Source organism: Bos javanicus, chromosome 3 (assembly GCF_032452875.1).
Source record: "Bos javanicus breed banteng chromosome 3, ARS-OSU_banteng_1.0, whole genome shotgun sequence".
Classification (NCBI taxonomy): domain Eukaryota; kingdom Metazoa; phylum Chordata; class Mammalia; order Artiodactyla; family Bovidae; genus Bos; species Bos javanicus.
Window position 1 is genome coordinate 21,329,715 of NC_083870.1, and position 60,948 is coordinate 21,390,662.

Below are 60,948 nucleotides of genomic sequence, written 5' to 3' on the forward strand. Positions count from 1 at the left end.
TTTTCCCTTATAGGGTATTACAAAATATTGAGAATAGTTCCCCTATGCTATACTGTAGGTCCTTATTTGTTTCCATATATGTTAATCCCAACCTCCTATTTATCCTGCCCCCACACTTTTCAGCTTTGGTAAGCATAAGTTTGTTTTCTATGTCTGTGAGTCTATTTCTGTTTTGTAAATAAGCTTATTTGGATCTTTTCTTATAGACTCCATGTATAAGTGATATCCTATAACATTTGTCGTTCTCTTTCTGGCTTACTTCATTTAGCATGATAATCTCTAGGTCCATCCATGTTGTGGCCAGTAGCATTATTCCATTTTTATATGCCTAATATTACATTGTATGTGTACACCACATCTTCTTTATCCATTGATCTGTTTATGGACATTTAGGCTGCTTCCATGTCTTGGCAATTATAAACAGTGTTGCAATGAACATTGGGGTGCATATATATTCTTTTAATTATAGTGTTCTCTGGATATAAGTCCAGGAGTGGGATTGCAGGATCATATGGTAACTCTATTTTTAGTTTTTTAAGGAATCCCCATACTGTTCCCCATATTGATTATACCAATTTACATTCCCACCATAAGTGGAGGAGGATTCCATTATTCCTCAGCCTCTCCAACATTTATTATTTGTAGATTTTTTATGATGGCAATTCAGACCAGCCTGAAGTAATAGCTCATTGTAGTTTTAATTTTCATTACTCTAATAATTAGTGATGTCGAGTATTTTTTCATGTGCCTGTTGTCCATCTGTGTTTCTTATTTGGAGAAATGTCTGTTTAGATTTTCTGACCATTTCTTGATTGGGTTGTCTGGTTTTGTTTTTATTGAGTTCTATGGGCTGTTTGTGTATTTTAGAAATTAATCCCTTGGTTGTATCATTTGCAAATATTTTTTCCCATTCTGCAGGTTCCCATTCTTTTTGCTTTGTTTACGTTTTACTTTGGAAACTTAGGAGGTAAAAGACCTGTACTCCCAAAACTGTAAGACACTGATGAAAGAAACTGAAGATGATACAAAGAGATGGAAAGATATATTGTGTTACAGTGACTGTATGACCCAGGGCAATGTATAGATTCAATGTAACTCCTAGCAAATTATCAATGGCATTTCCCACAGAACTAGAAAAAAAAGTTTTTAATTGTACGGAAACACAAAAGACCCAGAATAGCCAAAGCAACCTTGACAAAGACAAACAAGCTGGAGGAATCAGCTTCCCTGACTTCAGAACATGCTTCAAAGAAACAGCAAACAAAACAAAAGCAGTATAGTAGTAGCACAAAACAGAATAGAGATCAATGGAGCAGAAGAGGAAGCCCAGAAATAAACGCATACATCTATAGTCAATTCATCATGACAAAGAAGGCAAGAATGCGCAATGGAGAAAAGACAGTCTCTTCAGTAAGTGGTGCTGGGGAAATGACCAGCTATATGTAAAAGAATGAAATTAGATGGACTTCCCAGGTGGTCCAATGTTAAGAGGTGGTCCAGTGGTTAAGAATCCACCTGCCAATGCAGGATACACGGCATTTCTGGTCCAGGAAGATCCCACATGTCATGGAGCAACTAAGCCAGCATTCTGCAACTACTGACACCTGTACACCTAGAGCCTGTTTTCCACAAGAGAAGCCCGCGATGAGAGGCCCGCACGGTGCAACCAAGAGCAACCTCTGCTCGCTGCAACTACAGAAAGCCCACACCTAGCAATAAAGACCCAGTGGAGTCTAAAAAAAAAAAAAAATGAAATTAAAGCTTTCTCTTAACACCATAAACAAAAAGAGACACAAAATGGATTAAAGACCTAAATGTAAGGCTAAATACTATAAAATTCCTAGGGGAAATCATAGGCAGAACACTCTTTGACATAAATCTCAGTAATAGCGTTTTGGATCGGTCTCATAGAGTACTGGAAATGGAAACAAAAATAAACAAATGGGACCTAATTAAACTTATAAATTTTGCACAGCACAAGAAAACATAAACAAAACTCAGTTTCAAAAAGTTTAAAGCCACTTGGCTATTGCCAGAGTAATGCTGATTCTTATGCTTTCGCCTAGGCGAGGAGACAAAGTCAATTCAAAATACTGTGATAATTTGGCTACTGTCAGATTTACGCCTCTCCTTCACTATCAGATATCTGATTACTTATGTGCTCACAACCATTATCTTATGCTGACGTCCAACTGTTAGTACTGTGTCAAAGAGAAAGCAAAGCGTTCATGATCAAATCTGCTCTTTTAGGAACAATTACGAGCCAAGGAAGGAGGGGTTAAACTGAGAAATCCTGATGTGGAAGGTAGTTAAATTAGGCTTAACTAACTTGGACTGAAAGGAGATCAAACCAGTCAATCAGTTAAAGGAAATCAACCCTGAATATTCAAAAGGACTGATGCTGAAGCTGAAGCTCCAGTACTTAGGCCACCTGATGCAAAGAGCTGACTCATTGGAAAGACTCTGATGGTGGGAAAGATTGAAGACAGGAGGAGAAGGGGACAACAGAGGATAAGATGGTTGGATGGCATCACTGACTCAATGGACATGAGTTTGAGTAAGTTCCCAGAGATGGTGAAGGACAGGGAAGACTGGTGTGCTGCAATCTATGGGGTCACAGAGTCAGACACGACTGAGCAACTGAACAACAACTCAGAGATGCCAAAGAGAGGATACTGGCAGCTATTACACCTAGAAAAGCTGCCATATTCATTTCACAATTAAACTTTCAAGAATTGATAGAATGGGACTTCCCCAGCAGTCCAGTGGCCAAGACTCTGAGCTCCCAATGCAAAGGACCTGGGGTTCGATTCCTGGTCAGGGAACTAGATCCCACATGCCACAACTAAGACCCAGTTCAGTCAAATAAATAAATAAGAAATAAATAAAATATTTTTTAAAAAAGAATTGATGGAGTGTCCACATATTGCCAACCCTATTTACTGGATTAGCTGTTCAGCTTTGCCAGATCAACCCATCCAGACTAGCTGTTTGGTGACTTCCAGCTCAACTATTCCAAAGAAAAGAAAAACCAGAACTCCCCATTTCCAAACATTTTGTGTGTGTGTTTTTTTTCTTTCTTTTCTCTTTTCTGGCTCTTTTATAAATCCTGTTTTTGGCTCTGCTTAATGACAATATTCTAATAACTCTAATTTTTCTGAATAAATATGTGAGATAACTCATTCAAAATCTCTTTACTACTAATATAAAAGTATAATTTTTATATTAATGTCTATACACACTACATAGGTATCTTTGACATTTGTCCTAGAGTGGAAATTTTCCTTTCATGGAAAACTTAGCCTTTGAACTGTTGGAACACTAGTACCTCTTAGTCTTTAAATAAAGCCAGTTTCTGGTTAGTGTGTGGGTAACAAGTACATCATAATTCTCTCTGTGTCTATATCACTTTGCTTTTCCAATGTGCTCCTCATGTCTCAGCCTCTGTTCCTAGTAGATCTGGGAGGCCTGTTGTGCTTTTACTTTGCTCCATAATGCTCTATGCTCTCAGGAGGGACTTGTGGAATGATGAAGTAAAGGTCTCCAGAGTGGAAGTCCCTTGGGTGCTGAGCTTCCCTGGGCTTGGTTGTTTGGCTCCCATTGAAGGTCAAGACCTTTTCAGGACCACTCAAGCCCTACTGCAAACCTTTTTTTGTATTGTCCTCTAAGGAAGTTGTTTCTCTGATTCTGCAGCCTTTTCGATTTTGCAGTCTTGTCTGCGTAATAAAGAAATAGCTTTGAAAAATTCAGTAAATCCCAGTTCTTGGCAATCGAAAGCACTGTCCAGGGGATGGGACAAAGTTCTACCACTGTCCAGCTATTGCTGACATGACTGCCTTACCCTTGTTCCAGGTGCCTTCCAGAACAAGGAAACCCCTGCAGTATACAGCACTGGGCCTACACAGTGCTGCAGCAACATTAGTCAAAGGTGGGAGGAAAGGAGGGAAGCAGTACCACAGAGGCAGGGCTTCTTACCATCAAGGCAGCTCAGACCCCATCTGTGAGACAGCAAGACAGGTGAGGCTCTTGGTCCCTTGGTGAAGGTGTGGGGATCTATGAGGAAGCAAAGGCTGCTGCAGAGCTGCCCCTAGAGATGCTGGGGATGAACTGACATCTGGCTGTATCTAACCAGATGGAGAAAGGCATTGAAAATTGTTGGTAGACGTGAGATCTTACGAAAACCCATTTATTGCTACAGGGAAATACAGCAGATGGCTTTACAGCACACTGGTTATTCTCTACCCTGTGCTGTCCTACAGTGTAGCCACCAGCCATATATAGGTATTTAAATATAAATTAACTATGTAATATGAAGTAAAAAAAGAACTATTCAACTATGCAACATCTCCACAGTCATCGTGTTTTAAGCACTCAACTATCACATCTGTCCAGCAGCCACTGTATTAGAAAATGCAGATGTAGGCCATTCATCTAGTGAATTGGTACAAGTAAGATTTTTAATTCCAAGGTTCTGTCTTCTTACTCAACATTATTGACATTTTATTCCATTTCCTTCATCTGTAGTACCAGTAGTTTGTGAGTCTGTACTGATCCGTGTGCCGTCCCTGAGCTTCAGTTGCAAGGACGAATTTAGCGTGTCGCTTGGCTGCTATGAAGAGCCTTCGGTGCTCTAGAGGGCTACTACAGGGCAGTGGTAAACCAGGCACAACCAGGGTTTTCTCACAGTGATCACTCCAGCCCCACTGCTGCTCTAGGTTCCTCTAAAGGCTGCCCTTGCCCAGGCCTCCTGGGAATGTTTGTGCAAACTCATGAGCTCCACTTATTAACTCTGTTATTAACCATAGTAACACCTGCTTTCTTTTTATTTAATTTTATAATTACATCCTGCTTGTGGCAATTGATAGTAGCAGTTCAGTTGTGGTTGTGGTTATTCAGTCGCTCAGTGGTGTCTGACTCTGAGACCCCCATGGACTTCAGTATGCCAGGCTTCCTTTCAGTTAAGATAATGAGATATAATCAGTTTTCAAAACAAAATTTCTAAATGAAAAATGTGAATCCAAGTATGGGAAATGTCAGGTAAAGATACATGAATGTGGCTAAATATTAAAGTGATGTCTTCATTAATGAACTGTAAAAACATGCTTTTGTCTGATTTTTGTTGGATGTCCTCCTACTTCTTTTCCCTTTGGGAGCACTCCCTCTCCCTGAAGTCAAGATAGGCAGGAATGCTTAGCTGTCCCCTCCACCCTTTGAACACAGAAGGCACTGCTACCTCTTTTTCCTATGAGCTCCTTTGGGAATGCCCTTGTTTCAGACCAGGAGATTCAAGGCCCATAAACACTTCTGGTTGGGAGGTGTGATTGAATCATCTCCAGAGTCAGGGAATCTGTTTCTGGGGAAAGATTTTGTTTTACTAGAGGTTTTGTTTTAGAGGTTTTAGAGGTTTTGTTTACTCTCTCTCTCCTTTTCTTCTTCTTTTCAGTAATTGGTTGTGAGTAATCATAGGCCTTCCTTTCAATATTCTTCTTCTCTTTGAAACCTTGAGGTTGATCATAAAGGAGGAAATGCAAACCTTAGTGAAGTCTTCTCAGTGACCACTGAGCATGAAGGCCAAGGGGAAGGGCTCTGGAGGCAAACTACCTAGGTCTGAGTGCTGGCTCTCTCCATCACTGAGGTGCACGCTAGTTGCTTAAGTCCTGTCCAGCTCTTTGTGACCCTATGGACTGTAGCCCACCAGGCTCCTCTGTCCATGGGAATTCTCCAGGCAAGAATACTGGAGTGGGGTTTTCATGCCCTCCTCCAGGGGATCTTCCTGACCCAGGAATCCAACCCATGTTTCTTACATCTCCTGCATTGGTGGGACCCTTAAAATTAGCTTAGCTTGACCTTAAAATTAGCTCAGCCTTTCTGGGCCTCTGCATTTTCATCTGCAGCAAGGGAGTGGTAATAGTCTACATTATCTTTTAGGTTTGTTATGTGAACTTAATAAGTAACTACACAGTAAAGCTCCAAGAAAGCTGGTATTGTTTCCACTTATTTTTTTTTTTTTTAATATTTATTTATTTGGCTATGCTGACTCTTAGTTGTGGCATGCACATTTTTAGTTGCAGCATGTGGGATCTAGTTCCCTGACCAGGGATTGAACCTGGGTCCCCTGCATTGGGAGCACAGAGTCTTAGCCACTGGGCCAGCAGGGAAGTCCCTTATTTCTACTGCTAACTGTATGTACCACTGCTGACTTTCTACATTCCCCAGAGTAAATTAGGAGTGTTTAATGGTTTGGCTAACCTCCTCTCCCCCATATTAGTGACCACCATCCAGAAACTGGTTGGGTTTGCTGGTGATATAGCTGCAGCTGCAGACTGGATCCAGCTTCACCATATTCTTGGGCCTTGGACAGGCCTGATAATTATTTAGCTCATGAGACAATATTTTGCACATGCTTCTAGAAAGAACTTTTAGTAACAGTCAGAGTGATCTCACATTTTGAGAAACATTCAAGTATGTACACATGACCCATGGGTTTGTCTGTTTGTTTGTAAGAAATCAAAGGAGGGAAATATGATTTATCTGGAAGTTGTAGATGATTTCCTCTTTCAGTTATAATGGAGTATTTGTAGCAAAGTAGCTTTCACCCTGAAGGCAACCAAATAAATTCTGGTTTAAAGAAATTCTGTTTGAGGTCTTTGAAGAAATACAGTGCAGCTAGGACCCACAGGATCAGCACCAGTGAGAGAGGGAGGCTCATTGGAATGAAACTGGTTCTCTACTTTTTCCTCTCAGGGCATTTGCCAGTTTTCGACAAGGCACAAGCCACCCAGAAGCTGGGGAGAGGGCAACTGCTGAAGGTCAGGGAAAACAGTAACACTTTAAGTAATCTAACAAATCTGGAGAGAACAAATGAGGAGGATGGGAAGGAGGTGGGAGAAAGAAGGAATGGGGAAGGAGGAGAAGAAGGAAGATGAGATGAGCAGGAGGAAGAGAAGGGAGATGAGAAGGAGAGAAGGGGGGAAAAAAGGAGAAAAAGAGCCATGAACTATCCAAGTATTCAGACTTGAGGAGCCAAGATCCTGGAGTGCGGTGATGAGTGAGCTGGATGCTTGCTTCCAAGCATTTCCTTTCAAGACATCTGCAGATTAAGCCATGTTCATGTAAGAGGTTATGAAGTTGGACAGTGCGGCTGAAAGAGAGTGGAATTTTCAGCAGCAGCATGGTACTTAGGACATAAAAACTGAAGTTCAGAATTCACCCAGAGTCAGGGCCCAGGAAAACCCTCAAAATCTAAGGGACCCTAGCCATCTATAGCATGGCAGTGTGAGCAAACTAGTTATGGACTGAGTCTTCCCTTGAATGCAAGCAAGCTGCAGATCAGCTCAAAGACTTAATTGAGGGGATGGGTCTTCTGCTGCCTGCTGGGGCAAAAGGGTTAACGATATTCAGGGAAAGATAACATCATGAAATTATGCATCATTTTTCACACAACAGGTTCATCATTCACTCACAATATTCTAGGACTGAAAAAGAATAGAATGTGTCACGTCTTACTTCTAAAGATGACTCCTTGTATGCATGACATCAGTTTAAGAGCTTCTATCTAAACACTACTTTATATTGTCTTCCAGATTTTCTAATGATGTGGAAAATATTGGTAGCACAGTATTCTAGTGTGCACACATGTTGGATTTAATCAAAATTGTCATGGCACTGAACTGCCTAAATTTCCTTTTTTGATTTTACTGATCCAGTTAGCAAATTTTCAGTTCAGTTCAGTCTCTCAGTGAGTCAGTTCCTAGATAGATTGATAAGAAGTCTAGGCGTCCCCATGGAGAGAGGGGTCTGGAATTCTCAAGGGGGAAGAAAGGAAAAACTTTTTTTTCCTGTACATTCTTGAGGATTATGTATCCTGTCTGAGGACAGTCTCTGGATTAAACCTTCTGGCTAATCCTGTTATCTTAAAATGTAAATTTTGGGAGTAGGTCTGGTCTTTACAAGGATTATATAACAATAATGTATCCTGCCTGCAGGCAGTCTATGGACTAAACCTTCTAGCTAATCCTGTTATCTTAAAATGTAAATTATGGGACTAGGTATGGTGAGATCTTTATAACCTCCAGACATTCTTTGGATTCACTAGAGAGTATATAATTCCATTGCTAACACTAGCAAGCGGGTACTCTTTCTACCCCCTTCTGATGTCTATGTCAGAAGCTTTCTCTATCTCCTTTATACTTTAATAAAACTTTATTACACAAAAGCTCTGAGTGATCAAGCCTCGTCTCTGGCCCTGGATTGAATTCTTCTCCTCCAGAGACCAAGAATCCCGGCGTCTTTGCCTGATTCAGCAACAACCTTTCATCTGTCATGTCCGACTCTGTGACCCTATGGACTACAGCATGCCAGGCCTCCCTGTCAATCACCAACTCCCAGAGCTTGAAGCAAATTTTAGTTCCAATAAATATTTAAGCTCATAAAATCTAAAATTGTGTGTTCCAATAAAATAAAGGCTCCATATAGTATCTTTTAAATAAAGAGGTCTCATAATTCTGTAAAATCATAGGGACCTAATTATGTCAGTTATAGTTGGAGGGTAAACAGTTTTAGGTATCACCCAACATGTGATTCTAACATGCATTTCTCTGTTATGATTCAGTTTTAGTTGCAATTCTAAGATCTATTGTTCTCTTTAAGTTCTTTGGCTGATATTAAATTGAGTTCATTAACATATAATCTTTGCCCAGAGAATATCTACTTAAGACAGGAAAAGCCAACACTGTGTTACTATAGTGCTGAGGCATGTTTTCATAGACTGCTGAGTGGTCAAAGTTGCACGGGTTGAGAGCAGGTGTGGGTACATGTAGGGGATGTGGTGAACACGGCCAATATGTCATTTGAAGGCAGGTAGAACACATGGTATATCTGCTCCAGGAAGTAAGGAGATCTGCTGTGTTTCTCAGGTCTTGGATTTTTAAAAAATCCTAGTTCTTGCTTACCTTCCATAGAAATGAAGTCATATCCATTTTCCCATTCTTTGCTATCCCTCCCTTGTTTCTCTCACAGCACCTGTCATTAGGCTCTGGCAGGTGGTTGAGACTGATTGTGCTTCCACAGGGCTGCCCCTTTATCATGCCTCGATATGGGCACAGTGGGAGCAGGGCCATTGGGTTTGTTTACAATTCTGCTGGGCCCCAGTAACTGTTACTCAAACCTGTGGGGGTTCTTCTGTCCTTACTCTTCTCTGTGCCAAGAATCAGGCCAATGAGAACTATGAGCACGGGTCAGATATTTAGCAGATTTTCCAGCAGGCTGTGAAGGGGATTCCTTGGCACATTTTTCCCACTGCTTTTTCCTCCTGTCCTTCAGCCCTCTCCCGGGACTTGAGCCCGACCAAAACCCAGGATGCCCGACTTCAGCACCTAATGTAGTTCAGGCTCTGATGTCTCATTGCAAAAATTCAGCGAGAGACAAAGCAATAAGAGTTGGACTTGTTAAGATGCAAAAGTAGGAAGTCAAGAAACACCTGGAGTAACAGGCAAATTTGGCCTTGGAATATGGAATGAAGCAGGGCAAAGGCTAACAGAGTTTTGCCAAGAAAATGCACTGGTCATAGCAAACACCCTCTTCCAACAACACAAGAGAAGACTCTACACATGGACATCACCAGATGGTTAACACTGAAATCAGATTGATTACATTCTTTGCAGCCAAAGATGGAGAAGCTCTATACAGTCAGCAAAAACAAGACCAGGAGCTGACTGTGGCTCAGATCATGAACTCCTTATTGCCAAATTCAGACTCAAATTGAAGAAAGTAGGGAAAACCACTAGACCATTCAAGTATGACCTAAATCAAATCCCTTATGATTATACAGTGGAAGTGAGAAATAGATTTAAGGGCCTAGATCTGATAGATAGAGTGCCTGATGAACTATGGAATGAGGTTCATGACATTGTACCGGAGACAGAGATCAAGACCATCCCCATGGAAAAGAAATGCAAAAAAGCAAAATGGCTGTCTGAGGAGGCCTTACAAATAGCTGTGAAAAGAAGAGAAGCCAAAAGCAAAGGAGAAAAGGAAAGATATAAGCATCTGAATGAAGAGTTCCAAAGAATAGTAAGAAGAGGTAAGAAAGCCTTCCTCAGTGACCAGTGCAAAGAAATAGAGGAAAACAACAGAACGGGAAAGACTAGAGATCTCTTCAAGAAAATGAGAGATACAAAGGGAACATTTCATGCAAAGATGGGCTGGATAAAGGACAGAAATGGTATGGACCTAACAGAAGCAGTAGATATTAAGAAGAGGTGGCAGGAATACACAGAAGAACTGTACAAAAAAGATCTTCATGACCCAGATAATCACAATGGTGTGATCACTCACCTAGAGCCAGACATCCTGGAATGTGAAGTCAAGTGGGCCTTAGAAAGCATCACTACGAACAAAGCTAGTGGAGGTGATGGAATTCCAGTGGAGCTATTTCTAATCCTGAAAGATGATGCTGTGAAAGTGCTGCACTCAATATGCCAGCAAATTTGGAAAACTCAGCAGTGGCCACAGGACTGGAAAAGATCAGTTTTCATTCCAATCCCAAAGAAAGGCAATGCCAAAGAATGCTCAAACTACCGCACAATTGCACTCATCTCACATGCTAGTAAAGTAATGCTCAAAGTTCTCCAAGCCAGGCTTCAGCAATACGTAAACCGTGAACTTCCAGATGTTCAAGCTGGTTTTAGAAAAGGCAGAGGAACCAGAGACCAAATTGCCAACCTCCACTGGATTATCGAAAAAGCAAGAGAGTTCCAGAAAAATATCTATTTCTGCTTTATTGACTATGCCAAAGCCTTTGACTGTGTGGGTCACAATAAACTGTGGAAAATTCTGAAAGAGATGGGAATACCAGACCACCTCACCTGCCTCTTGAGTAACAGTTAAAACTGGACATGGAAGAACAGACTGGTTCCAAATAGGAAAAGGAGTTTGTCAAGGCTGTATATTGTCACCCTGCTTATTTAACTTATATGCAGAGTACATCATGAGAAATGCTGGACTGGAAGAAACACAAGCTGGAATCAAGATTGCCGGGAGAAATATCAATAACCTCAGATATGCAGATGACACCACCCTTATGGCAGAAAGTGAAGAGGAACTAAAAAGCCTCTTGATGAAAGTGGAGAGTGAAAAAGTTGGCTTAAAGCTCCACGTTCAGAAAACGAAGATCATGGCATCAGGTCCCACCACTTCATGGGAAATAGATGGGGAAACAGTGGAAACAGTGTCAGACTTTATTTTTCTGGGCTCCAAAATCACTACAGATGGTGACTGCAGCCATGAAATTAAAAGACGCTTACTCCTTGGAAGGAAAGTTATGACCAACCTAGATAGCATATTCAAAAGCGGAGACATTCCTTTGCCAACAAAGGTCCGTCTAGTCAAGGCTATGGTTTTTCCAGTGATCATGTATGGATGTGAGAGTTGGACTGTGAAGAAAGCTGAGCACTGAAGAATTGATGCTTTTGAACTGTGGTGTTGGAGAAGACTCTTGAGAGTCCCTTGGACTGCAAGGAGACCCAACCAGTCCATTCTGAAGGAGATCAGCCCTGGGATTTCTTTGGAAGGAATGATGCTAAAGCTGAAACTCCAGTACTTTGGCCACCTCATGAGAAGAGTTGACTCATTGGAAAAGACTCTGATGCTGGGAGGGATTGGGGGCAGGAGGAGAAGGGTAAGACAGAGGATGAGATGGCTGGATGGCATCACTGACTCGATGGGCGTGAGTCTGAGTGAACTCCGGGAGTTGGTGATGGACAGGGAGGCCTGGCGTGACACAGTTCATGGGGTTGCAAAGAGTCAGACAGGACTAAGTGACTGAACTGAACTGAACTGGACTTGTTAAGATTCAGAGAGAAGCGCCACACTCTACAGGGTACAGGCCAAGGAATGTGGCCTGGCTAGATTTTGCGAGAGGGGTGAATTCATATGCTAATGAGTGAGAGGATCATCCCAGTCTTTGGGGAACCACCCATTCCTCCATCTTTTGACAATGCCTTGGAGCTGTCCTGCCACCTCTGGCTGTGTCTGCTGGTTTATAGACTGGGGATTAAGGTTTAAGTTATGCCCTTGTGCTGTGTCATTCTTTCAAAGGTTGTGCTCTGCCTCCTCCCCTCCTGTTTCATGCTCCTTTCCTCAGCCCCATTCGGGCCCACAATGTTGCCTCTACAATCTTCTGGAGGGACAATCAGAAAATAGCTGGCTTTGGGAGGGAAATACTGTATAATATCCAACCCCTTAATCCTACCCAGTACTGGTCACATTGGAGATCTTGGGGACGCCCAACTCCAGTCTGGGGGTCCCAGAAGGTCATCACGCCTTGACCTGCCTAGGGATCTGGTCCTTGAAAGGTTGTCATGCCTCAACCTGCTTGGGGATTTGATCTCTAGGAGGCTGTCACACCTCAGCCTGCCTGAAGATCTGCACCCTGACCCAGGGACCAATCTGCACCCTGACCCGGGGACCACTGGCTCTCAGGTTTCAACAGTACTGGGTAGAATAAGCTTCAGAAAGACTCAACCCTAAGGAAGTCCACCCATGGAAACAGAAGGAAGCCTATTACTTGTGGGACTGTGCCCAGTCTCAGCAATAACTCAGGAGCCCAACAAGAACCCCATTGCCTTTCTGGAAAGGCTAAAAGAGGCCCTCCAAAAGTTTACCAATCTGGACTTAGGCTCTTACAAGGGACAGGTGATCTTAAAGGACAAATTCTTGTCCCAATGTGCATCAGATATCAGAATTAAGTTACAACAGCTATAGCAGCAGGACCCTGCTGCCTCTTTAGATGAGATGGTCCAGACAGCCACCAATACCTTTTATAACAGAGAACAGGAAAAGGAGGCCAAGGCCCAGGAGAGGGAGAGAAGGAAAGAGACAAGGCATGCCCAGATGCTGGCCACCCTCCAGAGAAGCTCTATGGCAAACCCCGAGTCCTTGAAGGACAAGGCAGAGGCAAATGCCTAATCTATAGACAGGAGGGACATTGGGCCAAAGAGTGTCCAAACCATGACAAGTCTCCTAGAATGGCTTGCCACAAATGCCATCTGGGACATTGGGCGGCACTCTGCCCTCGGGACCCAAGAGCCTCAAGGTCAAGTGCCAAGCCTTCCCTCACAATGGTTCAAGAGGACTGAAGCGGCCCACTCCAGCCAGCCCGCCTGTCACAGATAACCATCACGGGGCTGGAGCCAAGGGTGCAACTGGATGTGGCAGGCAGGTCCAAGAATTTCTTGGTTGACACAGGGGCTATCTACACAAGGGGCTGTCTTGATCTCCTACTCCGAAGCCTTCTCCTCCCAAACCTGTACCATTTTGGGTGCTACAGGGAAAACAACTACTAAAAGATTCACCCGAGCACTTCTTTGTTGCTGGGATGGACAAATATTTTCCCACCAGTTTCTGGTGGTCCCTGAGTGTCCTAGTCCCTTAACGGGAAGAGACATACTCACTAAACTGGGGACCACCCTTGTGATGGGAAGCTTTTCAGCCCCTAGAGACCTGCAGCTCCTGGTTACTACTGAAGAACCCATTACACCTTCTCGAATAGAGAGGGACCAAAAATTATGGGAAGACAAAATTAGCCCCCAGGTGTGGGACCAGGGGATTCCTGGACGAGCCCACCAAGCTGAACCAGTCATCATTGTTCTCCGAGATCCCACTTGGTTTCCTAACCAGAAACAATGTCCCCTCAGAAGAGAGGCTCAGGAGAGACTACAGCCTTTAATAAATAAATTCCTTGCTTGTGGGCTATTGGTCCCCACCAGTTCACCAGTTCACCCCACCCAATCCTCTCAGTAAAGAAAAAAGACAGAAGCTGGAAAATGGTTCAAGATTTCCGGATCATAAATGAAGCTGTAGTCCCCCTCCATCCCACACTACCCAATCCCTATGTAATCTTAGGAGAAATCCCACCCAGGGCCAAGTGGTTTACAGTCTTGGATTGCAAAGATGCATTTTTTTGCATCACTTCAGTTCATTTCAGTTGCTCAGTTGTGTCCGACTCTTTGCGACCCCATGAATCGCAGCATGCCAGGCCTCCCTATCCATCACCAACACCCGGAGTTCACTCAGACTCACATCCATCGAGTCAGTGATGCCATCCAGCCATCTCATCCTCTGTCGTTCCCTTCTCCTCCTGCCCTCAATCCCTCCCAGCATCAGCATCTTTTCCAATGAGTCAACTCTTCGCATGACATGGCCAAAGTACTGGAGTTTCAGCTTCAGCATCATTCCCTCCAAAGAATGGACTGGTTGGATCTCCTTGCAGTCCAAGGGACTCTCAAGAGTCTTCTCCAACACCACAGTTCAAAAGCATCAATTCTTCAGTGCTCAGCCTTCTTCACAGTCCAACTCTCACATCCATACATGATCACTGGAAAAACCATAGCCTTGACTAGACAGACCTTTGTTGGCAAAGGAATGTCTCCGCTTTTGAATATGCTATCTAGGTTGGTCATAACTTTCCTTCCAAGGAGTAAGCGTCTTTTAATTTCATGGCTGCAGTCACCATCTGTAGTGATTTTGGAGCCCAGAAAAATAAAGTCTGACATTGTTTCCACTGTTTCCCCATCTATTTCCCATGAAGTGATGGGACCTGATGCCATGATCTTCATTTTCTGAACGTGGAGCTTTAAGCCAACTTTTTCACTCTCCACTTTCATCAAGAGGCTTTTTAGTTCCTCTTCACTTTCTGCCATAAGGGTGGTGTCATCTGCATATCTGAGGTTATTGATATTTCTCCCGGCAATCTTGATTCCAGCTTGCGTTTCTTCCAGTCCAGCATTTCTCATGATGTACTCTGCATATAAGTTAAATAAGCAGGGTGACAATATACAGCCTTGACAAACTCCTTTTCCTATTTGGAACCAGTCTGTTCTTCCATGTCCAGTTCTAACTGTTGCTTCCTGACCTGCATACAAATTTCTCAAGAGGCAGATCAGGTGGTCTGGTATTACCATCTCTTTCAGAATTTTCCACAGTTTATTGTGATGCACACAGTCAAAGGCTTTGGCATAGTCAATAAAGCAGAAATAGATGTTTTTCTGGAACTCTCTTGCTTTTTCCATGATCCAGCGGATGTTGGCAATTTGATCTCTGGTTCCTCTGCCTTTTCTAAAACCAGCTTTGTTCATAGTGATGCTTCCTAAGGTCCACTTGACTTCGCATTCCAAGATGTCTGGCTGTAGGTGAGTGATCACACCATCGTGATTATCTGGGTCATGAAGACCTTTTTTGTACAGTTCTTTTGTGTATTCTTGCCACCTCTTCTTAATATCTTCTGCTTCTGTTAGGTCCATACCATTTTTCTCCTTTATTGTGCGCATCTTTGCATGAAATATTCCCTTGGTATCTCTAATTTTCTTGAAGAGATCTCTGGTCTTTCCCATTCTATTGTTTACCTCTATTTCTTGGCATTGATCACACTACGCAGTGTAAACACCATGTGATAGAGCAATTGCCTTTCCAGGACTTGTCGCTACAGAAGACCTTGTACAAGGGGCCAACGAGGTATGTACAAGGATGATGTACATACATTGTACAACGATGTATGTACAATAATGTACAGCATTATTTGTAACCATGAAAGCAGATGGAAAGTGTTAAATAAATAGTATTAGCAGTACGCGCAAAAAAAAAAAAAAAAAAAAGACAGTAGTAACTCCCTCGTTAAAAGCAATTCAGAAAGGGACTATGACATCTCAGGAATTTCCAGGGGACCTATTTTCCAGATGAGTTCTTCTATCCAGCTCAGTGATGGCCTTCTGATCCCGCCTTATGTCCCTGTGAGGTGGACAGGAAAGAGGAGCCAAGAGGGTAGGAGTGAAGGGGCCCTTTCCCGCCTTCACAGTAGAGGATGGGTAGAAAAGAAAGAAGCGAAAAGTGTGTAAGCGGAAGGCGTCCCTGGGTGGGCTCGAACCACCAACCTTTCGGTTAACAGCCGAACGCGCTAACCGATTGCGCCACAGAGACTAACGAACGACCTACGCCTCTCAATGCCATAGAGAAGAAACGTAGCCGTTCCACGCCAGGCAGAGTCACACGCCTTTTCGTGGACAACGACACCGGCTCAAACCCTCGGACAGCCGGAGAACTGACTTCGACGCAGCGCGCTGATGCTCGTGGGGAAGCCGGGAGTCGGGCGATTCCGAAGCCAGAAGGGCAGCGGTTCATCCCCGCGGCGCCTGGTTCCACACCCGCCGCAGATGCAGCGCCCCCGAGACGCCTCGGGCCTGAGCCGAAGGAAGCTGAACCCCCGGTGGGCCCTGTGACGGCTCTCCGATTGCTTCGCTGGCGCCGCCCTCCCTCCTCTGGTCCGCGGTCGGTGGGGCGGGAGCGGGAACCAGGGGGTGCGGAGGTCGGTCCTAAGGGACAAACGCGACGTGCCGGGAAAGAAGCCGGCGAGGTGGGGATCAGGATAAAGAGACTTCCCAGGAGGTCTGTGCAGAGGCACGGGCCCGTTTGCGGGAGGCAAGATTTGGTTTCTGTTTTGATTTAGTCACCATGTATCAAAATTGAGAGGAAGGGACTGGATAAGAGAGCAGAGACGAAAGAAAGTCTATGCATACCTGTTGTCGTCCAGCAACAGCGCAGTGACGGGAAGGAATTTACGTCCGCCTTGTAAGAGCAAGGGCTGCGACGGCGGCAGGAGCCGTGGCGCGCCGTGATCGTATAGTGGTTAGTACTCTGCGTTGTGGCCGCAGCAACCTCGGTTCGAATCCGAGTCACGGCACTCTCATCCGTCACTCCTGACGGCTGCTTCCCTTTTACTTCGGCTGGAAACTTGCACAATTGTAATCCCATAGAGTACTCGTCTCAACGTTCTCATCCCTGGTCTGAGCAGAAGGAAACTGAAGGCGGTGGTTTCTCCTTTTCTGCTGCTGTGACATAGGGAAGCCCAGCAAGGAGCCTCCTGTGCTGTAATCGGTGGAACGCATCGTTTCTTTGTTACTCAAGACGGGCAGGATAAAGACCCGATAAAACTTGTAGCAGATAGGCGACTCCTCCTCCCTAGACTTGTTTTGCCGGGTTCTTCTGGGCTCCTGGGAATCTCTGCTCCGAGGACTTTTTCAGTCCTTGGCCATTGTTCCCTTCCTAGTCCTCGTACTAACCTCTCTAGTGCCCTTCGTTTTACGCTCTCAAGGATCTTAAATGCCTGTGGGCCGCCACTCAACTAGACAAACGGTATCCATCAGGCCGGGACTACTGGGGGAACTTAACAATCACCGCTTATAAGTGATGAAGAACGGTGACTACAGCACCCTCTGCTCTGACAACCAACTAGTGGAAACAGCGAACATGTGATTCTTCCGCCTGACCACAGCTTTGCTGGCGACAGACAGGAACCTTATACTGAGAGCAGGAACCTTATACTGAGAGCAGGACCCAAAGCGGGGGGTTTCGGTCAATCACAAATGGAGATCAGACTTGAAGATTCCCCTAGTAAAGGAAACTGTTAGTTGTGCATGCAAAAGCTACCTTAACTTATTTTGCAAAATGAGTGAAACTTACCTTGGGCCATTCTTGTTTATGCCTCTGTAAACCATAAACAAAACAAAACTGTTCACAAAAAATGATAGGAGGTAACCACTTTTCACCATATCCCCATCACAAGGAAAACTCTGATATAACCAATCACAGTGAAGAATAAACAGTCATTGCCTCCTCACTGCATAAGCTGCTTTTAACAGTACACCTCTGAGCCTCCTTCCATAATTTGTTGGAACATTCCCTTTTTCTGAACCATCTTTTCGGGCACCGTCAACCTTTACTAATTGTTGTTTCGGTGACCCCGTGTTTTTACTTCTGCTGTATTTGGACTTTGACAGTGCCTCAACATTTTCATCTCTCAGACTGGGCCAACAAGGTAACTCCTCATCATACTATCATTGTCCCCTTTGCCTGAATTTAGTGACAATTCAATCAGCAATGAGGAATCATTAAAATCATTGTCATCGGCCTCTGTTTTGTTTGTTGATCATCACTATCCAGACTCCTTTCATTTGTACGTTTGCCTCTTCTAAAATGTCATGGAAACGCAACCATAGTGGAAATACGCTTTTCTACACCTCTTTATCTGTATAATATCTCTGACTTTATCCATTGTTGTGTAAAGCAGATGTCATTTCTCTTTCATTGTTAAGATGTATGCCATGGCAGTAACACAGCACAGTCTGTTTACCATTCACTCTACAGAGAGCATTTGAGCTGTTTCCAGTATTGACTATTGTGAATGAAGCTGCTTTGAGCATTCTCTCCACAAGAGATGTTGTGGACATAGGTTCTCATTTCCCTTAGGGAAAAAACAAACAAACAAACAAACTAGGCGAAGAATTGATGGTACCAAAGAGTATCCTTATGAAAATTTTAGCCATGCTACTAAGATTAGTGGTATCTCAGTGTGGTTTTAATATCCATTTCTCTAACAGCTAAAAGCGCTGACCGCTCCTTGTATGCTTTGTTGGTCATGTGCACATCATCTTTTCTGATGTACCTGTTCATATCTTTCATCCATCTGAAAAAAGTTGGTTGTATGTTACTTAAAAATAGGACTGCACATCATCTTTTCTGATGTACCTGTTCATTATCTTTCACCCATCTGGAAAAAGTTGGTTGTATGTTCCTCGAAGATAGGGCTTTCCTGATACTAAGAATCTGCCTGTGATGTAGGAGACCCTGGTTGGATTCCTAGATCTGGAAGATCCCCTGGGAAGGGATAGTATCCAGTCCAGTATTCTTGGGCTTCCCTTGTGGCTCAGCTGGTAAAGAATATTACTGGATGGGAGGAGGTCATTATATATTATAATCACGGGGAGGCAGGATTGTAAGCTATCTTTTGTGAATATTTTCTTCCTCTTTGTAGCTTGCTTTTCCACTTTAGTAGCATCTTTGACCGACAAGATATGGTTAACATTGTTGAAGTCTAATGTATCATTTGTCTTGGTTTTATTTTAATACATTATTTGTGTCCTGCTTAGTAAATCTTCGCCTACGACCAAATCACAAAGTATCCTCAAAATGCCTTCTACCATTGACTTTTATGTCTTGGTTTACAATGTAACTCAGACTGATTCTTGTCTGTGAGGTAGAAATAAAGCTGCCTCACCCCCAATATCGAACCTATTTCCTCTCCCTATTGAACTGCTATTCCTGAAAACCCATTCACATATTGAGCTATGGGTTTCAAATCTCTCAAATCAGTCGGTTTTCTATTTGTGTACCCTGATACCACTTGCACATCGCTGATCTACAGGAGGTCACAGTAACTCTTATAGTCAGGCAGAGCAAGTCTTCCCGTTCTGTTCATTCCCACACCGTATGATACATTTTGCACCTGTAATGATTCATGCAACCGTCACCCAGGCATTGCTTCCGCCTCTCCTTTTGCTGTGGGACACCAGCCCTTCCTCACAGGTACGGGCTGCCCCTTTGTGGCAAATCTCCTCTACTGTGGCCTCTGGGGAGACAAATGCCCAGATGCCCGCAGGGCTGGAGAACTTGCAAGAAAGATGTGCAAGTGCCAAAGCAGTTTGCATTTCCAGATGCAAGTTGAGGGGGCAAGTTGAGGGGTGCTGGTGGTGAAGGAGGGGTGAGGGGGCAGCAGGAAGTTAACTCACTTTTCAGACCTTTGATCAAGAGAAAGTTTTCTTCAGTAATTTCTAACTGTGGAAAGTACAAAACTTTGTGCTATTTAACATTTCCTCTTCTTTCTAGGGAAAGAGACTCCAATGGAGGGTACCTAATTTGCAAAGTTGATCATTGGGTGTGATGTTGAAAACGGAAAGCTAGGGGAGAGCTCTTGTTTTGTTTTGTGCACATAAAAGAAGATGAGGGAGAACAGGAGATAGAGAGAAGGGATAATAGGCTGGAGCCTGGAAACTGATCTTAGGGTCTGGCCCTGGATGTCAGATTTGGGGGAAAGAGAAGCCACTGTTGATCATATCCAGGGAAGAAGGACTTTAGTGGAAATAGAGATGCTTAAGGCCATCTTATGACATTTTACATTTATATGTAATTCTTCTTTCCCTTTTATTTCTATAGATAAGGCTCCGGTGAGATTGATTCGTTCACTTCTTTTTGGAATGCACGTTTCAATAAAAATGAGTACCATACTTCAAATAGTCATCCATGAACCTCATAGACTCTTCTTAGATTCTACCAGCTGTGCATTAAAAGTAAAATGGGCCCAACTCGGGGACCCTACTTGGGAAAGTGCAATGAATTTTAAAGAGGTGGGTGGGAGAGAAATGAGACACTCTCAATAACACTTGCTTTCCTTGTTGTAGTGGTTTTCATATATGCTCCACACCTGCTCAATCCTTTCAGTCAAATAAGAGCAGTTGGGAAAATAAAAAGAATTCAGTTAACTGCATCCTGGAAATGTATGGAAATCATGCCTAGGGCAGCTCGAGTACTAGCAGATGGGAAGATCGGGGATTCCCTACTCACTGGTAGCCAGGCCATCCTTGTCTGCTTTGCCTATTTTGGGTAGACTGGACAAGGGGACTCCATTCCCCTTCACCAGCCAGGGGGATAATCCACCTTCATTGGTAACTCTAGATGCTGAAACTTCACAAGATTTTCTTCATTTTCTCTTTGATCTCTTTTCCGCCTACCTAATAAGAGAGGATTCACTCACTGCCTTGTTTCTCAGTCAGGACCCTTTTGGGGTTCCTTGGGGACAGGACTGAAGTGGACATCTGGTTTCCCCTAGGTGTCCCTCCTGGCTTGGGTGTTTCAGGAGCTCAGGCTGACCCAGTATGGAACTCCCAGTGGGTGGGCCACCTGGGAGAGGAGAAGGCTGTTTGCCAGTGTGGCTGGAGGTGTGGCCTCATGTATTGGACACCCCACTCAAACCCTCTTCTTCACATGCATTTCCTCCTCAGGGAAGTTCAAATAATGTAGCCTGTCAAGTTTCTCTACAGGCTGTACTCAAAGAGAGGTGAAACTCTGTAAGGGATGAGAGGAGCCTCACTGAGAAGACCCAGACTTATTCCTGGCAGCCCCTAAAGGGCAGGCTCAGAAGAGCTTGATTTCAAGGATGGAGACAAAGAAAAGGCTTCATGGCCGGAAACCACGCGATCTTGAGAAGAAAATCTTCAATCCTAATGTCTAGATGAGCAGGGGGCCGAGTTGAAACCACCGCTGCACCCTGATCAGGAGAGTCATCTGCACAAATTCAGAGGCCAGGAACAGGAGAGACTGGGCACATCACTAAAGTTCTCTATCATGAGCGATTGGGCTCCCACCCTCACTCCCTGCCCGCTCTGTGACACTAGGCCCTGTGTGGAAACATCTTTTACTTTTTAAGACTGGGGGAAGGGGGATGGAGAGTTTCTCCCCGGCATCTAGTTGGAGGAAGGGTGGGGAGGTCACTAAACACGCTTCGGTCCTCAGGCAGAGTCCCATCCCGTGAAGAAGGATCCCGTCCAAAATATCAGCACTGGAGAAGTCGAGAAACCCTGGTGTAGATCAATATCCATACACCTGAGAGTCGAGAAACCACCAATTCCTGAGTAACTGGATGTGAGATCTGAGGAAAACTGTGGCGGCAGAGAGAACTCCAAGATTTTTGACCTGTGTGTAGAGAAGGATGGAGTTGGCATGGACTAAGGTGGGAAAACTGTAGGTGCAGCAGGTTGTAGGGGGAACTCATCCTCTGGGATTTTTCCCAGCAAGAACACTGGAGTGGGTTGCCACCTCTTTCTCCAGGCAGACTCCCTGACCCAGGAACCAAAGCCATGGCTCCCGTGTCTTCTACATCGCAGGCAAATTCTTTACCCACTGAGCCATCGGGGAGCCCTATAGCCGGGAAGATCTGTTTTCAAATGGCACTCGGGTCCTCCAGCCCATTGCACGGAAGAGCCAAGCAACTAACACCACGTGGTGGCAAAGGAAAGTACCCCTTTTACTGCAGGAGAACTGGCAGCTGATGCTCAAAAGACCCCCAATCATAGGATGGCTTTCAGGCAAGTGTAAATAAAGACAGCGTGGAGGAGAGGGTCCCAGGGTGTGTCTGATCAGCTCCCTACAGTCTTCTGACTGGTTGATGGTGAGGTAACAAGGTGAAATTTCTAGAATCAATATCATCTTCTGACCCTCTAAGGGCTAACGGGTCCACGTGCTTGTGGTCAGCAGCTTCCATCTGGGTTCTGTGAAAACAACCTCGGAATACGCGTCAAACATTGTTATCCATCGATGTCCTAAAGGGAGAAACTACAGGTCCTGTGATGCTGCTATGTGACTCATTCATCCTGAAAATTGGTAGCAGGCCTCCTACCCGACTGCTGCTCTTTGTCTCTGCATGTTCTCATGCCTCATTCATCCTTGAGCCAGACTTTTGGCAACTCAAGGATGGCTCAGGAGACAGAAGTTTTTCTCCACGCCGAACTGGGGAACACTGAGGTGTGGGTTAACCGAGAAAGCCCATTCGGGGATTGCTCGACTTTGGATCCAGAATCCAGTTCGCAGTCTTGGAGCCAGACTCCCGAGAACTTTCCATTCAAGCCCTCTTGGTTGCTGCATCCGCCCGAGTCCTTCTGGACGGTAGAGATGCGGGGTGTCCGTGAGCGGTCCCTTCTCACTCCGGGCACAACGCGTCCCGCCTCCTCCGGGCCCCTGGCCTCCGCTCCAGCTCCCCGGTCCCCAGCGACCTTCTGTTCTATTCACTCCCGGGCACCTCGCTAAGGCGGGTCACCAGTCCAAGTTCTGAGGTGCGGCCGGAATGAGGCAACTTGCTCCTGACTTGGGGACCAGGCGGGACTCGGGGGTGCTGGGTGCCTCACCTGCAGGTGCCTTTTCTGGGGGAAGAAGGCAAGGGATGGCCTTAGGAGAGGATTTCTGGCAGTGACGGCGAAGGCTCAAGACTTTAGAGAAGGCGCGAGACCTCCCCGGGGGAGAAAGGGAAACGGTGATTCTCGTCAGAGGCAAGAAGACGAGTACCCGGACTGCAAATCCCTGGTGGTCTAGTGGCTAGGATTCGGCGCTTTCACCGCCGCGGCCCGGGTTCGATTCCCGGTCAGGGAAACCTTTTGTGCAGCGTTTCATCCCCTGATCACCGTGTCGAGGAAGACTACAGTCGCCGATTCTCTGACCAGTGTAGTAGGTAGATGAGACGCTGCCGGGTCGGGGGGTCTGGCGGAGTGGGCAGTCGGCGCGGTTCCTGGAACAGCTTTGCGGAGCGCGGTCTGGAAGGACAGCGAGGGCCGCGGGGAGGGCAGGGTGTTGACCGTGAGTGTCGGTGGAGGGATGGGAGGCTGCACTGTGCCCGCCGGCTGCGGGCTCACACTTAACCGGGCACCGGAGAGACTGTGGTTACGAAGGTAGTTTTTCCCAGGATGAGGCTCGTCTACTGCGCTCGGGACCTGCAGATGCCGGGTTCTCCGCTACTGCGAACCGCGTTCGTGCTCTCCGCCGGTATCCCGTGGTTCATGACAGGCGACATCTCTTCCGTGGTGCCTCGCTGTGCTCCGCTCCCCAGATCCAGAGCGGGAGGTGCACCCCCAGCCAGCGCGCCACTGCTTGGAAGTAGGGTCTGCATCCCCATCTGCCGGCTTTCCTATTTCGTGACCAAAGCGTCTGGATGTGTCCTGCGTCTTGAGGCACGCCTCCTGTCTGTCCACAAGTGCCAGACGTGCCTTCTCCTGCAGCCTGCAGCCGGCCACGCGCGTGTGGGTGCGCGCGCCCGGCCCCCACCTGCCGGGCTCCGCACTGGTCCGGGCGGTCCCTGCAGGCTGGCCCGGCGGGCATCTGCCAGGGGAAGGCCGCGCGGCCCGGGTGCCGGGAAAGAGTGAGAGGCTCGCTCGGAAGCCTCGCGCTCCACAGTCCCTTTGGAGCCAGGTCAGACGGAGGCACCCCTTCCAGGAATGCGGAGGTCCGAGGCCTGCCTCCGCCAGGAGGCTCCCGGGGCCGGCGCGCCGTATCCCTGGCCCGGCCTAGGCAACTTCCCACCCGGCTAGTCCGTCCCCCTTCTCCTCTTCCACCCCAGCCGTGTTCCTGCGGAGAGTCAGCGCTCCCTCCACGCGCCCCTTGCCCGTCGGCCGCCCACCCCCCAGATATCACCTAGCCGCCTCTCCGGTGCCTGCGGAGGGAGTTGGATCTCTCTTTTCCTGCAACGGGAGGAGAGAGAACGTGCGGACCCAGGTGGCAACCCGTTCCCTTGCCGGTTCTCTGGACTCTGCCCATCGAGGGGCCTAGCTCAGGACCCTGGGTCTCCCGCGGCCCAGGGAGCCGGCCAAGCTGGGGCCTCTCCCACTGCTCCTCAAGAAAGAGCAGGAATGTCCTCCGGGATCCAGAAGAGGCACCCGGGAAAGCATCCTGCACAAGCCGGGACACTGCGCAATGGACCCCTTCGGAGCAACGCTTCCGTCGGCGCGTCCTTCCCTCCGAGGGCTTCGGGCAGACAAGAAATCATCTAGGACGATGAGCTCTCCACTGGCTTGACTGAGACCAGAGAGAGGAAAGGAGGGTATCTTCCAGGAGAGCAGCAGCACTGAAGCCTGTGGTCGCAGAGAGGCTTCTGGAGCCAGAGCGCCCTCTCTTCACCAGGGCTATCCAGGGGCTGTAGAAACCTCACCCGGCTGAGTCCGCCTCCTCCCCTGCTCCCTCTTCCTACACGTTCCCCCGTCTCCTACTCGCTCCTCCCGTCTTCGTTTTCTATTCTTGGTGGTCTTCGAGTGCCTCGGGACCTCTCACCTCCGCCACAGATTGCTTTTTTCCGGTAGTTCTGAGCTTCAAATAAGGAAACGTATGCAAGAGTGCAACGAATGCTCAACAGTGGTGACCCCCCCCCCTTTTTTTTGAATCAGTAACATTATCTGAATTATCAGGATTGTCTCGTTCGTAACAATTGCATTTTCATTGTCGGAATATACTGATGTACATTTAAACCTTACATGTTGAGTAATGAATGGGTTCTGCTATTTCCTTATGAATAATGATGTGCAGAAGAATATTCTTACACATACATCCTTGGCAATTCTGTAGGATAGAGACTGTTCTTTTATTTATCAGAGGACACTTGCAGGTAGAAAGGTAGAAACTGGCCAGCGAGGTGGTGACTGGGAGGCACGCCAAATGCTGCTCCGTCACAGCCCTGGGGCTCCGTACAGTCCCAGTTCCCACGACTCCTTAAATTATCTTCTGCTCAGGGCTGCCTTCGGATTATAGTCCCTTTTCTTACTCCTTGTGGGTAGAACCACGACATAACTGGACTTGGCGCGTGGAGCAGGCAAAACCAAGCAGTGAAAAGTCTGGGATGAAAAAGTAACACGAGCACGATGCATTGGCCGGGAATCGAACCCGGGTCCCCCGCGTGGGAGGCGAGAATTCTACCACTGAACCACCAATGCCCCGCTCGTTCGACGTTCTGACGGCTCGCCGCAGAATCTCCAAAGCGACTGCGACACCCTCGGCGGGCAAACAAAAGAGATTCCGAAAGAGGCTTACACCGCTGTGTTTGGAAGACAGAGTTCACAGACTGACAGGCACTCGAAGCAAAGGCTTGCCAAGAAGGGTTACAATCATGCAACAGCGTAAAGTGGGAACATTCAAGTGAAAATATAAAAATATCGGCGTTATTGGCTCACACCACAACTCTGAGAAAGACTCTTTTATAACCATACCACAGACCCATGCAGAAGATACATCGGAAATCCATCCAGATCCCTTGTTTATGACCCTCAGCCTCAGATTCCTACCTTAGAGGATCTGAGAAAATTATTCAACTTGCTAGGTTAGGCAAGTGAAATTCTAATCCACGTATGAAATAAGAAACAGAGGCAGAATCAGACTGTAATCAGAGGACGGAAAGGGCCAGAATCTAAATAGAGATAATGAAGAAATACACCATTTTTGGGGTATAAAATAGCGAGGCAGTCTTGTAAGCATTACAACAATAATATGTGTCAGCTTTCTAAGGTGTTCAAAGCATTTCGATGAATACGTGATATGCATAACCATTTAAAGATTAATTAATACTGTTTCCAACCAATGTTTGATTAAATGGAAGCATCTGATCTCCTAAACTGGACTCTGTGTTGTGCTGAGTTTTAGCATTTGAGACTCTGAGATGCATATGGGGCGTACGTAGGCTTTGGTGTTTTGGTTGTATAAGGAACAGACTAAATTCCAGAAAAGTATTGATAGGTGAAATGTTAACATGTTGGTCCTCTGATGAGACTGAAGTACAGAGTGATGTCTTTCTCTACTTTTCCCTGAGGTATTTACCCTGAAGAAAGGAACCTGGTGTGGGGACTCCCCCACATGTTGGGACTTAGGAATCATTATGACTTTTTGAAAGATAGGAGCTGCAGGTATGCAGTTATGGTTCTCTTGCTGAGAAGCCAAGGTAGGTGGAGGCTGAGTCATAAACTTGAGCTCAACAAGGAAATGGACCATCACCTCGACCTTGAAGAACTTTGGCTGTGTCTGCCCTCTGTCCAACACCAGGGCTCACACCGCCTCTGGCCAGCATGCTTTCATTTACCACCCCTATCAACCAGATCGACATGTATTCCCGCATCTCTTTCTAAACTGCAAACCTGCACTTTCAACTCACAACTCCTAATTCACAGGTCAATGCCTCCTATACGTCTGAGAGTCACAAATGCTAAAATGCAACACACCATCGAGCTCCCTTTCAGCATCACATACCACCCTCCGCTTCAGCTCTCTATGAACAGACCCAGGCACAGCGTCTCCCTAAGAGCAGTGGGCACTGTCTCTCGAGTGTTTCCGTCAGTCACCAGAACACACCCAAATCCGTTCCGACCCTTACCTGGTGTGTTTACCCTCACCACCAGCCACCCTTTTGTCCAAACCAGATCTTGTTAGCCTCTTTGTATATACTCTCTCATCCTCCTGGCACAGAAGTTTATGTCCAGTATAACCAACAGAGAATGCCTAACTAACCGGGTGCTTTTTTTTTTTTTTTTTTTTCTCCCTTAAGTTTTTCTCTACCTCTCTACCGAAGAAACCTGTTCCAAAAAAAAAAAAAAGTCCTTCCTGAGCCACTTCCTGAGGAGACCTAGTCCACCATAAAAAACCAAGGCATTGGTGGTTCAGTGGTAGAATTCTCGCCTCCCACGCGGGAGACCCGGGTTCGATTCCCGGCCAATGCATGTGCCTTTTGGTCGGCTCTCCGCTTTTCTCTGGCCAATATCCTTGGGCTAGACAAATTGTTTCCTATCTGGAATTTTACCAAGATCTGAGAACTGGGATCTACCTCACGAGGAAGGTCAGAAGCTCCACTCTCCAGTTTCTTGTATCTGCGAAGGAACTGCTCCGACAAAGCATCCTTCTTCCTGGACTCCTAACACTTCTCCCGCTACAGCTACTGTCTTTCCCTGATCTTCATTTCTAGAAGACAGGATAAAAGTAATAATGGTTTTAGTTTCAAGTTTTGCAAAACCAGGGATTCAGCAAACACACTTGGAGCTTCAAAGACATGATCTCTTCACAGTATGTGAGGGCTGCAAAATATGTGATGTTGAGAGCACTTTCTAAGAGTTACAATGAGTGGTACCTGTTGCTATTTTCCTCCATTATACCGCCTTAGGTATTGGTGGAAACCTAAGTTGTGGGTGAGGCGACAAGAAATCCCACATCGATTAGCTCAGGAATCGAACCCAAATCTCCAGTGCAGGAGGCAAGAATTCTACCACTGAACCACCAAAGCCAATACATTAGGGAAAAGTAGGGAAAGACATCACTCTGTACTTCAGTCTCATCAGAGGACCAACATGTTAACATTTCACCTATCAATACTTTTCTGGAATTTAGTCTGTTCCTTATACAACCAAAACACCAAAGCCTACGTACGCCCCATATGCATCTCAGAGTCTCAAATGCTAAAACTCAGCACAACACAGAGTCCAATTTAGGAGATCAGATGCTTCCATTTAATCAAACATTGGTTGGAAACAGTATTAATTAATCTTTAAATGGTTATGCATATCACGTATTCATCGAAATGCTTTGAACACCTTAGAAAGCTGACACATATTATTGTTGTAATGCTTACAAGACTGCCTCGCTATTTTATACCCCAAAAATGGTGTATTTCTTCATTATCTCTATTTAGATTCTGGCCCTTTCCGTCCTCTGATTACAGTCTGATTCTGCCTCTGTTTCTTATTTCATACGTGGATTAGAATTTCACTTGCCTAACCTAGCAAGTTGAATAATTTTCTCAGATCCTCTAAGGTAGGAATCTGAGGCTGAGGGTCATAAACAAGGGATCTGGATGGATTTCCGATGTATCTTCTGCATGGGTCTGTGGTATGGTTATAAAAGAGTCTTTCTCAGAGTTGTGGTGTGAGCCAATAACGCCGATATTTTTATATTTTCACTTGAATGTTCCCACTTTACGCTGTTGCATGATTGTAACCCTTCTTGGCAAGCCTTTGCTTCGAGTGCCTGTCAGTCTGTGAACTCTGTCTTCCAAACACAGCGGTGTAAGCCTCTTTCGGAATCTCTTTTGTTTGCCCGCCGAGGGTGTCGCAGTCGCTTTGGAGATTCTGCGGCGAGCCGTCAGAACGTCGAACGAGCGGGGCATTGGTGGTTCAGTGGTAGAATTCTCGCCTCCCACGCGGGAGACCCGGGTTCGATTCCCGGCCAATGCATCGTGCTCGTGTTACTTTTTCATCCCAGACTTTTCACTGCTTGGTTTTGCCTGCTCCACGCGCCAAGTCCAGTTATGTCGTGGTTCTACCCACAAGGAGTAAGAAAAGGGACTATAATCCGAAGGCAGCCCTGAGCAGAAGATAATTTAAGGAGTCGTGGGAACTGGGACTGTACGGAGCCCCAGGGCTGTGACGGAGCAGCATTTGGCGTGCCTCCCAGTCACCACCTCGCTGGCCAGTTTCTACCTTTCTACCTGCAAGTGTCCTCTGATAAATAAAAGAACAGTCTCTATCCTACAGAATTGCCAAGGATGTATGTGTAAGAATATTCTTCTGCACATCATTATTCATAAGGAAATAGCAGAACCCATTCATTACTCAACATGTAAGGTTTAAATGTACATCAGTATATTCCGACAATGAAAATGCAATTGTTACGAACGAGACAATCCTGATAATTCAGATAATGTTACTGATTCAAAAAAAAGGGGGGGGGGGTCACCACTGTTGAGCATTCGTTGCACTCTTGCATACGTTTCCTTATTTGAAGCTCAGAACTACCGGAAAAAAGCAATCTGTGGCGGAGGTGAGAGGTCCCGAGGCACTCGAAGACCACCAAGAATAGAAAACGAAGACGGGAGGAGCGAGTAGGAGACGGGGGAACGTGTAGGAAGAGGGAGCAGGGGAGGAGGCGGACTCAGCCGGGTGAGGTTTCTACAGCCCCTGGATAGCCCTGGTGAAGAGAGGGCGCTCTGGCTCCAGAAGCCTCTCTGCGACCACAGGCTTCAGTGCTGCTGCTCTCCTGGAAGATACCCTCCTTTCCTCTCTCTGGTCTCAGTCAAGCCAGTGGAGAGCTCATCGTCCTAGATGATTTCTTGTCTGCCCGAAGCCCTCGGAGGGAAGGACGCGCCGACGGAAGCGTTGCTCCGAAGGGGTCCATTGCGCAGTGTCCCGGCTTGTGCAGGATGCTTTCCCGGGTGCCTCTTCTGGATCCCGGAGGACATTCCTGCTCTTTCTTGAGGAGCAGTGGGAGAGGCCCCAGCTTGGCCGGCTCCCTGGGCCGCGGGAGACCCAGGGTCCTGAGCTAGGCCCCTCGATGGGCAGAGTCCAGAGAACCGGCAAGGGAACGGGTTGCCACCTGGGTCCGCACGTTCTCTCTCCTCCCGTTGCAGGAAAAGAGAGATCCAACTCCCTCCGCAGGCACCGGAGAGGCGGCTAGGTGATATCTGGGGGGTGGGCGGCCGACGGGCAAGGGGCGCGTGGAGGGAGCGCTGACTCTCCGCAGGAACACGGCTGGGGTGGAAGAGGAGAAGGGGGACGGACTAGCCGGGTGGGAAGTTGCCTAGGCCGGGCCAGGGATACGGCGCGCCGGCCCCGGGAGCCTCCTGGCGGAGGCAGGCCTCGGACCTCCGCATTCCTGGAAGGGGTGCCTCCGTCTGACCTGGCTCCAAAGGGACTGTGGAGCGCGAGGCTTCCGAGCGAGCCTCTCACTCTTTCCCGGCACCCGGGCCGCGCGGCCTTCCCTGGCAGATGCCCGCCGGGCCAGCCTGCAGGGACCGCCCGGACCAGTGCGGAGCCCGGCAGGTGGGGGCCGGGCGCGCGCACCCACACGCGCGTGGCCGGCTGCAGGCTGCAGGAGAAGGCACGTCTGGCACTTGTGGACAGACAGGAGGCGTGCCTCAAGACGCAGGACACATCCAGACGCTTTGGTCACGAAATAGGAAAGCCGGCAGATGGGGATGCAGACCCTACTTCCAAGCAGTGGCGCGCTGGCTGGGGGTGCACCTCCCGCTCTGGATCTGGGGAGCGGAGCACAGCGAGGCACCACGGAAGAGATGTCGCCTGTCATGAACCACGGGATACCGGCGGAGAGCACGAACGCGGTTCGCAGTAGCGGAGAACCCGGCATCTGCAGGTCCCGAGCGCAGTAGACGAGCCTCATCCTGGGAAAAACTACCTTCGTAACCACAGTCTCTCCGGTGCCCGGTTAAGTGTGAGCCCGCAGCCGGCGGGCACAGTGCAGCCTCCCATCCCTCCACCGACACTCACGGTCAACACCCTGCCCTCCCCGCGGCCCTCGCTGTCCTTCCAGACCGCGCTCCGCAAAGCTGTTCCAGGAACCGCGCCGACTGCCCACTCCGCCAGACCCCCCGACCCGGCAGCGTCTCATCTACCTACTACACTGGTCAGAGAATCGGCGACTGTAGTCTTCCTCGACACGGTGATCAGGGGATGAAACGCTGCACAAAAGGTTTCCCTGACCGGGAATCGAACCCGGGCCGCGGCGGTGAAAGCGCCGAATCCTAGCCACTAGACCACCAGGGATTTGCAGTCCGGGTACTCGTCTTCTTGCCTCTGACGAGAATCACCGTTTCCCTTTCTCCCCGGGGAGGTCTCGCGCCTTCTCTAAAGTCTTGAGCCTTCGCCGTCACTGCCAGAAATCCTCTCCTAAGGCCATCCCTTGCCTTCTTCCCCCAGAAAAGGCACCTGCAGGTGAGGCACCCAGCACCCCCGAGTCCCGCCTGGTCCCCAAGTCAGGAGCAAGTTGCCTCATTCCGGGCGCACCTCAGAACTTGGACTGGTGACCCGCCTTAGCGAGGTGCCCGGGAGTGAATAGAACAGAAGGTCGCTGGGGACCGGGGAGCTGGAGCGGAGGCCAGGGGCCCGGAGGAGGCGGGACGCGTTGTGCCCGGAGTGAGAAGGGACCGCTCACGGACACCCCGCATCTCTACCGTCCAGAAGGACTCGGGCGGATGCAGCAACCAAGAGGGCTTGAATGGAAAGTTCTCGGGAGTCTGGCTCCAAGACTGCGAACTGGATTCTGGATCCAAAGTCGAGCAATCCCCGAATGGGCTTTCTCGGTTAACCCACACCTCAGTGTTCCCCAGTTCGGCGTGGAGAAAAACTTCTGTCTCCTGAGCCATCCTTGAGTTGCCAAAAGTCTGGCTCAAGGATGAATGAGGCATGAGAACATGCAGAGACAAAGAGCAGCAGTCGGGTAGGAGGCCTGCTACCAATTTTCAGGATGAATGAGTCACATAGCAGCATCACAGGACCTGTAGTTTCTCCCTTTAGGACATCGATGGATAACAATGTTTGACGCGTATTCCGAGGTTGTTTTCACAGAACCCAGATGGAAGCTGCTGACCACAAGCACGTGGACCCGTTAGCCCTTAGAGGGTCAGAAGATGATATTGATTCTAGAAATTTCACCTTGTTACCTCACCATCAACCAGTCAGAAGACTGTAGGGAGCTGATCAGACACACCCTGGGACCCTCTCCTCCACGCTGTCTTTATTTACACTTGCCTGAAAGCCATCCTATGATTGGGGGTCTTTTGAGCATCAGCTGCCAGTTCTCCTGCAGTAAAAGGGGTACTTTCCTTTGCCACCACGTGGTGTTAGTTGCTTGGCTCTTCCGTGCAATGGGCTGGAGGACCCGAGTGCCATTTGAAAACAGATCTTCCCGGCTATAGGGCTCCCCGATGGCTCAGTGGGTAAAGAATTTGCCTGCGATGTAGAAGACACGGGAGCCATGGCTTTGGTTCCTGGGTCAGGGAGTCTGCCTGGAGAAAGAGGTGGCAACCCACTCCAGTGTTCTTGCTGGGAAAAATCCCAGAGGATGAGTTCCCCCTACAACCTGCTGCACCTACAGTTTTCCCACCTTAGTCCATGCCAACTCCATCCTTCTCTACACACAGGTCAAAAATCTTGGAGTTCTCTCTGCCGCCACAGTTTTCCTCAGATCTCACATCCAGTTACTCAGGAATTGGTGGTTTCTCGACTCTCAGGTGTATGGATATTGATCTACACCAGGGTTTCTCGACTTCTCCAGTGCTGATATTTTGGACGGGATCCTTCTTCACGGGATGGGACTCTGCCTGAGGACCGAAGCGTGTTTAGTGACCTCCCCACCCTTCCTCCAACTAGATGCCGGGGAGAAACTCTCCATCCCCCTTCCCCCAGTCTTAAAAAGTAAAAGATGTTTCCACACAGGGCCTAGTGTCACAGAGCGGGCAGGGAGTGAGGGTGGGAGCCCAATCGCTCATGATAGAGAACTTTAGTGATGTGCCCAGTCTCTCCTGTTCCTGGCCTCTGAATTTGTGCAGATGACTCTCCTGATCAGGGTGCAGCGGTGGTTTCAACTCGGCCCCCTGCTCATCTAGACATTAGGATTGAAGATTTTCTTCTCAAGATCGCGTGGTTTCCGGCCATGAAGCCTTTTCTTTGTCTCCATCCTTGAAATCAAGCTCTTCTGAGCCTGCCCTTTAGGGGCTGCCAGGAATAAGTCTGGGTCTTCTCAGTGAGGCTCCTCTCATCCCTTACAGAGTTTCACCTCTCTTTGAGTACAGCCTGTAGAGAAACTTGACAGGCTACATTATTTGAACTTCCCTGAGGAGGAAATGCATGTGAAGAAGAGGGTTTGAGTGGGGTGTCCAATACATGAGGCCACACCTCCAGCCACACTGGCAAACAGCCTTCTCCTCTCCCAGGTGGCCCACCCACTGGGAGTTCCATACTGGGTCAGCCTGAGCTCCTGAAACACCCAAGCCAGGAGGGACACCTAGGGGAAACCAGATGTCCACTTCAGTCCTGTCCCCAAGGAACCCCAAAAGGGTCCTGACTGAGAAACAAGGCAGTGAGTGAATCCTCTCTTATTAGGTAGGCGGAAAAGAGATCAAAGAGAAAATGAAGAAAATCTTGTGAAGTTTCAGCATCTAGAGTTACCAATGAAGGTGGATTATCCCCCTGGCTGGTGAAGGGGAATGGAGTCCCCTTGTCCAGTCTACCCAAAATAGGCAAAGCAGACAAGGATGGCCTGGCTACCAGTGAGTAGGGAATCCCCGATCTTCCCATCTGCTAGTACTCGAGCTGCCCTAGGCATGATTTCCATACATTTCCAGGATGCAGTTAACTGAATTCTTTTTATTTTCCCAACTGCTCTTATTTGACTGAAAGGATTGAGCAGGTGTGGAGCATATATGAAAACCACTACAACAAGGAAAGCAAGTGTTATTGAGAGTGTCTCATTTCTCTCCCACCCACCTCTTTAAAATTCATTGCACTTTCCCAAGTAGGGTCCCCGAGTTGGGCCCATTTTACTTTTAATGCACAGCTGGTAGAATCTAAGAAGAGTCTATGAGGTTCATGGATGACTATTTGAAGTATGGTACTCATTTTTATTGAAACGTGCATTCCAAAAAGAAGTGAACGAATCAATCTCACCGGAGCCTTATCTATAGAAATAAAAGGGAAAGAAGAATTACATATAAATGTAAAATGTCATAAGATGGCCTTAAGCATCTCTATTTCCACTAAAGTCCTTCTTCCCTGGATATGATCAACAGTGGCTTCTCTTTCCCCCAAATCTGACATCCAGGGCCAGACCCTAAGATCAGTTTCCAGGCTCCAGCCTATTATCCCTTCTCTCTATCTCCTGTTCTCCCTCATCTTCTTTTATGTGCACAAAACAAAACAAGAGCTCTCCCCTAGCTTTCCGTTTTCAACATCACACCCAATGATCAACTTTGCAAATTAGGTACCCTCCATTGGAGTCTCTTTCCCTAGAAAGAAGAGGAAATGTTAAATAGCACAAAGTTTTGTACTTTCCACAGTTAGAAATTACTGAAGAAAACTTTCTCTTGATCAAAGGTCTGAAAAGTGAGTTAACTTCCTGCTGCCCCCTCACCCCTCCTTCACCACCAGCACCCCTCAACTTGCCCCCTCAACTTGCATCTGGAAATGCAAACTGCTTTGGCACTTGCACATCTTTCTTGCAAGTTCTCCAGCCCTGCGGGCATCTGGGCATTTGTCTCCCCAGAGGCCACAGTAGAGGAGATTTGCCACAAAGGGGCAGCCCGTACCTGTGAGGAAGGGCTGGTGTCCCACAGCAAAAGGAGAGGCGGAAGCAATGCCTGGGTGACGGTTGCATGAATCATTACAGGTGCAAAATGTATCATACGGTGTGGGAATGAACAGAACGGGAAGACTTGCTCTGCCTGACTATAAGAGTTACTGTGACCTCCTGTAGATCAGCGATGTGCAAGTGGTATCAGGGTACACAAATAGAAAACCGACTGATTTGAGAGATTTGAAACCCATAGCTCAATATGTGAATGGGTTTTCAGGAATAGCAGTTCAATAGGGAGAGGAAATAGGTTCGATATTGGGGGTGAGGCAGCTTTATTTCTACCTCACAGACAAGAATCAGTCTGAGTTACATTGTAAACCAAGACATAAAAGTCAATGGTAGAAGGCATTTTGAGGATACTTTGTGATTTGGTCGTAGGCGAAGATTTACTAAGCAGGACACAAATAATGTATTAAAATAAAACCAAGACAAATGATACATTAGACTTCAACAATGTTAACCATATCTTGTCGGTCAAAGATGCTACTAAAGTGGAAAAGCAAGCTACAAAGAGGAAGAAAATATTCACAAAAGATAGCTTACAATCCTGCCTCCCCGTGATTATAATATATAATGACCTCCTCCCATCCAGTAATATTCTTTACCAGCTGAGCCACAAGGGAAGCCCAAGAATACTGGACTGGATACTATCCCTTCCCAGGGGATCTTCCAGATCTAGGAATCCAACCAGGGTCTCCTACATCACAGGCAGATTCTTAGTATCAGGAAAGCCCTATCTTCGAGGAACATACAACCAACTTTTTCCAGATGGGTGAAAGATAATGAACAGGTACATCAGAAAAGATGATGTGCAGTCCTATTTTTAAGTAACATACAACCAACTTTTTTCAGATGGATGAAAGATATGAACAGGTACATCAGAAAAGATGATGTGCACATGACCAACAAAGCATACAAGGAGCGGTCAGCGCTTTTAGCTGTTAGAGAAATGGATATTAAAACCACACTGAGATACCACTAATCTTAGTAGCATGGCTAAAATTTTCATAAGGATACTCTTTGGTACCATCAATTCTTCGCCTAGTTTGTTTGTTTGTTTGTTTTTTCCCTAAGGGAAATGAGAACCTATGTCCACAACATCTCTTGTGGAGAGAATGCTCAAAGCAGCTTCATTCACAATAGTCAATACTGGAAACAGCTCAAATGCTCTCTGTAGAGTGAATGGTAAACAGACTGTGCTGTGTTACTGCCATGGCATACATCTTAACAATGAAAGAGAAATGACATCTGCTTTACACAACAATGGATAAAGTCAGAGATATTATACAGATAAAGAGGTGTAGAAAAGCGTATTTCCACTATGGTTGCGTTTCCATGACATTTTAGAAGAGGCAAACGTACAAATGAAAGGAGTCTGGATAGTGATGATCAACAAACAAAACAGAGGCCGATGACAATGATTTTAATGATTCCTCATTGCTGATTGAATTGTCACTAAATTCAGGCAAAGGGGACAATGATAGTATGATGAGGAGTTACCTTGTTGGCCCAGTCTGAGAGATGAAAATGTTGAGGCACTGTCAAAGTCCAAATACAGCAGAAGTAAAAACACGGGGTCACCGAAACAACAATTAGTAAAGGTTGACGGTGCCCGAAAAGATGGTTCAGAAAAAGGGAATGTTCCAACAAATTATGGAAGGAGGCTCAGAGGTGTACTGTTAAAAGCAGCTTATGCAGTGAGGAGGCAATGACTGTTTATTCTTCACTGTGATTGGTTATATCAGAGTTTTCCTTGTGATGGGGATATGGTGAAAAGTGGTTACCTCCTATCATTTTTTGTGAACAGTTTTGTTTTGTTTATGGTTTACAGAGGCATAAACAAGAATGGCCCAAGGTAAGTTTCACTCATTTTGCAAAATAAGTTAAGGTAGCTTTTGCATGCACAACTAACAGTTTCCTTTACTAGGGGAATCTTCAAGTCTGATCTCCATTTGTGATTGACCGAAACCCCCCGCTTTGGGTCCTGCTCTCAGTATAAGGTTCCTGCTCTCAGTATAAGGTTCCTGTCTGTCGCCAGCAAAGCTGTGGTCAGGCGGAAGAATCACATGTTCGCTGTTTCCACTAGTTGGTTGTCAGAGCAGAGGGTGCTGTAGTCACCGTTCTTCATCACTTATAAGCGGTGATTGTTAAGTTCCCCCAGTAGTCCCGGCCTGATGGATACCGTTTGTCTAGTTGAGTGGCGGCCCACAGGCATTTAAGATCCTTGAGAGCGTAAAACGAAGGGCACTAGAGAGGTTAGTACGAGGACTAGGAAGGGAACAATGGCCAAGGACTGAAAAAGTCCTCGGAGCAGAGATTCCCAGGAGCCCAGAAGAACCCGGCAAAACAAGTCTAGGGAGGAGGAGTCGCCTATCTGCTACAAGTTTTATCGGGTCTTTATCCTGCCCGTCTTGAGTAACAAAGAAACGATGCGTTCCACCGATTACAGCACAGGAGGCTCCTTGCTGGGCTTCCCTATGTCACAGCAGCAGAAAAGGAGAAACCACCGCCTTCAGTTTCCTTCTGCTCAGACCAGGGATGAGAACGTTGAGACGAGTACTCTATGGGATTACAATTGTGCAAGTTTCCAGCCGAAGTAAAAGGGAAGCAGCCGTCAGGAGTGACGGATGAGAGTGCCGTGACTCGGATTCGAACCGAGGTTGCTGCGGCCACAACGCAGAGTACTAACCACTATACGATCACGGCGCGCCACGGCTCCTGCCGCCGTCGCAGCCCTTGCTCTTACAAGGCGGACGTAAATTCCTTCCCGTCACTGCGCTGTTGCTGGACGACAACAGGTATGCATAGACTTTCTTTCGTCTCTGCTCTCTTATCCAGTCCCTTCCTCTCAATTTTGATACATGGTGACTAAATCAAAACAGAAACCAAATCTTGCCTCCCGCAAACGGGCCCGTGCCTCTGCACAGACCTCCTGGGAAGTCTCTTTATCCTGATCCCCACCTCGCCGGCTTCTTTCCCGGCACGTCGCGTTTGTCCCTTAGGACCGACCTCCGCACCCCCTGGTTCCCGCTCCCGCCCCACCGACCGCGGACCAGAGGAGGGAGGGCGGCGCCAGCGAAGCAATCGGAGAGCCGTCACAGGGCCCACCGGGGGTTCAGCTTCCTTCGGCTCAGGCCCGAGGCGTCTCGGGGGCGCTGCATCTGCGGCGGGTGTGGAACCAGGCGCCGCGGGGATGAACCGCTGCCCTTCTGGCTTCGGAATCGCCCGACTCCCGGCTTCCCCACGAGCATCAGCGCGCTGCGTCGAAGTCAGTTCTCCGGCTGTCCGAGGGTTTGAGCCGGTGTCGTTGTCCACGAAAAGGCGTGTGACTCTGCCTGGCGTGGAACGGCTACGTTTCTTCTCTATGGCATTGAGAGGCGTAGGTCGTTCGTTAGTCTCTGTGGCGCAATCGGTTAGCGCGTTCGGCTGTTAACCGAAAGGTTGGTGGTTCGAGCCCACCCAGGGACGCCTTCCGCTTACACACTTTTCGCTTCTTTCTTTTCTACCCATCCTCTACTGTGAAGGCGGGAAAGGGCCCCTTCACTCCTACCCTCTTGGCTCCTCTTTCCTGTCCACCTCACAGGGACATAAGGCGGGATCAGAAGGCCATCACTGAGCTGGATAGAAGAACTCATCTGGAAAATAGGTCCCCTGGAAATTCCTGAGATGTCATAGTCCCTTTCTGAATTGCTTTTAACGAGGGAGTTACTACTGTCTTTTTTTTTTTTTTTTTTTTGCGCGTACTGCTAATACTATTTATTTAACACTTTCCATCTGCTTTCATGGTTACAAATAATGCTGTACATTATTGTACATACATCGTTGTACAATGTATGTACATCATCCTTGTACATACCTCGTTGGCCCCTTGTACAAGGTCTTCTGTAGCGACAAGTCCTGGAAAGGCAATTGCTCTATCACATGGTGTTTACACTGCGTAGTGTGATCAATGCCAAGAAATAGAGGTAAACAATAGAATGGGAAAGACCAGAGATCTCTTCAAGAAAATTAGAGATACCAAGGGAATATTTCATGCAAAGATGCGCACAATAAAGGAGAAAAATGGTATGGACCTAACAGAAGCAGAAGATATTAAGAAGAGGTGGCAAGAATACACAAAAGAACTGTACAAAAAAGGTCTTCATGACCCAGATAATCACGATGGTGTGATCACTCACCTACAGCCAGACATCTTGGAATGCGAAGTCAAGTGGACCTTAGGAAGCATCACTACGAACAAAGCTAGTGAAGGTGATGGAATTCCAGTTGAGCTATTTCAAATCCTGAAAGATGATGCTGTGAAAGTGCTGCACTCAATATTCTAGCAAATTGGAAAACTCAGCAGTGGCCACAGGACTGGAAAAGCTCTGTTTTCATTCCAATCCCAAAGAAAGGCAATGCCAAAGAATGTTCAAACTACCACACAATTGCACTCATCTCACATGCTAGCAAAGTAATGTTCAAAATTCTCCACACCAAGCTTCAACAGTACGTGAACTGTGAACTCCCAGATGTGCAAGCTGGATTTAGAAAAAGCAGATGAACCAGAGATCAAATTGCCGACATCCATTGGATCATCGAAAAAGCAAGAGAGTTCCAGAAAAGCATCTACTTGTGCTTTATTGACTACACCAAAACCTTTGAATGTGTGGCCCACAACAAACTGGAAAATTCTTCAAGAGATGAGAATACCAAACCACCTGACCTGCCTCCTGAGAAATCTGTATGCAGGTCAAGAAGCAACATTTAGAATGGGACATGGAGCAACAGACTGGTTCCAAATTGGGAAAGCAGTATGTCAAGGCTGTATATTGTCACCAGGCTATTTAACTTATATGCAGAGTACATCATGTGAAATGCTGGGCTGAATGAAACACAAGCTGGAATTAAGGTTACTGGGAGAAATATCAATAACCTCAGATATGCCGATGACACCACCCTTATGGCAGAAAGCAAAGAAAACCTAAAGAATCTCTTGATGAAAGTGAGAGAAGAGAGTGAAAATGTTGGCTTAAAACTCAACATTCAGAAAACTAAGATCATGGAATCTGGTCCAATCAATTCATGGCAGATAGATAGGGAAACAATAAGAAACTTTATTTTTGGGGGGCTCCTAAATCACTGCAGATGGTGACTGCAGCCAACAAATTAAAAGTTGCTTGCTCCTTGGAAGAAAAGCTATGACCAACCTAGACAGCATATTAAAAAATAGAGACATTACTTTGCCAACAAAAGTCCATTTAGTCAACGCTATGGTTTTTCCAGTAGTCACGTATGGATGTGAGAGTTGGACTATAAAGAAAGCTGAATGCCGAAGAATTGATGCTTTTGAACTGTGGTGTTGGAGAAGACTCTTTGAGAGTCCCTTGGACTGCAAGGAGATCCAACCAATCAATCAGTCCTCAATATTCATTGGAAGGACTGATGCTCAAAGTGAATCTCCAATACTTTGGCCACCTGATGGGAAGAACTGTCTCATTTGAAAAGACTCTGATGCTGGGAAAGACTGAAGGTGGGAGGAGAAGGGGATGATAGAGGATGAGATGGTTGGATGGCATCACCAACTCGATGGACATAAGTTTGAGTAAGCTCCAGGAGCTGGCGATGGACAGGGAAACCTGTTGTGCTGCAGTTCATGCGATCTCAGAGTCGAACTGAAGCAACTGAACTGAGCGACTGAACTGAACTGACAGTGTTTACATGGCTCATATACAATCCCATTTCTACTCCTTGGTTGGCTTATTAGCTATCTAGTCTTTCTTTTCTTATTTAAGTGACTGCTTGAAGCTTTACAGCAGACATCTGTAACTTACCACAATCTGCCTTCAAGTTCACATCTTCAAATTTCTTCGCTGCAGGCCCTTCTGCTATTGTCATCATGCATTTTACTTGTTATAAACCCCACAATGCCTCATGATTAGAAAAATTAGCCCCACGTTTCTAAAGAGACTGAAATAATAAGAAAAAGCTTATGTATTTTCCCACACAGGTATCTTTTCTGTTGTCCTTGGTGCCTTTGTGTATATCCAGATTTCCATCTGAGGTCAGTGGACACCTTTAACATTTCTTACTATGTGTGTCTGTTGGTGATGAATTCTTTTAGCATAGTAGGTTGGTCTGTAGATGTCATTTTTCACTTTCATTTCTGAAAGACATTTCTTGGGGAGGAGGCGTGAACTCTAGGTTGACTGCTGCCCTCCAGTCCTTTAAAGATGTTGCTCCACTGTCTTCTCACTGCTTCTGATGAGAAATCTAACATAATCTTTATTTTCATTTTCTGTTTGTACTGTCTTTTCCTGCTCACTCCTTTGGAAATGTTTTTCTTCTTCAATGGAGTTGAGCAGTTTAATTCTGATGTGGCTCCCTGTGGTTTGTTTAATGTTTCTTGTGCTCATAATGTTCATTTGGCTTTTTGGAAATTTTTCTGTCAATGTTTCTCAAAAAATTATTTCTTCCCTTCTGGTCTTTTCAGAAACTCCAAATTACTCATATATTGGACCTTTTAAACATACCCTATCCCTCAGACATGCTATGTTCATTAAAAAACATTTTTTGTGTGTGTGTATGGTTTCATTTTGGATATGGTCAATTCTTCATGGCTTTGTGTTCTCTAATCTTCCCCCACCCCCACCCCATACACCAGCAACATCTAATCTGCTATTAACTGCATCTGGTGAATTATATAATACTAGATGTTATCATTTCTATGTCTAAAGTTTGCTTCTGGCCGTTTGTACATGTTCTACATTTCTACTTAACTCTTGGGTCATATGCAACACAGTCGTGATAGCTATCTTTCTGCTAATTATAACATCATATCAGTTGTGGTTCAGTTTCAATGGATTGATCAGTCTCCTCCTTAACACATTACATTTTCCTGCCTCTTTGCATTCTTGGCATTCTTTGACAGACATTGTCAGTTTCTCTTCTTAGACACTAGCTATTTTGGCATTCCTATAAGTTATCTTGAGTTTTGTTCTGGGGTACAATTAAGTGACTTGTAAACAGATCCCTTTGGATCTTGCTTTTATCATTATTCTCAGGGTGATTATTCCCACTACTGAAATGAGAGTTTGTTGAATGTTCTTCCCAATGGCCCATGAATTATGAGTGGCTGTGGGGGGAGTACCATTGCCTGTCTTGTGTGAGCACTAGGCATTGTACCATTATTTTTAAAAAGGTTTCTTTCCTTGGTCTCAGGCAGCTTCTTCACAAGCATTCTCTGACCACTATTCTAATGAGTATTTGATGCAGACCCTTTCATAGCCCTAGATCTTTGATCCACTTAACACCGGATCTTTGTTCTGTGGACTCTAGCTTCCTTGCTGTCCAACTAACACTCGGATTCACCTCCACCATCCAAGGATTTGGCCTCAGATCCCCTCTCCTGGTGGGCAGCCTGGACACTCTCTGAAAGCAGTAAGCTGGGTCAATGGCAGGGCTCATCTTGTTTCTCATGTCTCACGGGTTGCTGTCTTTTGCTGTCTGGTTTACAGTGTCTGGAAAACTGGTTATGTCATGTCTTTTATATTTTTCATCTTGAGGGTGGTGTTTGGGATGTGGGTGAGATTTCAGAGAAGGTGGTGACTCTGATAAAGTCTGGCAAAGAAGCCTTTTCTTTGTGTCCATCCTTGAAATCAACCTGTTTGAGCCTGCCCACCAAGGGCAGCCAGATGCTGGGTCTGTTCAATGAGGGTCCTGTCGCCCTCATCTGGAATTTCAGGTCTCTTTCAGTTCAGCCTGCAGAGAAGCTTTGGGCTACTCTATTTGGGCTGCCCTAGGCTTCCCTGAGGAGGAGGTGCACAGGGATGAGTAGAATTTAAATATGGTGTCCAACATGTGAGGCCACACCTCCAGCCCCCTGCTTTGCAGCCTCTGGTCTCCCAGGGGTCCCGCCCATTGGCAGTTCATACTGGGTCAGCCTGAGCTCCTGAGACACCCAAACCAGGAGGGACACTTAAGGGAAACCAGATGCCCACTTCAGTCCTGTCCCCAATGGACCCCAAAAGTGTCCTGATTGAGAAAGAAAGGCAGTGAATCTCTCTTTTTGGGTAGGTGGAAGAGAGATCAAAGGGAAAGTGAAGAAAAATCCTATGAGGTTTCAGGATCTAGAGTTACCATTGAAGTCCACCACCTCTGAAACTTCCCCCTGGCTAGTGAAGGGGAATGGAGTCCCCTTGTCCAGCCTACCCAAGTACACAAAGCAGACAAGGATGGCCTGGGTCCCAGTAAATAGGCAATCCCCGGTCTTCCCATTTGGTAGTATTTGAACTTCCCTAGGCACGATTTCCTCTTGATCAAAGGACTAAAAACTGAGCTAACTTCCCACTGCCTCCTCACCTCCCTTCACCACCTTCAACCTACCAACCCCATCATCTGGAAATGCAGAATACTTTGAGACTTGTAGGTCTTTCCTGCAGGTTCTTCAGCCCTGCAGGTAACTGGGAATTTGTTCTCCAAAGAGGGAGCAATAGAGGATCTTTGGCCACAAGGGGGCAGCCAGTACATGTGAGGGAGGGCCTCTGTCCCAAAGGGAAAGCAGAAGAGGAAGTGATGACCTATCTTGGCCTGGGTGATGGTTACATGAGTTATTACATGTTGCAAAATGTATCATTTGGTGTGGAAATAAACAGAACAGAAAAACTTGTTGCTCTACCTAACTAGAAGAGTTACTATGACCCCCTATAGACCAACAAAGTGCAAGTGGCATCAATGTACAGAAATACAAAATGGACTGAGTTGACAGACTTGAAACTGACCCTAGCTCAGTAAGTGAATGAATTTTCAAGAAAAGCAGTTCAATGGGGAAAGGAAATAGGTTCAATATTGGGGATGGGGCAGTTTATTTCTATCTCACAGACAAGGATTGGTCTGAAGTGTATCATAGACCCAGACATAAAAGTTAGAAGGCATTTTGAGGATACTTTGTGATTTGGTGGTAGGCAAAGATTTTTTAGGAAAGTTATGACCAAAAGCAGAGACAATTACTTTGCCAACAAAGGTCCGTCTAGTCAAGGCTATGGTTTTTCCAGTGGTCATGTATGGATGTGAAAGTTGGACTGTGAAGAAAGCTGAGCGCCGAAGAATTGATGCTTTTGAACTGTGGTTTTGGAGAAGATTCTTGAGAGTCCCTTGGACTGCAAGGAGATCCAACCAGGCCATTCTAAAGGGGATCAGTCCTGGGTGTTCATTGGAAGGACTGATTTTGAAGGTGAAACTCCAGTACTTTGGCCACCTCATGCGAAAAGTTGAGTCACTGGAAAAGACTCTGATGCTGGGAGGGTTTGGGAGCAGGAGGAGAAGGGGACGACAGAGGATGAGATGGCTGGATGGCATCACCAACTCGATGGACAAGAGTTTGGGTGAACTCTGGGAGTTGGTGATGGGCAGGGAGGCCCGGCGTGCTGTGATTCATGGGGTCACAAAAAGTCGGACACGACTGAACGACTGAACTGAACTGAACTGAAAGATTTATTAACCAGGACACAAAGAATATAAAATAAAGACAAATGATACATTAGACATCATCAATGTTAACCATGTCTTCTCAGCCAAAGATGCCACTGAAGTGAAAAAGCAAGCTACAGACAAGAAAATATTCACAAAACATAGCTTACAACCCCACCTCCCATGATTATGATATATAATGACCTTCTCCAACCCAGGAATAATTTTTTTAAAAGAACAACCAACTTTTTTTTTTTTCAGATGGATAAAAGATATGAACAGGTACTTCAGAAGATATGCACATGGCCAACAAAGGATGCAAGCAGTGCGCATTATTTGTAGCTGTCAGAGAAAAGGACATCAAAACCACATTGAGATACCACTACTCTTTTAGTAGCATGGCTAAAATTATGAGGAGAAGAAACTCCAACAGTATTGCAAAGAAATGGAATAACCACAACTCTCATTCATATTGTTGGGGGTAATATAAAATGTTACAACTGCTCTGGAAAAGGCTTTAATGTTTCATGAAGTTGAGTATATACTACTCTTTGGTACCAGCAATTCTTCACCTAGGTTTCTTTTTTTCCAAGAGAAATGAAAACCTATGTCTACAAAAATCTCTTGTGAAGAGAATGTTCAAAGCAGCTTCATTCACAATAGCCAATACTGGAAACAGCTCAAATGCTCTTTATTGAGTGAATGGTAAACAGAGTGTGCTGTGTTACTGCCATGGAATATATCTCAACAATGAAAGAGAAATAAAATCTGCTTTACTCAACAATGGATAAAGTCAGAGAGACTATGCAGATAAAGAGGTGTGAAAAAAAATAGTATTTGCACTATGATCCCATTTCCATGACATTCTGTAAGAGGCAAATATACAAATGAAAGGAGTCTGGACAGTAGTTGTTAACAAATAAATCAGAGGAAAATGACAATGACAATGATTTTAATGATTCCTAATTGCTCATTGAGTAGTCACTACATCCAGGCAAAGGGGAAAATAACAATAGGGCTGGGAGTTCCCTTGTTGGACCAGTCTCGTAGATGAAATGTTGAGGCGCTGTCAATGTCCATACACAGCATAAGGAAAACCAGCAGGTCACCAAAGCAGCAATTAGTAAAGGTTGATGGTGCCCAAAAAGACAGTTCAGGACGAGGGAGTGTTCCAACAAATTATGGAAGGAGGCTCAGAGGTGTACTGTTAAAAAGCAACTTATACAGTGAGGAGGTAGTGGCTGTTTATTCTTCACCGATGATTGGTTGTATCAATAAAGCAGTCTTCCTCGTGATAGGGACTTGGTGAAAAGTGGTTGCTTTCAATCAATTTGGGCGAAGAGTTGTGTTTTGTTTTTGGTTTTCAGAGGCATAAACAAGATAAGTTTCACTCATTTTGCAAAATAAGCTAAGGGAGCTTTTGCTTGCACAGCTAAACAGGGTTCTGTGCTCAGGGAATCTTCAAGTCTGATCTCCATTTGTGATTGACCCAAACTCCCCACTTTGGGTCCTGCTTTCAGTATAACTTTCCTGTCTGTTGCCAGCAAAGCTGTGGTCAGGCGGAGGAATCACATGTTCGCTGTTTCCACTAGTTGGTTGTCAGAGCAGAGGGTGCTGTAGTCACCGTTCTTCATGACTTATAAGCGGTAATAGTTAAGTTCCTCCAGTAGTCCTGGCCTGATGGATACCGTTTGTCTAGTGAGTGGCTGCCCACAGGCATTTAAGATCCTTGAGAGTGTAAAACGAAGGGCACTAGAGAGGTTAGTACGATGACTAGGAAGGGAACAATGGCCAAGGACTGAAAAAGTCCTCGGAGCAGAGATTCCCAGGAGCCCAGAAGAAACCTGCAAAACAAGTCTAGGGAGGAGGAGTCGCTTATCTGCTACAAGTTTTATCGGGTCTTTGTCCTGCCCATCTTGAGTAACAAAGAAACTAGGCTTTCCACCGATTACAGCACAGGAGGCTCCTTGCTGGGCTTCCCTATGTCACAGCAGCAGAAAAGGAGAAACCACCGCCTTCAGTTTCCTCCTGCTCAGACCAGGGATGAGAACGTTGAGATGAGTACTCTGTGGGGTTACAATTGTGCAAGTTTCCAGCCGAAGTAAAAAGGGAGTAGCTGTCAGGAGTGACGGATGAGAGTGCCGTGACTCGGATTCGAACCGAGGTTGCTGCGGCCACAACGCAGAGTACTAACCACTATACGATCACGGCGCGCCACGGCTCCTGCCGCCGTCGCAGCCCTTGCTCTTACAAGGCGGACGTAAATTCCTTCCCGTCACTGCGCTGTTGCTGGACGACAACAGGTATTCATAGACTTTCTTTCGTCTCTGCTCTCTTATCCAGTCCCCTCCTCTCAATTTTGATACATGGTGACTAAATCAAAACAGAAACCAAATCTTGCCTCCCCAGATCAGGCCCTTGCCTCTGCACAGACCTCCTGGGAAGTCTCTTTATCCTGGTCCCCACCTCGCCGGCTTCTTTCCTGGCTCTTCGCGTTTGTCCCTTCGGACCGATCCCCCGCAGCCCCTGGTTCCGGCTCCCGCCCCACCGACTGCGGACCAGAGGAGGGAGGGCAGCGCCAGCGAAGCAATCGGAGAGCCGTCACAGGGCCCACCGGGGGTTCAGCTTCCCTCGGACCCCCCTCGGCTCAGGCCCGAGGCGTCTCGGGGGCGCTGCATCTGCGGCGGGTGTGGAACCAGGCGCGGCGGGGACGAACTGCTGCCCTTCTGGCTTCGGAATCGCCCGACTCCCGGCTTCCCCACGAGAACCAACGCGCTGCGTCGAAGCCAGCTCTCCGGCTGTCGGAGGGTTTGAGAGGGTGTAGCACTCCAGTGTTCCTGCCTGGAGAATCCCAGGGACGGGGGAGCCTGGTGGGCTGCGGTCTATTGGGTCGCACAGAGTCGGACACGACTGAAGCGACTTAGCAGCAGCAGCAGCAGTCTGGGGAAAGGCGTGTGGCTCCGCCTGACGTGAAAGGGCTGTTTCTTCTCTGCGGCGTTAAGAGAATCGTGCCGTTCGTTAGTCTCTGTGGCGCAATCGGTTAGCGCGTTCGGCTGTTAACCGAAAGGTTGGTGGTTCAAGCCCACCCAGGGACGTCTTCCGTTTACGTTTTTAGAACTTAGAGGTTTTCTTGGCTCTTCTCTGCCCATCCCCTACTGTAAAAGCCGAAAAAGCCTCCTCCTCTTGTCTGCTGTGTCTTGTCCACCTGACAGGGACAGTAGGCAGGATCAGAAGACCATCACCGAGCCGTACAGAAGAGCTCACCCGGAAAATAAAGTGAAAGTGAAAGTCGCTCAGTCGCGTCTGACTCTTTGCGACCCCATGGACTGTCCATTGAATTCTCCAGGCCAGAATACTGGAGTGGGTAGCCTTTCCCTTCTCCAGGTAATCTTCCCAACCTAGGAATTGAACCGCATTGCAGGTGAATTCTTTACCAACTGAGCTATCAGGGAAGCCGCAACGGGAAAATAGGTCCCCTGGAAATTCCTGGGATGTCATGGTTACTTTGTGAATTGCTTTTAACGAGGGAGTTACTACCGTCTTTTTTTCTGCAGGTAGTATTAAATAGAGTATTTATTTAACCCTTTCCATATGCTTTTGAAATTAAGCTGGTTTTATGATTTCATGGTTACAAATAATGCTGTAGTCATCCTTTTACACACATGGTTGGCCCCTTCTACAAGGTCTTCTATAGCGAAGAGTCCTGAAGAGTAATTGCTCTGTCACATAGTGTTTACACGGCTCGTATACAATTCCATTTCTGCTGACACATGTTGGAACATGAGAATGTTGCAGTCACTTTAGACGACATCTAAAAATACTTACAAATAATCATAAGTGGAATAGCTGAGTACTCTGACTTCTAGAATTATAAGTGTTAATTCCCGTTTAAAGATATTACCTTTCTAGTATATTTAATATACTTGAACACATAAATTTAAAATTTTATATTTATTGGATGCAGTATTTGTTTATTTGATCAGTACAACCACTAGAGGAAATTAAGGAAGTGCAATTTAATTTGGATTTTCAAGTCAATATAAACCCAAGACTTGTATAGAGTAGACTATTCAGTTCAGTTCAGTTCAGTCGCTCAGTCGTGTCCGACTCTTTGCGACCCCATGAATCGCAGCACGCCAGGCCTCCCTGTCCATCACCAACTCCCGGAGTTCACTCAGACTCATGTCCATCAAGTCAGTGATGCCATCCAGCCATCTCATCCTCTGTCGTCCCCTTCTCCTCCTGCCCCCAATCCCTCCCAGCATCAGAGTCTTTTCCAATGAGTCAACTCTTCGCATGAGGTGGCCAAAGTACTGGATTTTCAGCTTTAGGATCATTCCTTCCAAAGAAATCCCAGGGCTGATCTCCTTCAGAATGGACTGGTAGGATCTCCTTGCAGTCCAAGGGACTCTCAAGAGTAGACTATTATGTTATTATTATTTTCTACATTATGAGAAAATGTGAAAGAAAATATATAGTCACTTTTAGACCAAATTATTAAATCATTCTAACTTTTCTGAGTCACCTCAAAAAAAAAATGATATAAATCTTTCCAATACCATTATACATCAAATATTTAAATTATATAACTTCTTAAATATACTAAGATGCATTTTGTTATCAATTTCATTTCTTTCTTTTTTTTTTTCTCAAGTAACCAAGAACATCAATTGAATCTATAGCTAAATCTTTTATTTTCTCATATTAGGAATTCAGCATATTTTTATTTCAGGAAATATTGCATTTAAATATAGGCATAAAGCACTTTCTCTAGAAATTCTTAATTTTCTCATTTAAAATTTATATTTAAAGTCATGTAAATGATTATTACTTTCCCTAAACTAATTGGGGCAGTAGAGCCTCTAAATTTTTAGATAACTTACTTGTCCTTTCTGGAGGAAGAGAAAGCATATTGATTTGTTTCTAAGAAAATCTATTTAAAAGGAGAAAATTCCATCAAAATGAGGGTATTATTTAAGGTGAAAGCAGAGGCAATGATATCTAGCAAAACCACTTGCCAGTGAGGGAAACAAAATGAAATAATTAAGCAACACTATTGCTTAATATTGAAGGAGCCTCATTGCTGAAATGGAGAAGGCAATGGCAACCCACTGCAGTAATCTTGCCTGGAAAATCCCATGGATGGAGGAGTGTGGTAGGCTGCAGTCCATGGGGTCGCTAAGAGTCGGACACGACTGAGCAACTTCACTTTCACTTTTCACTTTCATGCATTGGAGAAGGAGATGGCAACCCACTCCAGTGTTCTTGCCTGGAGGATCCCAGGGATGGGGGAGCCTGGTGGGCTGCCATCTATGGGGGTCGCACAGAGTTGGACTGACTGAATCGACTTAGTAGCAGCAGCAGCATTACTGAAAATCAGAGTATTCTGTGATACACTTATGAGTCTCCAGTGTATGAATCTGTGCATGAAGTCATTGCTTTTCATCCATTTTTATTAAGGACTGAACTTGCTTACAGTTCTGGAAGTATTCAGTCTTGATTAGTAGAGTGGTCACAAATGCTCATGTTGCTGACTCATTGCTTTTTTGTAATGACATAAATGTCTCTTCTTCAGCTTTCTGTTGTCTGATTTAAACAATCCTTAAAGGTCATTTATATGATTTTTTCAGTTATTTAGAAACTTGAGTATACCAATGAAAGAGAGCTGCCTGTTGCATGCTGAAGCATGTAACAGCATTCTTCCTGTACTAATTCTTTTTAAGTGTAGCTATTTATTAATTTTAAGAGTTCCTTATGGGGGGAACCATTGTGTATTAAGATCATCCTTATTTTAGATATTCCCAATTTGAAGTTATTGACCACTATTGATTGGGCTTATATGGTTTTTACCAAATTGTGGAAAGACAAGAGGTGGACACCTTTTCCCTGCTGCAATGTTATTATTTTATACTAATGAAATACCAGAATCCTCAGGACAAGCAGCAATTGAAAAAGACTCACAGCCCAGATTAGCTGTCAACTTCTACCTCACAGGGAATGGATCCCTGTCAACCACAACTCAACATGGATTATCCCCAAAAGTTCACTTCTTAAAATTACAAGCAGAATCCCACAGTGATGGGAGAAAGTAACGATGCACAAATGAGAGGAAGAAAAAAGACTTGTCCAATAAACACACTTAGTATGTAAAAGCCAAAGAGCTCAATTTTGCTCATGGGGTTCAACAGTAGAACAGAGCAAACATGAGCCACTAGATCCAAGGGTCCAGGTCTGAAGGAGGAGCCCGTCGGGGGCAGGATTCTATTGACTCTGGTGATGTGCTAATTTTTATGGAGGTAGTGGGGAAAAAAGGAATAATAGACAAATTCAAATACCAGTTCCCCATTTTATAGGAGGGAGGATAGGTACTAGATTATTTTCATCAAGCCCAAATGTATGAATAAAAGAGGAAAAGGAAGAAAGATAAAACATCCAGGATCAGCGAGATTTTTCTCCTCAGATAAGTTGCTTGGTAGGAAGCTGTCAAAGAAGTCATTCTGGCCAGTCTTCTCTGGACCTCCTTGACTAAGTCATTAGAGAAAGCAATTACAGTTATTGGAAGACTCTAAAAATATTGAATGTTTAGTTTTCCAACATACAATATAGAATATGTGTAATGTCCACAGTGTCCGTCTGCTGTTCTTCTTCTTAGTTGTGTCTGGAGGGCACTGCTCCCTCTATTAGTTAGAATATTGTAGAGAGATATATAGAAAGACCGTTGTATTGGCAAGTAAATGAAGACAAGGACATTGAAAGATTAGAAAATAAATTGGAATATGACTCAGTCTCACTTCTGTAGAAAGCAAATTGGCAGGATTTGCCAACATAAGAAGCGTATAAACACTGAAGGTAGCAATTGCACATCTAGTTCTCTAGACTATGGAAACACCTGCAAAAGTGGTCAATGGTATGTGTACAATCATGATGGCTGCAGCAACTTCATAATCCTAAAACCATGAAACCAAGTAATACACAAACTATGGAAGAAACCCTTATCAAAAATAATGCAGAGGATAATTATGATGATGATTTTTCTGATAACATAACTGATACAGCAAATACTAATCACTGGTCTCCTATTAAAAGTGAAAAACTTGAGGTAAATATATTTTAACTTACTGTCCAAGCCTTAAAAGACTGAATACATATTTCACCCCAGCAGGACATGGATTCTTAGGTCTCTTTTCACAGTTCCTCAGTTAAGAACACTCTTACAGAAGGTGTTTTGTGCGAACAGAGCTAGCACTAACCTGGCAGTAGTTGTAAGGTAGATAGGACCCAGAATAGAATATCATGAATGAAATGGAATAAAAACCACTCCCACCATTCTTGGATGGGCTAGAACCTTGGATGGGCTGCAGCCTCCCGGCTAACAGCCTAGTGCATTAATAGTGTGCACCAGAGACCGTAGTAGTCACGTTTTCTGGACTCCATATAGAGCACCTGCCTGAGTGAATGCTAAGTCACTCAACTGTGTCCAAGTCTTTGTGATGCCGTGGTCTGTATCCTACCAGGCCTCCTCTCTACCTGGGATTACCCAGGCAAGAATACTGGAGTAGGTTGCCAAATCCTCCTCCAGGGGATCTTCCCAAACCCTTCTCTCCTGCATTAGCAGCTGAATTCTTTCCACGGAGCCACCTGGGAAGCCCTGGAGTAGACACAGACTAACTCCCAGGATTGGTAGGGAGGAGTAGGAAAGAATTTGTGCTTCTACCCCTCCCTCAATCCCTTTCTTGTCCACTCTCTCTTGGCTCTTCTTCCCATCCCTACAACTGAGAAATTCTGATATACAGACATCTGTGAAGAAAGACCCAACTAATCTGTGCTCAGGAAAACAAGCTCTGGGTTGTAAAAATGGTTCTGCCCTTGTGTGGCCTTGGATAAAGTAAATCTTTTATGCCTCACTTATTTCATCTGTAAAATGGGAGCCATAAGAGCATTCTACTTGATTTTGTTGACTTTAGATGTGCCTGGACTTAATTACTACTGGATCAATAATGTTATATGCAGAGAAATCATAGACAAGACAATTTTCATTATCCTTTTCATCTTTTGACAATCACTATCCCTATTTATTTCACCTTAAATTAGTTTTGCATCTTTTAAAAACTCTTGCATTCAATATGTCATTCCTTTTTGTTGCTAAGTAGTAATCCATTGCATAGATATTTTACAGTTTCTTTATCATTCTCCTGATGTTGGATATTTGGATTATTTTAAGTTTTGGTTGTTGTGAAAAAGCTTCTAGGGGCATTCTTATTATAAAGTGTTTTTGTGGGCATACTCCCCTTCCCCATTTCTCTGGGTTGACTACTTGAGGAAGGATCTAATGGAACCTAAGAGGAAGGGTGAGTATTTAATTTTACAAGAAACTGCCTAAATATTTCCCCAAATGCTTTTACCAATTTATAATTACATCAACACATGTATGAGAGCTATGGTTGTTGACAAAAATTCTCTCCTTGACCAAACTCTAGATCAGGCTCCTCTGAACTCTGTTCTCAACTAGAGCCTGAATTTCAGTCTTCAGAATTGGTCTTTGCATTGTCCAATTTGAGCACAAATCCTGCTAAGTCATTTTAAACAGAACACCCCTACCATAATACCTGAGAAGGCTCCTCCGCCTCCACCACCACCATACCCCAGCTGATCCCTGATCACTTTGGCTGGCATTCAGCAAGAATCCCTTAGGTTGGCTTAGCATAATCTCCCTGTAACTCCTCATGTTTCCTCTTAGTAACGTTCTGTCCACTAACCCTCACCCTGCTTCTTGGCTATAAATTCCCACTTTTCTTTGCTGTTTTCACAGTTGAGCCTGATCTTTGTCTCTTACCACCAGCCCACATTGCAGGAGTCCCCCTCCTACATATAATACATATTTATTTGAGTTCCACAAAAGATGCATTGAAAAAAATGGGCCCAGTCTGAGGGTCAAACCTAGCCGTTGAAGTGGCCCTGGGTGTGAGATATTTTCAGTAGTGTGTGGTTGTTTTGTCTAGTTTCCCCCACACCTACAAGTCCTCACTTTAGAACTCTTCAGAAATCACTTTCTTGGCTAAAAGATTTTAAAGTACTCTTACCCCAAGTAAGGGCTTCCCTGGTAGCACAGAATCTGCCTGCAATGTGGGAGACTTGGGTTCAGTCTCTGGGATCTCTGGGTCAGGAAGATCCCCTGGAGAAGGAAATGGCAACCCACTCCAGTATTCTTGCCTGGAAAATCCCATGGACAGAGGAGCTTGCCGGGCTACAGTCCATGGGGTGGCAAAGAGTTGGACATGACTCAGCGACTAACACACACACATACACCCCAAGTAAGTGTGTTTTAAAAAACAGACTTAGCATTGAAACATGTATATTACCATATGTAAAATAGATGACCAGTGCAGGTTTGATGCATGAAGAAGGGCACTCAAAGCAGGTGCTCTGGGACAACCCAGAGGGTGGGATGGGGTGGGGAGGGAGTAGGGAGGGGAGTTCAGGATGGGGGGACACATGTACACCTGTGGCTGATTCATGTCAGTGTGTGGCAAAAACCACCATAATATTGTAATTAGCCTCCAATTAAAATAAATAATATAAAAAAATAGACTTACCTGTTGCATGCTTGGAATCCATTCAAAGCCAAGGGAGAGAAGCTCAAGTGCTACAAGTTCAACTGCTGCCCATTTGAGGAGGAAAAGGGGCTGCTTACTCACTGGCCGCTGGTCCCGGGTTGTCTGCTTTGGCTCCAGTTGCTGACGGGATCCACCATCCACCTTCACCTGCATCGGGAGGACCTGGTCCCTGCGGACGCCCACTTCATCTTCAGGGTGCTTTTCAGTTCAGTTCAGTTCTGTCGCTCAGTCATGTCCGACTCTTTGAGACCCCATGGACTGCAGCAGGCCAGGCCTCCCTGTCCATCACCAACTCCTTGAGCTTACTCAAACTCATGTCCATTGAGTTGGTGATGCCATCCAACCGTCTCATCCTCTGTCTTTCCCTTCTCCTCCTGACTTCAATCTTTCCCAGCATCACAGTCTTTTCAAATGAGTCAGTTCTTCGCATCAGGTGGCCAAAGTATTGGAGTTTCAGCTTCAGCATCAGTCCTTCCAATGAATATTCAGGGCTGATTTCCTTTAGGATGGACCGGCTGGATATCCTTGCAGTCCAAGGGACTCTCAAGAGTCTTTTCCAACACCACAGTTCAAAAGCATCAATTCTTCAGTGCTCAGCTTTCTTTATAGTCCAACTCTCACATCCATACATGCCTACCGGAAAAACCATAGCTTTGATTAGATGGACCTTTATTGCCAAAGTAATGTCTTTGCTTTTTTAATATGCTGTTTAGATTGGTCACAGCTTTTCTTCCAAGGAGTAAGCGTCTTTTAATTTCATGGCTGCAGTCCCTTGTCTGCAGTGATTTTGGAGCCCAAGAAAATAAAGTCTGTCACTGTTTCTACTGTTTCCCCATCTATTTGCCATGAAGTGATAGGACCAGATGTCATGATCTTAGTTTTCTGAATGTTGAGCTTTAAGCCAACTTTTTCACTCTCCTCTTTCACTGTCATCAAGAGGCTCTTTAGTTCTTCTTCACTTTCTGCCATAAGGGTGGTGTCACCTGCATATCTGAGGTTACTGATATTTCTCTGGGCAATCTTGATTCCAGCTTGTGCTTCATCCAGCCCAGCATTTTTCATGATGTACTCTGCATATAAGTTAAATAAGCAGGGTGACAATATACAGCCTTGATGTAGTCCTTTCCCTATTTGGAAACAGTCTATTGTTCCATGACCAGTTCTAACTGTTGCTTCCTGACCTGCATACAGATTTCTCAAGAGGCAGGTCAGGTGGTCTGGTATTCCCATCTCTTTCAGAATTTTCCACAGTTTGTTGTGGTCCATACAGTCAAAGGCTTTCACATAGTCAATAAAGCAGAAATAGATGTTTTTCTGGAACTCTCTTGCTTTTTTGATGATCTAACAGATGTTAGCAATTTGATCTCTGGTTCCTCTGCCTTTTCTAAAACTAGATTCAACATCTGGAAGTTGACGGTTCATGTGCTATTGAAGTCTGACTTGGAGAATTTTGAGCATTACTTTGCTAGCATGTGAGATGAGTGCAATTGTGCGGTAGTTTGAGCATTCTTTGGCATTGCCTTTCTTTGGGATTGAAGTGAAAACAGAGCTTTCCAGTCCTGTGGCCACTGGTGAGTTTTTCAAATTTGCTGGCATATTGAGTGCAGCACTTTCACAGCATCATCTTTTAGGATTTAAAATAGCTCAACTGGAATTCCATCACCTCCACTAGCTTTGTTCATAGTGATGCTTCCTAAGGCCCACTTGACTTCGCATTCCAGGATGTCTGGCTCTAGGTTGGTGATCACACCGTGATTATCTGGGTTGTGAAGATTTTTTGTATAGTTCTTCTGTGTATTCTTGCAACCGCTTCTTAATATCTTCTGCTTCTGTTATGTCCATACCCTCTCTGTCCTTTATTGAGCCCATCTTTGCATGAAATGTTCCCTTGGTATCTCTCATTTTCTTGAAGAGATCTCTAGTCTTTCCCATTCTATTGTTCTCCTTTTTCTTTGCATTGATCACTGAGGAAGGTTTTCTTATCTCTCCTTGCTATTCTTTGGAACTCTGCATTCAAATGGGTATATATTTCCTTTTCTCCTTTGTCTTTTGCTTCTCTTCTTTCTCAACTATTTGTAAGGCTTCCTCAGACAACCATTTTGCCTTTTTGCATTTCTTTTTTTGGGGATGGTTCTGATCACCACCTCCTGTGTATGTTATGAACCTCTGTCCACAGTTCTTCAGGCACTCTATTAGATCTAATCCTTGAATCTATTTCTCACTTCCACTGTGTAATCATTAGGGATTTGATTTAGGTCATACCTGAATGGTCTAGTGGTTTTCCCTACTTTCTTCAATTTAAGTCTGAATTTCGCATTAAGAAGTTCATGGTCTGTGCCACAGTCAGCTTCCAGTCTTGTTTTTGTTGACTGTATAGAGCTTCTCCATCTTTGGCTGCAAAGAATATAATCAGTCTGATTTTGGTATTGACCATCTGGTGATGTCCATGTGTAGAGTCTTCTTTTGTGTTGTTGGAAGAGGGTGTTTGCTATGATCACTGTGTTCTCTTGGCAAAACTCTATTAGCCTTTGCCCTGCTTCATTCTGTACTCCAAGGCCAAATTTGCCTATTACTCCAGGTATTTCTTGACTCTAGTCTTGCATTCCAGTCCCCTATAATGAAAAGGACATCTTTTTTGGGTGTTAATTCTAGAAGGTCTTGTAGGTCTTCTTAGAACCATTCAACTTCAGCTTCTTCAGCATTACTGGTTGGGGTATAGACTTGGATTACTGTGATATTGAATGGTTTGCCTTGGAAATGAACAGAGACTTTTGAGATTGCATCCAAGTATTGCATTTTGGACTCTTTTGTTGCCTATAATGGCTACTCCATTTCTTCCAAGGGATTCTTGCCCACAGTAGTAGATATAATGGTCATCAAAGTTAAACTCACCCATTCCAGTCCATTTTAGTTCACTGATTCCTAAAATGTCGATGTTCACTCTTGCCATCTCCTGTTTGACCACTTCCAATTTGCCTTGATTCATGGACCTAACATTCCAGATTCCTATGCAATATTGCTCTTTACAGCATCGGACTTTACTCTCATCACCAGTCACATCCACAACTGGGTGTTGTTTTTGCTTTGGCTCCATCTCTTCATTCTTTCTGGAGTCTCCACTGATTTCCAGTAGCATACTGGGCACCTACTGACCTGGAGAATTAATCTTTCAGAATTAATCTTTCAGTGTCCTATCTTTTTGCCTTTTCATACTGATGGCATCACTGACTCGATGGACATGGGTTTGGGTGGACTCCGGGAGTTGGTGATGGATGGGGAGGCCTGGCATGCTGTGATTCATGGGGTCACAAAGAGCCGGACACGACTGAGCGACTGAACTGAACTGAACTGAACTGTTCATGGGGTTCTCAAGGCAAGAATACTGAAGTGGTTTGCCATTCCCTTCTCCAGTGTTTTGTCAGAACTCTCCACCATGACCCGTCCATCTTGGGTGGCCCTACACAGCATGGCTCATAGTTTCATTGTTAGACAAGGCTGTGGTCCATGTGATCAGATTGGTTAATTTCCTGTGATTGTGGTTTTCAGTCTGTCTGTCTTTATCCATCAGAGGGCAAACAGGGTACTTTTAGATGAGGAAATCGCTGAGGATTTCTTTTCCCTTAAGTATTTCCACCCCTCCCTCCGTCTCAAGATCGTTTTTGGATCCTGACTGGACAGAACTTTAAAGGAGAGGCCGCCCTTCTCCTACCGGTCTCTTCCTGCTCGGAAGTTACTGCCGCGGGAGGGTCAGAACGAGGCGAGCAGCGGGTGCCAAAGAACCACAAAGTCTCCGCGTGCGCCCGCTCGCACCTGCGCCTCTCAGGCTCCAGGCAGTTTGAATCCACGCTGCCCGAAGCTCCTCCGCCAGAGTCGCAGGAGGTGTGCGGCTCCGATCCCGCGAGAACGGCTGCGCTGAGCAGGTCCGGCAGTCAAGGACCTGCCGGGAGAGGCAGATTTTGACAGACTAAGCCGAGAAAAGCCTCAACTGCTGCCGAAATCCACGCACCCGAGGTTAAAAGTCTCAAACCCTAAAGTCAGTTGAATCAATCTCCACGCCTATATCAGGAGAGTCGAGGACGAAATCAGATCAAGAAAAAGATTTTGTGGATGAAAATCCACCATTAGTCTAAATTTTTACTCTCTCCAACTCCCTAGTTCTCTGACCTCTTGACCCAGATTGAAAGGGTTTCTGTGATTAGATCAGTCCATCTGGATAATCTCCCCATTTCAAGATCAACTTTGTTACATCTACAGAAGTACCTTTTGCCACTTAACATAATTACGCAAATAACAGCCATAAGAAACCAGGGTTAGTTAGTTATACTAGCATCAGAAAAAATAGACAGGAGACTTTACAATGAGAGGATGTTACCAGAGATAAACAGTGATGTTTTATAATGATAAAAGGGTTAATACATCAGGAAGATAGAGCCGTTTTAAACATAGTGTATATAACAGAGTCCCATAATACATGAAGCAACAACTGACAGACTGACAGAATCAAAGGGAGAAATAGACAATTCCACAATAATTACTGGAGACTTCAACACCACACTTTGAATAGTGGATAGAACAATCAGGCAGAAGAATAACAAGTAGACATAAGAATTAAACAACATGACCTTACAGACGCCTGTAGACACTCCACCCAACAAGAGCGGAAACTATACATGAAGCCATAAAATAAGCTGAAATACATTTAAAAGGACTGAAGTCATATATAATTTGGGACACACCAAAACTAGTCTAGAACAACGGTGGCAAGTGGGTTGGGTAGTTTGTCTTTCTTCCTTCACTTTGTCATGAATGTTCAGGGGCTCCTATGGAAGTGGCAGTGGTCAGACATGTGTAGGCCACCTGGAAAAGCTAGGCAGATACATATTTCAGGGAAGTTGCCCTAGTCTCAGGCTTCCAAAACCAGGGAGGAATTGATATGTAAGAAGTAAGCTGAGGTCAGGGGATGACTTTCTGTCTTGCTTATCTGTGCCTCTTTTTAAAACCTCAGCTTCTTAAGAAAAAAGAAAAAAAAAACCACCTCAGCTTCTATGTCACTAAATCTGACTGCACTGGAGTGTTGTAGGTTACCACCAACCACCACAGACCTTAGTGTTTACTATGACCTTGATGTTTACTAAACCAGTATAGACCTTGATGTTTACCTGTATGACAAATACAGGTCAATAGCTTTGGGTCAAGACAAACTATCAATCAAAGTTCTATGAAAACTGCTCTAGACATAAGGAATAGCACTTGCTTACAAGTCATCCCAAATTAGGGGGCCACTACAGATGTTCAATGGAGAAGGCAATGGCACCCCACTCCAGTACTCTTGCCTGGAAAATCCCATGGATGGAGGAGCCTGGAAGGCTGCAGTCCATGAGGTCGCTAAGAGTCGGACACGACTGAGTGGCTTCACTTTCACTTTTCACTTTCATGCATTGGAGAAGGAGATGGCAACCCACTCCAGTATTCTTGCCTGGAGAATCCCAGGGACAGGGGAGCCTGGTGGGCTGCCATCTATGGGGTTGCACAGAGTCGGACACGACTGAAGCGACTTAGCAGCATAGATGTTCAAAGAAACATACAAAAACTATGTCAGTGGCTTTGACAAGTTGGAAAGAAGCCCTGTGGTGCTAGGATGACATTCACAAGTGACAAACACAAAATCTTATATACAGATTAAAACACAAAGCAACCCACAGGAGAAGAGGAGGATGGGGCTGAGAAAGTGAGGTCAAACCTGATTTCAAGTTTAATGAGAAGCGTATATGCTTTCCCAGCAAGGGAAAAGAAGACTCCATAACACTGGTTTACAGCAAGAACGTAATTAAGACACAATCTGGGGACTTTTCTAGTGGCCCAGTGGTTAAGAATCTACCTTGCAATGTAGGGGACAAAGGTTCCATCCCTGGTGGGGGAACTAAGATTCCACATGCCGTGAAGCAACTAAGGCAGCAAGCCACAGCTAGAGAATCGATGCAATGCAACCAAAGATCCCACATGTTGCAACCAAATAATAAAAAAGGCACAATTTGCTCAGTAATCCTTGTAAATTAAATTGTTACCTAAAAGCAAATTCATGTGCTCAACACACAATGAGGCCAAACAATACCAAAACATTGGAGTCTGGAACAGAGAAAAGTTCATTGTGGGGCCATGCAAGGAGATGGATGGTTCATGCCTTAAAAACACAGAACTCACCCAAAGCTTTTGGCAAAGCCCTTTTATAGGAATAGTGAGGGAGGGATGTGGTTAGTTGTTGCAAACTTCTTGGTGTCAGAGAATTTGCTCTTGAGTTCAGGTCATGATCAGGTAATGATGTTCCTGTGAATCTCTTCCAAACGAATGTTATTCTCTGTTTTTACAAGAAAGGGCAAGGTTCCAAAACACAGCTTTCACCCTCTAAGGTCTTGGTTCTGGTTAAGAGAAAGCAGATCTCAGTTGGTAGCTTGCACAGGGCAAGGTCCCCAGATCATGCCCAGCAGTCATCGCTGAGGGAGCCAGTGCCCAACCCACTGACCCTCAGGCTTCTCAGGTCCCCCAGATGGGGGTGGGGTGGGACATGGGAGTCACGAAGACTGTGACCCAGGCAGACTGACACTACGATTAGGTCACAGAGACAGGGATGTGTGGGGTGGTCGCTAAGTCATCGCTAAGTTGCTTCAGTCGTGTCCGACTCTGTACGACCCCATAGACAACAGCCCACCAGGCTCCCCCGTCCCTGGGATTCTCCAGGCAAGAACACTGGAGTGGGTTGCCATTTCCTCCTCCAATGCATGAAAGTGAAAAGTGAAAGTGAAGTTGCTCAGTCGTGTCCGACTCTAGCAACCCCATGGACTGCAGCCTTCCAGGCTCCTCCGTCCATGGGATTTTCCAGGCAAAAGTACTGGAGTGGGTTGCCATTTCCTTCTCCAGTGTGGGGTGGGGGTGCGCGGAATTCACTGCTGCCTCAAGGCCTGGGCCCAGTCAGTGGGCAGCCTTGGTGAGGGCCTTGGAGCCCTACAAGACATAGCCCCCAGCCTGTTCCCTGGGCCCCCTGCTCACCTGCTGGCCCAAGGCCAGGTGAGTTGGAAGGCCCCAGGGAGAAGGCTGGGATCCGCTTCTTACCTCACTTTCCACCTGATGACCACCACTCCGCCTACTGTTGGCTGAGTCACTACTGATGAAAGCTCACTGACAGTTTCTCACTTGTGGACAGGGCCCACTGCGGCACCGACCAAGGGCTAAGCAGAACTACTGAAGATCCCGAAGTAACTGTTCTGCTAACAGGGTGTGGGGTAATGGTGCACAGCAACAGCCTGTGCTAAGCGCTGCACTTGGCTGGGCTGTATTACAGTCACTGTATTATACTCAG

The 60,948-nt window shown here is 45.8% G+C and overlaps 1 long non-coding RNA gene and 11 other non-coding genes across 12 annotated transcripts; 7 read left to right on the plus strand and 5 right to left on the minus strand.

The window, feature by feature from the left end:
• Window positions 1–15,898: 15,898 nt before the first annotated feature.
• Window positions 15,899–15,972, minus strand: TRNAN-GUU (transfer RNA asparagine (anticodon GUU)). Its single transcript has one exon. It is a non-coding gene; the product is annotated as a tRNA-Asn (tRNA).
• A 688-nt stretch (window positions 15,973–16,660) lies between these two features.
• Window positions 16,661–16,732, plus strand: TRNAH-GUG (transfer RNA histidin (anticodon GUG)). The gene has a single exon. It is a non-coding gene; the product is annotated as a tRNA-His (tRNA).
• Window positions 16,733–22,953: 6,221 nt separating this feature from the next.
• Window positions 22,954–23,025, plus strand: TRNAE-UUC (transfer RNA glutamic acid (anticodon UUC)). Its single transcript has one exon. It is a non-coding gene; the product is annotated as a tRNA-Glu (tRNA).
• A 2,253-nt stretch (window positions 23,026–25,278) lies between these two features.
• Window positions 25,279–25,349, minus strand: TRNAG-CCC (transfer RNA glycine (anticodon CCC)). The gene has a single exon. It is a non-coding gene; the product is annotated as a tRNA-Gly (tRNA).
• A 1,699-nt stretch (window positions 25,350–27,048) lies between these two features.
• On the plus strand, window positions 27,049–27,119 carry TRNAG-CCC (transfer RNA glycine (anticodon CCC)). The gene has a single exon. It is a non-coding gene; the product is annotated as a tRNA-Gly (tRNA).
• A 1,432-nt stretch (window positions 27,120–28,551) lies between these two features.
• TRNAG-CCC (transfer RNA glycine (anticodon CCC)) lies at window positions 28,552–28,622 on the plus strand. The gene has a single exon. It is a non-coding gene; the product is annotated as a tRNA-Gly (tRNA).
• A 2,253-nt stretch (window positions 28,623–30,875) lies between these two features.
• TRNAE-UUC (transfer RNA glutamic acid (anticodon UUC)) lies at window positions 30,876–30,947 on the minus strand. Its single transcript has one exon. It is a non-coding gene; the product is annotated as a tRNA-Glu (tRNA).
• A 6,220-nt stretch (window positions 30,948–37,167) lies between these two features.
• On the minus strand, window positions 37,168–37,239 carry TRNAH-GUG (transfer RNA histidin (anticodon GUG)). Its single transcript has one exon. It is a non-coding gene; the product is annotated as a tRNA-His (tRNA).
• Window positions 37,240–37,927: 688 nt separating this feature from the next.
• Window positions 37,928–38,001, plus strand: TRNAN-GUU (transfer RNA asparagine (anticodon GUU)). The gene has a single exon. It is a non-coding gene; the product is annotated as a tRNA-Asn (tRNA).
• Window positions 38,002–38,022: 21 nt separating this feature from the next.
• On the plus strand, window positions 38,023–53,566 carry LOC133242363 (uncharacterized). Its single transcript, XR_009734853.1, has 2 exons — window positions 38,023–46,283; window positions 46,390–53,566. It is a non-coding gene; the product is annotated as an uncharacterized LOC133242363 (long non-coding RNA).
• Window positions 46,120–46,191, minus strand: TRNAH-GUG (transfer RNA histidin (anticodon GUG)). Its single transcript has one exon. It is a non-coding gene; the product is annotated as a tRNA-His (tRNA).
• Window positions 47,002–47,075, plus strand: TRNAN-GUU (transfer RNA asparagine (anticodon GUU)). Its single transcript has one exon. It is a non-coding gene; the product is annotated as a tRNA-Asn (tRNA).
• Window positions 53,567–60,948: the final 7,382 nt, after the last annotated feature.